Raw genomic sequence first — 72089 nt, forward strand, 5'->3', positions numbered from 1 at the left:
TGTTGGCCTGGAATAAAAGTAGAGAAAGCAACGCAAACAGCACCTATTTGATTACAGTATGTTTTGCGCATAACTTTTGATGTGATGCTTCGTTCTGAAAAGTTCAGGGAGATGGGTCTCTTTGTGGACGTGGTCAGTGTGGCGTATCCCCTCTTATTTAAGCCTGGCCCTGAAATACAGTGAACAGCTGGCCTGAGCTTGTCCGCTTGGACATTAAAACCATGACTTTATTAGTGGTACCCAGGATACCAGCTGATCCTTTCCTGGGGTCCTGTCATGGTGATGTCTTCATCTCTAACCAGAGCAGACGCCAGCTCCTGGCAGCTACTGGAGGTGACAACAAATCCAATTAGCTCCTCTCCATGGCGTCCGTGCAGGCAGGGACCGCATGACAGGGACGGAGACTGCTATACGCCACACAGCGGGGCATATCCTCCACAGCCCATTCGCTCCAGCTGGAGTGACTGCAAACGGACACCACTTTGTGGAGTGGCTGAGTGTTGATGGAAAGTGTGCTCGAAGCAGAGCGACTCCAGCAAAACACGTAGCCGCGCAAAGTAACACTAATAACCTTCTGTTGAAAGGTGACTGTGCTAATTCATGGCAGTGTATCATCAAATGCAATTTATACCAGTGAACTGTAAGTTCTGTTAGCACAGCATGCCCTTGTAGAAATGTAAAAAAAAAAAGAAATGCATGTAAGGAAAGTACTATAAAATGAAATCCTAGATGTCTATGCTTTCAAGTTCTGTGTGCTTTCTTTGTAGCCACATCAGAATTTAGATCAGAGAAACATAGAGAGACAATGCGAGGCTTTTAGAAAACAAAGATGAATGTAACATTGCTTTATTATTACAAACCTGATTTCATACCTGAATACTTATTTCCCCATTCTGTTGTGATGTATTTTCACTGAATCATGCAATCATTTTGTCATGACACAAATTAATTGATTATTAATTAATATTAGTTTTCTTTGATACATTGTTCCTTAAGAAGATCCATCTTTCTGTAAATGTTTCTTTTTACCAGAGGCCTCTTGGATTTACTCAATAGAAAGATGCCATCAAATCTTGGATTTGGAAATTACAGTCGTCCGATTGGATTTAGTCTGGGCCAAATACACAAGAGTCTTACTAAAGGTATTTCTCAAGCTCACGCACTTTCACCTCCAGGAAAACCAAAACGTTTGACACTTCTATATACTGAAATATACTGGTAACTCTATAGATATCCCTTAAATAACATCTAGAACAATCTGGTTGTTAGGCATTCCTGTAGTTGTAGTAATCATCATTTAAAAATATATATAAAAATAAATACCCTATTGGGAAAGTATGAAAATACATATTTTGGGATACTCAGCTTTTGCATTTTGGTGCAATTTTATGGGTCTAATTAAAACAATACTGGCGCAATTAAAATGCTGTTAATCATATTGATGCTCAGTTATTCTTTTCCCCAGTGAGCACACAATATACACAATGTATACATTTAGTTGATCTCTGAGCTTGGCATATGCTTGAGTTTGCCTCCCATTTCAAGCATAAATATAAAACCCAGGAAGGTTCAATAAAAAAATAAAGAAAAAAAACTATACAGAAGAAACAAACACTGTCAAACACAGTGTTCTTATTGTGTTCATTTACACATACAAATACATTAAAACCCAACTGGTCCTATTTTCTGTACTAAATAAAAGGAACCCTGAAGTGAAAACCTTGATAAATCCAACTCCATGCCATCGTGCATTTGAAACAGGTGTCCCCACCTGTGTGGTAGTAGTTAACGGACTCCTTCGAACAGTTATTTTATTTTTCTCTCTCCCCCTCTGTTTTGTGTGAAACTGTGGGTCATACCTCTGACTACAGCACCAGGAAAAGTGGAGCTGTTCAACTGACAGGGAGACAGATCAAATGTGACACTTCAAAGAGCTGGGAAAAGCTAAAAACTGAGCAACGCACTACTACATCCCCTCTGAGCGGGGAAACAAAGCCGACAAACACGCTCCACATGGTCAACAACACCACCCAGAGACCCAGGCAGAGCTGCTCTGCTTCCCCCAGGACGGCATCAGGGAGCCGTCCCGAGTGACTACATGTCCGATGATTACACTATCCGTGCACAGGCGCTCAGAGGGGCTAATTAATGCTTTAATATGTAAATGAGAGTTGCAGTAAATTACACAGCTGGCAAATATGCCTCACTCTTTTTTTTAATTCATCAAGAGTGCAGCCAGGCTCAGATTCCTCACAGACTACACCAACAGCAGACTCCTAATCCCTCACACCCTGTCCTTTTAAAGGGTTAACACCATCGCAGACAACACACTCTGACCTGACTGATTGAAAATTAATACCCATTACAGAGGGATATTGCTTTTTTTCTATTAGTATTTTTGTTTTACAACATTCCTACACATTATTATTATTGGCAGTATAATGTAGACAACCAAACGGACCTGCCAAAATCTACAACTTCACTGCTGTACTTGGCGTGCTTTCTCAGGGAACAGAGGTGTCAGGAGGATGTTCCAGTTATCATTATCTGTCAACAGTTCCTTAACTGGACCTGTTCTTTCTCCATGCATGGTCAGCTTCCAGTTTGAGACGGTACAGCAACTTGACAAAATGGTCCAAGACTCGCAATAAAAGAAGCATTTTCCAGTTCCCCTTATTGGTTTCCCTATAGACTGCATATCTTATTCCAATCAGAGTTTCTCACTCTTAATGCCATGAATAGAATTAAAATAAACTGCAAATGAGAATGAAAGAAAGAAAGAAAATAAACGTTTTTTTTTCCACAAAAATGTTTGTATGCTTGTCTGCGAACTAATAAAGATGATGCAACTCAGATCTACATTTGATGAGGAAGTTGATAAAAATAAGGCTCAATCTTCTTTATGACTTTTAGAGTCCATGGCTGGGATTAAATCAAAACTTTGACACAACCCACTAATAGAAACCTACAGAACTGTACTCAGTTGCGGCTTCATTTTCAGTTAGATGCCACTTTCTTCTAATCAGAAATATAACCGCTATGATCTACAGGTTTTTAGTTTGCTATTAGCAGGTGGGTCAAAGTTTTGATTTAATCTGGCCCCATGTTTCTTAGACAGTTTGGCAAAAGATAAAAAGCAGACACCACCTTACTTCAGTAATAGTGGATGACACCAAGGATTAAAAGAATGCCACATGAATTACACAAATTTCGCAATTTTTCTCGTATTTTTATTCCGATTATCTTAATTATGATATTGGCAGAAAGTGCCCTCCGAGGTACTGATTTTTCAAATATGCTTTGGAGTGTATTTGATCAACCTAAACCCCTTTGGGATAAACTGCTGCAGCATTTTATTAACATATTTTACCGGCCCGGGGAATTCCTCTGGATTGCATCAGCCACCTATATCTGATTACCTGCTGAATTCCGCTGAAAATATGTGCTTAATACAATCACGGCTCATTCCCCAGTGCTGTGAAAGGCTTTAACAAAACCCAGCTGTGTCACTAACCTCTACCAAAGTAAATTGAGTCTTTAGTACATCTGTAATATATTCACCAAGGTTTTAAACATTTGAAAAGTGTAAGTATCTTTGGACCCAACTGATTTTTTCAAAGGCGTACGTTCCCACAACTTGAAAATCAGACCCAGGGTAGAATTTAAATGGTGCAGGGAAGTAACAAAGCACCGCCATCATCGGCATCATTATCTAAATCAATTTGTTTTAAATGTATGTTTCTTTTGCTTAAATTAACTGGGACCTGACATTGTAACAAAGTCAGACAGCTGCAGTGGAAAACTGAATGGTTCATCCCAGCAGGATCTGGTTTAAGGTGAATTTATTACGTTATTTTTCATTATCAATAAAAATAAAATGGAAATCATAACTTAAGTGGGAAAAAATATAAGGGTGGCGCAATGTAAAAAAAATAAGTTTACAGCATTCAAACAAACAGACTTTAGAGTTAATTTTAAAGTAAGTGTACTTTCCTTGGAGAATTTAATTAATGCTTTAATATGCAAATAAGTTAGTGAAGATAAAATCATGACAAACAGATGGCAAGTGAGCTTAATTATTTTTTTAATCCAGCAGGGGCATGTATTAAAGTTGTGGCATCATTTTCCTCAGGCCTTAACAGAAATATTAAAAAAATGTAAAACACCAGAAGAACTGGTGTATTGTTTAAAAGCAGATTGAATCAGAAGTCCTGCTTTTGTATCTTAATGATACTCACCAGGCTTGCTTGCAGTGGAAGAGAAATAACATTCGCTGTTGTGCAAATTATTTATTCAAGTTTGGTATGGTTCTACTTTTAAAGAGTGATACTATAAAAGGGGTCTCCTATATGTAAAATGGATGAAAAGCCAAGATTTGCATATACATATATCATTTTTGGAGAAAGTCACTGCAGTTATGACTTACCTCCTCTTTCTTTGCTTTTTTGTCTAAGTCCACCCTGATTAGTGATCGGTTTATTCTCAATGCCAGGGAGAAGGCCATGAGACCTCCTGTTTTGATTAAGTTTTGTCGGACATCAAGCCGTTGAATTTGATGACTCTCGACAATGAACTCTGCCAGGGCTACAGCACCTACACGAGTGGAAAAACACAGGCAACCTGTCAGGAAATTATTATGAAGGTGATCTAATTTGCTTAAACCCATGAACCCCATCAATACTACTTATAAAGTCATGTTGGACTTAATATTCTTATCTTAAAAATATGTTAAAACATAAATAGAATGTTTTCTTAATTAAGAAATGTATTGTATTCATACATTTTTTCTGACTTTGTATAAAAATAACACCCAGTTCGGATTTAGCATTGTAACATATGTGGGTGTCTGGAACAAAATGCCCAGCCATGTTGTTGACGCCGTTTCCCTGTGAAATGTTCTTGAAATGATGAGATCTTGGATCAATACACTTCTAGCAACTAAATGAGAGAATAGGCCAAGTGGCTTCCTCTTATCTGTTGTTCAGCTTTTGTTGTAGACAAAGTACATTTATGAAGAAATATGCAACAACGTTTTCTTTCACCTTCTTTTATTTCATACATGCTTTGTATTTCATTCTGAAGGATTTTGTGTGTGATTATGTGTTGTTGTGGTATTTTCTGCATGGATTAGTGTTTTCCATGTTGTAAACCGACCGAGAGAGAAGTCAGTGGGGAAGTGTTTTAGTGCTGCAGACAGTTCTGTTGTCAGTGCTTCTCCAATGCTTTCACAGCAGGGTTCAGCACTAATTGTCTTCCCATGATCACTTCCTCCCAGTCATATCTGAGAAGCCTTTCCAAAAAGCTAATTTTGCAGGTATAGACATGCAAAACAGAGCAAATCCTTGAGAATCATGCTAACAACATATATAATAGTGTTTATAACATGTATGAAATAAAAACACATGAAAAAAAATATATATAAAATGAGTACGTAAAAAAGGAAAATAAATAAATCCGTACCTTCACAAGTTATTCTAGTATAGGCCAGTCCGATATGTAGAAGAGACCGGTTTGCTATTAGAGCTTCTTTTAGGCGTTGGATGCCTTCATTCTGGAGATTGTTGTGGCCGAGATTCAATGTTTCAAGAGTTACGACTTTGGGCTGAAATTATAAATATTCATCATTTTGGTTGGGATTAAATCTAAATTTTAACCCACCTGCTAATAGACAACTACAGAAACTACTCAGCAGTGGCTTTTTTAAGAGAGTTCTTGCTTCTACTCAGAAATGTAACCCCTATAAAGCTCAGGTTTGTAATGTGCTATTATAGTGTGGGTTCAAATTACTCCCTTAGTTAATAAATAATCTATGAGGTCCTCCTCCACATTATCAGAGCCAAAGTAGATTCACAAAATACTGGGGAACGTTGTTCATTTAGGAATATATATAACCATATTTGAGAGATATGCAATTGATGCATACAATAATGATATTATTTCAATTATTTATTTGCATTTTCTCACTACATCAACTTCCAGTTATACTTCATCAGGGGTCTGAATTAAATTAGACACTACCTCGTATATATCTCCGAAGATATAACTAGGTTTGCATGCACCAGAAGCCTTGATTTCGTCTCACCAGGGAAAATTAGCAGCTGAAATTTTGAAGCCTGATTAGCAACCATATAAACCAAGAGCAACAATGCAACAAGGGAAATGCTATCCATAGCGGTGTCATGATATTGCGTAACAGACTTAAAGCTGAAGGGTGTGATATTTGTTGTTCTGTCACACTTTTTGGTCACCAGATCAAATTTACAAATGCAGTGAAATTAATCTAAAGATTTATTTGAGACTTAATTTGGAGCAGGGTGACTATAAAATCACTTGAGTGTTTCGCACTGTGACTGTGGTAATGCCAGCTTGGGAGGTAAAGGCACCAGACATTGGACACTTTATTCCCCAGGATGGCAGTCTTCACAGCAGCACTCACAGTAACACTGATTTAAAAAAACAACAGCATTTTTTTTTGACAACCTTCCTGGTGCCGTGAAGTAAAACTTAAAATACACTATTTTAAAATTGTGATGATCTCTTTAGTTTGGGCAGATTCAGACCTTCATTTAAAGTGTTAACTACTTGTGAGTGCTTCATTTTGGCAATTTGATTTATAATATAATATAATATATCTAGAATGCAAGATACAGAATCCTTGAAAAAAAAAAAAAATTCCATAGGAGCTATTTTCTATGTATTTTCTTGGTATCACCTGTTCTTTTTGTAATAGGAGTAGACAAATTATAGCCAAATTATTATGCATAGTTCTCTACAGAAATTACCTACATGACATTTTGGGAGAGTGCCAAGCTTTAAACCCATCCTCATAATTACAGGGAAAGACTAATTAGTGAATATACTGAAATATACAATTTTTATTATTTATCTTTCAGGATTTTTCCTTTTGTAATTTAAGGTGGTGTACAGACATATCATCTTCATATCGGTTACATTTAAAGCATCGCTGTTTTAACAGGTTCTATACATTAGCTTTTAAATTCAGAAAAAGGCAATCCATTGGTAAACATCTTACCTGGGGTTCGGTTAATTATAATAATACATCAATACATTAATTGACCTACTTTAAAACACATAACTAGCACTGTGTAATTAATTTATTTCGTGTCTCTCTATCTTATGTATTCATTCTTTTTTTATGATATATATTCTGTCTTTTAAATACATGCACAAAAAAAATACATTGTATTGCTTAATAGTATCACACACATTGCAGGCTTTTTGTGCCAGCAAATTACAGTATGTGCGCTTGCTGTCAGATCGCACGTTATAGCCTGAAGGACAGGCTAAGCATGGTTTTGCAGTTTCACCTGACAACCAAATTTAACCTCTGCCTGGTGAGATCAGGTCCAAATTTACTTGCACTTCAGAACACTAATTAATTAACCTTATTACCATTTCCTTATAGAGTATTACTTCAAATTGTATTATATTCATTTTAAACAACATAATAAATAAGTATGTGATATTAAGCATTGAAGAAGTGTTTATTTCTATATCCAAACTGTCTATATAAACATAATTTACACTACTGTCTTCGGAAACATCAACCTCAGTAGACTATTTCAATTGTGTGGGAAAATGCATAATAAATGTGATAATTCAAGTTTTACCGGATTATGTGAGACGGTGGTTTTCAATTAATCTTTATGTTGTTCCCTTTGTTACTGTAAGCAATTACCTCAGTAGATCTCACCATGACCTACATAATCAATGAAAAACCTGTTGTCATATTGTTACCACATTAAAAAGTTAAAAAAGTTTTCCATTGTCACCATGATATTGCTGAGGTCTGACCTGAAAATGTCAGGCGGTATCACTTTAAAATGACATTGATAATAATGCTTAAATTATAGCCACTCAGAACCGATGAAAAATAATACATTACAATCTGAATATCCCATGGACATCCCATGGCATGTAAATAGTAGATTTAATGAAGTTCTGTGACATTAGAGTGGTTGCATTTCTGGCCAAATGCTTTGCTTTTATTTAGAGCAATCCAGGAAAAAAAAAAGAAAGGAAAAAAAAACAGCGAAAGGTTAATAACAGCCTTTCCGATGTCATATTCGACACTACCAGCCACTGCTCTAATTATGATCATTACGGTCGCAAGAATGTCTAGTTATCCTTCTTAATCACAGACTACATGAGAAAACCTCCTAAACACATATCTATTATTTAATCAAACTGTTCCTATTTAGTGGCACTGAAATGGAATAAGTCCGTTTTATTTTCGGCCTGGATGGATCAGCCTTGAATGTGTATATCTGAGATGAAAGAAAACAGGCCCTTAATTTGTATCCTTTTGATTTTGAATCGCCATTCAAATGACGGAAGGTGTAGTTTATTCTGACAATCAGTGCAGTTGAAGAAGAATGGATATTATTAGGGATTTTACATAAGATATCCTGCAAAGAACCGTCATGCTATTTATGGTTTGCCCACTTTCTTTCTTTTGTTTTCGTGTTACTGTTAGTCATGTCCTGTGTTTCTCGGGGTCTTTGTTGTGTGACTTAAGACAGTGTGTACAAAGGAAAATGCAAAGCAACAGGAAGGAAATGAACCCGTGTAGAATCAACTGGGGAAAAATATAAATTAAAAATTACATCTTGTTATTTGTCTTCTTTGCTCATTATCAATAGCTTACGCTCTGAAGAATAAAATATGGGTGACAGCAACATAATAATAAGGGTCATTAACTTGATTTGTACTTACGGATTAAATCTAAACCTAATGTATTGAACTACGATTATCAACAGACAAAAGCCATAAGGATTTCACACATCTAAATTTGTACCCAGCTTTAGCGTATTTTTTATCGACAGAGGGTGTCTCTTCAAACTACTCTACTGTTTTATTGTTATGTCATAGGTATATAACTGGATATCTTTCTACTCTCAAAGATCCAACGTTTGATAGGTCCCTGGCACAAACTATAGTAAACCAGCACAAACGTCAACTACTTCTCACCAAAATGTTAGCCAGATGGATCATACTTCGGTATGTTATTTGGTTGTTCCACAGTATAAGATTTCGAATCCGAGTTTGCTGCAGTCTTAACCCGTCACATATTTCTTCCAGACCTAAAGCAGGAAACAGAAGTCGTTTTTAAGACAAATATCTACATGGAACATGAAAGAAAATATTATGCACTCCTTTTTATCAGATTGGAAAGTAGTAATAAATGCATAATAAATATGATTGTATTGCTTCTATTGTTCACCTGCATCAGAAATAAGGTTGTTGCTTAAGTCCAGCAATGTAAGGCAGTGGTTATATTTGAAAAGTTCACTCAGCTGCATCGAGTCCTGGTAGCTGTTGAGTTCATTGTTCGAGAGGTAGAGCTCTTGTAAGGCTGAGTTTACCTTGAGAGCACCAACTAAAATACAAAGAAAAAAGGGAATTATCAAGGGATGTAGTTAACACTAGGCTGCACAAACTTCATTTTTGTTTTTATTATTTTACTCGAGTGAACATCTATCTATCTATCTATCTATCTATCTATCTATCTATCTATCTAACACCCTAACCCTGTTCCTAGCAAGCAACAATCCTCCAGGTTTTACAGGTCTCTCTAAATCATCAATCACTGGTTAACTTGAACACATGGGAGGTTTGACTAATTAAGCCCAATACTTGGCTCAATTCAGTAGTTAACAATTTGGAAAAAACAAAAAGCAGACGGCACTGCGGCTGTCCAGGACCAGGGCTGCCCACCCCTGTTCCCAACACTCACTCATGGTTTTAAGGTAAGGACAACATGCCTACCACAACAATCTGTTAGTCAATACATGAGACGGGGTAAGTGGTGTAAACAGTATGGAGTGAGTTCTGTCTGTCTGCATTCAGTTGGCTTACATTACAATGGACATAGAGAACATATTAAGGATATTTAGGCTTTATATGACAATTTCTATTAGGATAATTCAGTATATGTTCAATAAGTGTTTGTTAAATTTCAGGCAGAGGTTTTAAAACAAATGCATACATTTTAGTGAAAAGAAAATAATAACTACATATGAAAGAAATGTTTTTGGTATCTATCATTAGGGCCCTGCATTTTACATGACCTGGGTTGTCAGGCTTCACTTCATATCTCCCACCACAAGGGGGTCATGTAGTCTGTTTAATTAAACCACTAATTGATTAATAATCTCCCGATTCCTTTAATCATCTCAATCAGTCATTATATTAAGGTGCATTGGTGTATTAACCCTTTAAACTCTGAATGCAAAGCCTCATTTATCAAAAAAGATAAATCATGCATCATGTATAGATATTCCCTTCTCAGTTGACCTGCTGTAGGATTTGCTCTGCCATTTACTACGTTTGTTGAGAAATGCATGTAGTTTGGAATTATCAATTGTTTCCAGGGGAATATTAGCACGAATTGAAAGTGTCATCTCATCGGCTTTCGTAATTTTCTTTCCTCCTTAAGTTGGAAGGCAGAAGGAAGATGCTGTCTCAGAGCTGTCAATATCAGACTATCGTTTTCTGTGTGTGTTTTTTCTGATGATAATCTGTCTGTCTATTGTTGACTTTCTTGTGGGGTCCAAATTGCAAGTTGTGCAAAATAAATTATACCTATCAGTGTACAGAACATCAGGTGGATATTGTTGCGTGCTTTCGCTCAATTAAATGCTTTTTGAATGCAATGTATCTGTGTTTATGTCTTACAGTGTTTCTTTTAAAGCATCAATGTATTCCATTACCGTATATACTCATCATAATTAGTTTTTATTTTTCTAATTAGTGTAATGTGTTGATTCTTTAATTTGTGAATTCAATTACTATAACTGGAGTGGCTACAGGGACATCTTGGGCATAGCAGCTAACACAATTAGGAAAAGCAAGTTGCATAAAACGCCGGGCCCTAACTATAATAGTAATCTCTTTCTGGGATCTGCAAAGCATCTGGTTATTTCTTAATTTCTTAATTGATTTTCATGAAAAGATAATAATAATAATAATAATAATAATAATAATAATAATAATAATAATAATAATAATAATAATAATAGCTACTTATTTTCAGAAAAGTTCTAGAAAGCCTCTGTTTAGGGTTCCTTGTCTGGTGGTCCCATACTGTTTGTTTTTTCGTGATCAATCCGGCAGATTGGATCAAGCCAATTGGTTGCATGTGGAATGCCAACACTGTCATCATGCACAGTTGGAATCAAATGGACTGATCGTTGAAATTGATTCAGGCGACTCCACTGTGAAGGCCTCCAAGTCCTGCAATCAAGCCCAGTAAATCAATGGCAATGATCAGGGCCCCTGTTCCCCACTGTGAGAGAAGGCACTGTGCATAGCCAAAATGCCAAATGAATCAAGACATTTTAAATGGACAGTCTTTACTTTGCTGAATGTTACAAGAACCACGCTGGGGCAAAATATCGTAGAATATCTTACGCTTGTAAGAAAAGAGCGTAGATGTAGTACCACGCACTAAACCTCTTCTATTACATTTCTTCTCCGTTTCTCTTTCATACCGTCAGACAACAGCCCTGTAATAACACGATCACCCAGACTAGAACATTCACTGTTGCTTTTCAAGAGTCATTTTAAACCAGTTTAATATCTTTAAAAAGTGGTCTGTAAACTTAACATTGTCTCTTTCATAAGATGAAAGTGATAGATAAAATCAGGGCTATAGAAATGTCCCCTCTTTGTTTCCTTACGTCAGTCCTGTCTCAAGTGCCTGTTAAAGACCAAACTGACTTAATTTGATTGTAAACTTATCTTTGTGTTCTAAAGCATTTAGACATTTTTAATTGAAGATGTTATTTTTATTACATATAAAATCTAAATAAATTAAAAAATTTAAAGTAGAAATCTTTGCATATTCCATAATCATAATTTTGTATATCACTGGCCGCTATGACTTGAGTATCAGTGCACTGGTGTGTGAAGTGACATCAGAAGATTAGGACATATAATCCCAAGATTATCAGACTGTGAAGTTCACATGGGCCAGACGCTGCTGTCTCTCAACATTTCCAATCATCTGTTCCTGCTGATCAGAGCACGAGCAAACACAGATCATCTCCATACCTGGTATTACTCACTACTGATTGATCCCATGCAAATACATATCACTTTGAATAAGCTGAAGAACACTGCATACATAAGAAACTCAACGTTATTATTATAATTTTTTCCATTCAAGCAATAATGCCATAAACTCTCTCTCTATTATTCACGACTCTCATTGCCATTTCCCCATCTGATCAGTGTGTCCTCTACTTGGAAAAGACGCATACCCAGAGTAAAGAGCGGCCTGCCACTTAAGCAGGTGTTTTCAAGGTGCAGTACAGCCAGCCGACCGGAAAGCAGGGCTTTTGACAAGGTCTGCGCCGGATACTCCAGGAGAGGCATGTTACAGGCATCCAGTCTCCACAGGCACCTGCTCTGAAACACAACGCTCACATCAGCAGGCGCTGCCTCATCAGTGTGCTTATACCCAAGTTTAGACCTAGATGCCACTTTATTTAGCTTTCGGTAGACTGGATAGTTAACACATTTATTCCAGTTTTAGTTTATTTCACTGATATGCAAAACTAGAAATGTTTTTTAGGCTACATGCTAGGATTAATGCATGAAACAAACAAACAAACAAACAAGAAAAACACTGGTACCATTCATGGTTTTATTACATGACAAATTCATGCTCTAAAGACCAGGTATTGGATTACCCTATCATTTTATTAATACATGTTACAACCAGAACACTTACGTTATATTTACACTATTGAATTCTTTACCGTAAGAAAAAGACAAACCATCTGTTAATTGAAAAGTATGTATTTGGATCATTACCTTTTGTATCAAGTGAGAGAGAGCTCGCCAACCTGGGACTCCGATACTTTTGTTAGAAGATATGTTCAGATGTGTGGTCGACTCATAGTATAAGATCATATCCAACACAGCAGATGCTCCCTGAAACAAAGCATTGTGCCAATTATTATTATTATTATTAATTTGATTAATAATTAAAGGGGTATTGACAAAGCTAGGGTGCAAGACAGGAGTGAGAGCATGCTACTGTTCCTTCCCTAGACAGGAAGAATTATTGTTGTTGTTGTTGAGAGTCAATATGATTTAAAGGTTAAATCATCAAAACATATCTGTCCTTGTTAAGTGTTATAAGCATCAATTATTGATCTTATTACTTAATCAGAATAACGTGTTTCAAATGAGATGCAACAAAGAGGGAATCTAACTATATAAACTCTCTCTCCACTTTTTTATTTTAAAACACCACCACTATCCAAAATTTCTGTTTGCATACTCACATTCTGCTCCAATTTGGTTTCCTGCAAATTGATGAATTCAAACTGGAGTACCTTCAGTATTTCTTCAAGAGACTCACACGACTGGTAATCTAATATTTCACCTGAAAAGCAATCAGACTTGAGACAATTACAATTGGTAGTCGCACAGTCAAATTGCTAATCTCAGTCAGGGATCGAAGTTATATGAAATTGCAAGTCCAGGAGAATGGTAGGACCAGAATATCTTTACATTTGAACAGCGTGTATTTTTTCCCTCACCTTTTCCTTTATAAATACATAAAAAATATATAGAGTAACCAACCCTGTAGGATTGTCCTGGAGTCTCCAGGAATTAGGTAGCAACCCAGAAGAAGAACTGAAGGAGTAATTAAAAATGCTAATTTAAATTGAATCCAAATTAACTTTCCTTTAGTTTCATTCATAGATGTTTCATAAGTGTAAAATGAGCTTGATATTTTCCTCTCTGACCATCTTATTAGTGTTATTTATGTTTGTATGTATGTATGTATATATGTATACATTTTATATATGTGGTTCCTGTCTTAGCTTGAAATGGTTTCATGCAAGTCATGCTCATGAATTAGGTCCCCCCCCACCCCCGCAGCCTCCCTAACAAATCAAAGAAGTTGCTGATTATTCAGAAACAGATGACTTTTAAACAAAGCCTACAGAAATACTTTGATGGACACAGTAGTCCATTTTTATTATGAACATATTCAAAAGACCCTTTCTCCTCGCAAACTCTTATCTTTTTTTGCTGTTGAGTTCACCAGATTGCTTTTGTGCTGCGTGTTGGAAGATAATAATTTATTCATCATTAGCATATCATTTATAAAATGATTTTACAATAATCACTTAACTGTACCATATGAGGGGATCTAACATCCCGTTTTCTAATCCCTTCTGCCTTTTACAGATAATGCACAGAGACTTACACTCAGATGTCATCTCTGTGTGACAACGAAACAAGTTAAACATGCTGACCATACTGACTAACACGAACAATAAAAAGGGAAAGGAGAAAAAATACAAAAGGGATTCCTCCAAGAAAAACAATCACATTAATTTAACCTTTATTTCAAATGTTAAGCTCATAATCACCTTTTTATTACTTTGATTTAACATAGTTTTTAACAACAATACAACAGTGCAAACACACAAAGCATCAACATGGGCTACTTTCATCAAGTTATTGTTTGTAGTGTTTTTGACTATAGGGAAACAAAGCAAAATCATAAATCACTGAAGTTTAAGGTACAGAGAAAGCTGAAGGTACTAAATTATATAACTAAATTTATATAACTAAATTATGTATGTATTTATACATGTATTATTATTTAAGCATTTATTCAGTTTACACCATGAATATATATTTTTTTAAACTTAAAAATTAAACTATTAATTAATTAACTTATTTGTTATTATGGAACTTCTTTCCCAATAAGGCATATTGTATAATTTGGCTTAAAACTAGGCCTCCTATCCCATATGGTAGAAACATGTTTTACAGTAACACCTGCTGTAGCTTTATTTCAATCACTAAAATCACATTATTGAAATCACCAAATTCCATATGTCACAATGTCCATGTGTTTATATGAGAATAACTATTTAATACATCTTCAAATATTAACTAGAAAATGGAAAAGGCAGTCGAAGGGAAGTTTGAGAAATCTTTGAGAAAAAATAAGAATTAATGAATCAATCCTTCAATTCATTCTTTTAAATTAATAAAAAATAGAGGTGCCCATAGGTTTGATTATTTCTGAGAACATCAACAAAACTAAATATGTATTGCTTGATGCAGTGCACGGATAAATAAATAGAGGTTGTGTAATGCTATTAGCTATGTAAAGAGATTAATGTCAGGTTTAAAAAATAAATACACAATCAGACTGATTCTTTTATGTGAAGTGAAAAGAAACCAAAACAAAGCACACAATTAAATTATATTAAACAGCTGTACCTTTCAGATCTAGGCATCTGGCCCTGCCATGCACATCTGTGATGTCCTGTATGTAAAATTAAACAAGAGACATCATGCAAGAAAGAAACAACAAACTTTTCTAAAATTACACAGTTACTGCTGCAGAAAACGTAAAAAAATATATATTAACAAACAATATAGATCTATGAAAACTGGGCTGCATAAATAGATTAACTAGATACATTAGGTTTGACACTCTCTTGAGACTAATGTTGCTATCCAAAATAATTTATAGAATGAAAACATGGGACATATAGCCTGATAACCCCCTTTTTTGTTAACACTTTAATGAATAGGTAACATAAAATAAATGTTGACACATCTGGGTGACACAAAAGCTGATGTGTATAGAACTTACAGTAACTAAATCAAAACTAATCATAGTGCACTCTGAAGGCCAAAAGACAGGGAACATCCTTCATGATTTAATTTTACGGGCCGGAGATACCTTGCAGAATTATTCTCCTATATTTAATTTTTTTAAGCACAATTGCTTTGCTCACTAGGTAGCTGGAACCCTGCAATTGCTGTGAATTGCTTTGCTGATTTAAAATGCTCTAAGCTGCAGTCAACTCGTATGAAAAACAGTTCTTCTGCTTATTCATACAAAACAAAAGGAAAATAGTAAATTACAAATGTGCTATTGTCTACTAAAAACGAGCTACCACTGATGCTAACTGTAAAGAAATGCTGTAATCAATGGGATGCTGTAAATATATAATATATGTACGATCCACTTTAAACTTTATTCATATTGTGTGTAACTCCCTAACTTCAAAATGTACACACACTAAATTGTGCATTGCAATTCATTGTAATTGCATTGTAAACATTGTAAAGAGTAAAACACAGACACATAAAGGATGGTTATTTTAAGCATATACTGTAAATTCATTTGTTGTTATCTGAGGAGCGCTGTGGCTCAGACACTAGCATAATTTGATAATTACATACAAAGGAAAAACAGTAAAGTATAACAATATCAAATAGGTAAAGCATCATTTGAACTTAAATTTGTATTAGTTCTGTGTGAAGTAAAGGCATTTTTGTACTTCCAACTCCAAGTAATTCAACATCAAATCGTATATTATTTATCTCACTCAGTTGATTGTTTATAGTAATACCCCAGTTCAATTAACTGCAGTATATTAATTAAAAACATCTGCCCATCAGCTGATTAATTCATTTATCTACTGTTCCATACACGCATCATTTAGCTTTACCATAGAATGAAGGTGATATATACTTGACTAGATGGTTGAAATGGTCATCTTTTCTCTCAGCAACAATAAGACAGAACACAAATTATCTGGAGAAGATATGAATGGCTATATAATCTTTTTATTCTATAATTATTAATGCAATATATTTTACACACACACACACACATATATATATATATATATATATATATATATATATATATATATATATATATATATAGAGAGAAAACAGAGAGAGGGAGCAAAATATAAACATACATAGGAAAGAAAGAGATTAATAGGGCAATGGAAGCATCCCTGTTACATGAAGAAGTGCTACAGCGATTTAAGAGTGACAGACAGAGGACGCCTGGTTTCCATGGCTCATTAATGTCTATGCTAATATGCAACATATTGGACAATTAAGCAAAAACGCTACTCATCTTTTTCAGATTTTAGAAGCATGTCAATAAACACGATTCTTTAACTATTTAAATGGTCCCAGTTTTGCACTTCTTAAAAAAGACACACAAACCACATTCTAAGCAGTGCATACCATGCGTGACTGACAGTAGAGTGAAAAAACATTTATAAGTGAACACACAACTTAAACTGCATGAAGCAAATTATTCATATATAATCAATGACAGAATCAATCAAATATAATGTTGTATTATAAAAATGTACATTTGCTAATGGTGTGCAGAATACGTTAACCAAAACCAGGTAGCATAACTTAAATACAATTAAAAAAGGCTACTGTAGACAAATGTTTCAACAAATAGCACAATAGAAAGCTATGAAATGATATGATATGATATGAGAATGGAATACATCTTTAAGCAATGATTTCAGAGAGCTAAAAGGAAAAAGAGGTATATACAAAAGTCTTGAAATAATATAATTTTATCTTGAACATAATATCGTGGGCTAAAATTGTTTTAGGTTTGCTTCACAAAAAGATGACTTTCCAAGTCATTTACACAGCAAGGCTATGTAGAATACAGGGATATTGATAATGTTCACTTCAGAGTTCTAATATGGTTTAGCTAAGTACTTTACTGCTTAACTTTCTAGAAATTGAAGTGACAAAGTGCCAAATTTATCAGAATGTCAGACGGGAAATGGCAAAATTAAGTGATAAAAAGAAATAACTTCCTTTCAGTCATGGAAATGCAGTTTTGTGCACTTGACTTCAACAAAGACATCTCTGGTGCATTCCCCATTCTTCACTTTTTAAATCCTGGAGACTCGCTGAAGCAGTTTTAATTCTGGGTGGCTTTGTGTTAAGAACTGTTTCAGTGTATTTTTTTTTTTTTCATTTAATTAGATTTTTTAAATAATTTTCAGAGTGCTTTATACAGTAAAAGCTCTCAGGGGTTAAAATCAGCTGCACATTTCCTTTCAGCATCTTTTCAGCAATAAAGCATAAATTATTTAAAATAACACGACCTTTTATCTCACACCCTTTGAAGGCAGCAAATTAAAAATGTAAATTGGGAGCTAATTAATATGCAAATGTATTCATTCCCAGTTAACAATTAGCAATTAAACCTGCAGTGTCTAGAAAGAGCATAGACAAAATTAGTAACTTAATTTATCATTAAAAAAATGAAAACGTACACAAAATTTTAATTGACTTTCAAAATATTTCCAGTTTTTCTTTGTTCATTCGTTCTGATTTCAAATACAAGATAGTGCATTCATAGGCAAAAGGTATAATTGGACATCATGTAGAATGTGTTGTAACCCTAAGAGGTTGTGTAACATATATTGCATATGTGCATTATGATTTAAATGTCTATAAGAAGTAGGTGGCTAAGTGATTTACATTCTACCTTCTTGATAACTTCAATGTGTGCATGACGGTGGTTAAATGGCTTTGATATCCTGTAAAGATGTATATTTAAGTTTAAAAGACTGGAAGTCATTTATATTTGATGTTGTGTAGATAAGAATGGGTTAACATAGCTCTTCCTATTGGGCAAATGCTGTGTTGGTTGCACTTTAGAGAGCCGGTAGCTTAGTATCTTAATTAAACAGAGAAGGGATTGATTTTAATGAAACTGTACACCATGTTGATAACTGTGAGATTGTCCATGAAGAAAAAAAATGGAGACACACTGACAACACACTCTTGTGTTGGTGTAATAAATCAATCAGTCAAATCAATCAATCTGCCAAGCATTTGGGAACCTTTATCCTCTTGTTTTCATGGTCTCCTTCCCCTCTCCTAAAGATGTATCACTAAACCATTTTAAAACCACCTTAAAATTACACTGTCATGAATATGAGCTCTGAAAGCTTTTTCCAAGCTGTTACTGCTCATGAGTAACTCGCAAGATGCCACATCGTCACCGCCTTTCATTTATCACGGAGCAGAAACATTCCTGCTGTTTCCCCTGCCTTTATGCTTAATGTCACACTTTCTGTCAGAGTTTTTGACCCCATAATAAACTATTATTATATATTATTGAGCACTAAAAATTAATTATTTATTAAAGCATCACACATGCATGTTGCAACTGATGTTTTTATAACTATTATTTATTTATTTATTTTTAAAGAATATTTCCAGTACTCTAATAAAAGCTTTGGATCTCTTCAACTTTTGAATTACTGGTATGCAGACTGGGTAGACCTACAGCCCACATAACTAAATCAAACACTTTCAGGCAACACTCCCATTGACTTTTCATAAATGACAAGGCTAAGCATTAAATTGAGGTCTCTCAAGCCCTGAAGCACATTTCAGATAGTTATTCTAAGGCATTCCCAGCTCAGGGTGCCCTTTTAGCCTTTGTGAAACTGTTGAATTGGAATATTAAATAACTGATTAATCAGTTTCTTTACGAAAAGGGTATATTAATAAACATCATGGTTTTTCAACTATATGTGGGTCTGTTTAATGAACAAATATAATATGATTATATAACTTTGATGATGATATACAGTCATCTGCAAAATGATTGGATCCCTTGATAAAGATGAGTCTGTATAACACAGGTAATGAGCTATATCTTATGCTCAAAAATATTGAAAATATGGGAAAACTATATTGTTTTATACTAATACAACTGCTCAGATAAAACATACATTTTTAAGAAGTAATAATTATTTTTTAATAAGAATTATTGGCACCCTAAAGATTCTTATGAATAAAATCAAACTAAATTAAATCTAAATGTACATACATGTCAGTCTTAAGGAACTGTATTGTGGCCTTCCATGGCTTCATGTTTCTCTGGGGTATAAAAATGAGGTAACACACATGCAAAATCCATTTGTCATCTCAATGGGGAAAAGCAAGGGGTACAAAAAAATTGCTAAAAACCTAAACATACCACTTAACACTATTAGGGCAATAATTAAGACGTTAATCTTGCATCCATGCACAGTGAAGAAGATGTTTCGGGAGGCAAAGAAGAATCCTAGGGCCGCAGTTTGAGAACTACAGACCTTGGTTGCATCTTGCGGTCACCAAGTCTCCAAATCTACAATTAGACGCCTACTCCATGCCAATAGCCTCTGTGGAAGGGTTGCCAGAAAAAAGCCTTTCCTCAGAGAGGCAAACAAATGTGCATGGAGTTCTAAAACTCTACAGTACCAGGACATTTTAGCCAAAAACCTGTTTTTTCAGCAAGACAATGACCCTTGATTGGTTGGGATTTTTGGTTGTTGAAATGTTTGTACTCCCTTGAATCATTAATAAACTACAATATATTCCACATATTGTTAAAATACAATATAGCTCATTACCTGTGTTGTTTATGTCATAGAGCCATTTCTGCTCATCTATATCCATGGTGCCAATCATTTTGGAGGCGACTGTATCTCTGATGGAATACAATGACCATAAAACAGCAACACATCCAATGCAAAATGTCTACAAGTTTCCACAGACTTAAATAAATATTATCCTTGAAAACCCTACTCTAACCGCAGGTAAGGCAGTGCTAATCAGGGCCTATGAAATCAGCAGTGTATCAGCAAAGCACTTGCATGTAAAATAACTGTAATTTTTAGGCCATTCAATTACTGAAGCATTTTTTTCATATGGGTAATACCCAGCCAAAATAACACTTGCATGAAATGAGTCTGACCTTAAGAATTTAAGCTGTAAATGTCATGTTCTCAGTCTTGCACCAGGATTTTTTTTTTTCTAATAAAGAATGAAGTTATGTAGAGGTAATTGATTTCTCTTCAGACCACTCAACTGAATAATCGGTAAGGGTAATAACTGATATCTATTCATTAAATGATTCACCAACATGCCACTAATTCAGTTTTTTTCCCTGGTGCAGATAGTCTTGTAAGGAGGCACAGAAACTGCAGACATTTCTATCAACAGCTTGTCAATCATACCTTTTGTACACAGAGTCTGATTTTTTCCCTGCTGGTGGGGGGAAACAGGTTAACCTGAGGTTTTGAGAATAACCTCAGGTAGCATCTATGTGAGTCCACAAGACTACAGGAAATATTCTGAATGTTATTAACAAAGCTATTGTTAAATTCTGTAAAAGCTGTTCATGGCTATAAATATCTATGTTTGCAGAATGAGAAATTGGAACATCAAAACCCTACACAAACCCTAACAAGTTGAGCAGAAAAAAAGTAAATGTATTGCCTTAAAACAATGAAATGATGCTACTCAATATTTATTTACACTAATGTCCTGCACCTTAATAAAGATTTAAACAATAAAGTAAATGTGACTCACTAATATAACTTAGCTCCAAACACCCAGAAGCTGAAGCCACAGTTTCTAATTCACAAATCGTGGGTAGGTCGAAGTTTTAATGTAGTCTAGGCCAGTGTCTCCACGTAGTTTGCAGCACAAGGTAACTTAGATTGCATACATTCGTTTTTATATAAAATCCTCAGTTAATATAAGTTATGATGATGATAACTGAATTAAGAGAGTAATCGTTACTTCAAATAAAATAGTTTTCCTTATTTTTGTGTCAAAAGAATCAGCATCTTCAAAGCATGCTTCATGATATATGGTCATTTGATTAAATAGGAGTAAATCTAGCAATTCATTGGCAAAATTCAAATCCGTCTCCTCAGTATAAAGAAAAGTATAACATTACGTACTTTCAAGTACTTGTATTCATGGCAGCTTTAATAAAAGGACATCTGCAAATTCTATACTATTATAGAACCATCTTAGCAAATCCTTATCTAGAATTTGCTTCTATTGACACACTGAATGATTACAAGCAAGGAAGGTATATAATTTAAAAATGCTTTCAAATCCCAAAGCCAACTATAAGAAGAAAAAACATATTTAAAAAATATGAAGGGTCTTAACTTGGAATGGAAAAAAAAATGTTTAGAATTCAACGAGATCCAGATTATCAAGGATTCTACATCAAACTGTAACTGAAAATCAGGACTTTTAATACTGCCACAGTACAGTGTTCAAACTTGTTTGTTTCTTCAGGCTTTTGAAATTAAATACCCTAGAAGCCATATGTTTTTTTGGAGGTGTGCAGTGGGCTGAAAGCTGTGTGAACAATGCACTTTAATGCCAAGAAAGCTGTTACTGATATAATTAATGACTTTGAGAAATTATTTACCTGCAAGCTGATCACTGTAACTCTTGTAAAGTTTTTAGATGTACGCAAGACCACATAAGGAGTTTGTCCAACAGGCATCAAAATAGTCATCAGACTAAGATGACATTTTTGTATAAATTTGGGCTGTGGGCTCAACCAATTCAAAACTTTGACCTAACGTTGAATTACAAAGTACAAACCTGTTTGTACTTTGCAGTTTAATTTATTGTAAGAAATCCAGTTCTACTACTTATAAATCAAAACACAATAGGATTCTAGTCTATTCTAGTAAGAAATTCGATGTGTGGGTGGGTCAAAGTTTTAATTTGGTCCAGCCCTATGTTACAGTTTTAGCTGTCTAAACAAACCTTTTGTAATGTCTGCTGATAATCGGAGGAGTGTGCGTCGGCTCTGTGTGCCTCTGCGGGCTGCACTTACCCAGAAACCCCTGCTCTGTGTTGCTATGCAGAGACGCGTACCCGGACCTACGCAGAAGTATAAATCGGCCTTTACACAGCATCATGTGAGAGAGGCTAGAATATAAACTTCCATGTTTAAATGTAACACAAATAAGACAGTTGTGCTGCAAATAGTGTAAGTAATACCTTCGCAATCATATTGCAATACCACTAGACCAACTTTCATATAAAAAGCACTTGTCTGCTTTTGGCTAAAGGCTAAATAAATACAATTCAGGTAAGCCTGCTGAAATACTACTAATTTAATTAAGCCAATGGGCATTCAAATATACACTAATGTCTGCTAAATATAGCAGCAGTCACAAATTAATCTATAACTATTTAACATTTGCAAAATAAATTATGAATTTATCAGGTACTTTAATACATAAACCATTTTCACTCTAAAAGCCCGTCTTTGATATGAGATGGTGCCTTCTAGTGGCAAATTCATTACCACGATGTGTTGTGTTCCATAGATGCTAAAGTAGAACAAAGCATGACTCTCAAGACTTTATCTCTGCTTGCAAAGAACTTAATAGTGTTAGGTCTATAGTTAACGCTGGGGCCCAGAGCCCTGTGCTCAAACCTATTATTGTTTACCACTCTTATGAAGATTTAACCAACAGCAATACTGTTTTATCTACTTTAAACATTTCAAAGGAAACTGAAAGCCCACGGGTACAATAAATGCTTTAAATAGTCTTTCAAGGCCATTCTCCAGGGATTACCCTGCCTCCAAATACCTAATTTAATAAATATGCTATTTAAGCTGCAATTCCCATTTTACATACTCTTATTATGAATTCACTTGCAGCCCTAGTCTAAATATTTCTCCTTTTAGCTACTGGTTAACCATACATATTTTACTGCTTTATGAAGACCACCTACACTACTTTTCAATTCATCCAAGTTCATTAGCACCTCCAAGATAATACAGTATGTGCTTAATGTAAGCAGTGTTAAGTTTCTAATTTTTGTGACGAATAATTCTCCTTGATCTAATCACTAATTTATGCAGATGTAAAATAGATGTTAAAAAAACATGGCTGGCAAAAGTAAAAGGAAATACTTAAAATGAATAACACATATGTGTGTGTCTGTGTGTGTGCATATACCTTAATAAACTTAAAATAATGTTGAGGTTTCAACAAAACGCATAATGAAATCCTTTTATACACTTATACCTGCTGTTACCTATTTTTGTATATAATTTATGTATAGTTAGATGGCAACGATTAGAACAAACTCATGATAATTTTCCATGTGCATGTCTGCTAACTTTAATGTAGTAAGACTTAAGGCCCATCAGTGATCCTTAGTTAGATAAAGTTGGGGTTACACTCCCTGAGGCAATTTAGCTTTTCAGGGCTATGTCGTTTTTTTTTATTTATTTAGATTTCAATTACTATGATTAAAAAGGCTCCCATTGAGATATGTCACATATTTTATCAGTCACCAAAGGTACACATTAAATCAACTCTAAATTTGACAGCAGCCTGAACTGACCCTCATTTGCTACCAGTGGTACTGTACACAGGTATTCATGCTCTATATACCATACCTGGAGCTGTTCCAGTATCTTTGAATTGGGTTCCACTTGGTGCTTCAAACAGCTCTGCTTATAGGTGGCTATTATCTCTTCCAAGGTGATGCTGTCTACTAAAATAAAAGAATATGATCATTACTGACTAAACACCTATTCATCACACTTAACAGGGACTTGATATTCAAAAGAACTTTAGAGAATTAAAAGCTTTCTGTGACTACTTGCATATGAAAATGAAGATTAGCATTTTTATGCATTTTATATCATGTAATATAGTTTTAATCACTTTTAGTACAACTAAGGGCTAGGACCAAGGGCGAGACCAAATCAAAACTTTGACCTACCCCCTAATCGCACTAAGCCTGTTATCACGGTTTAATTTATTTTAAGATCCTTTCAACTACCTATAAATCAAAACGCTATAGGGTTTGATTTGGTCTAGACCTTGGAAGCCAAAAAATGCATGTATAAAACTTAAAATAAAAAACAAACTTCAAGTGAGGTGAGCTAGCCAATGAAACACACAAAAATAAATAAATAAAATATAACCTCAATAAACACATTTGAACAACTGAAATCCACACTTCATGGCTACTAGGCATATTTCATGCGGTGTAAGTTTTTCCCTGGTGAGGTACACCTACAAGGCAAAGGCGCTGTGAGCCAACGCTGTCTCTTAGTTTTTATTTCAAAAGAAATTCCCCGAGGATATGTTAGGTTTGAGTCCATTTTAGTTAGGCCTTGCTGGAGTTTTGAATAATTTTCTTTTGTATTTCATATTATTTTCTTCTCCAGTCACATAGTAAGACATATATCAGGACCTGACACGCCTGTCCTGAGATCAGTAATGTTTAAAAACATTTCAAAAGCATAGGAATGTATGTGTTTATTTTTCTAAAGCCTTTCTAAAACATACTTAAACTTTTAAATCTGGGAACGTATGAGAAATGTTCTCCTTAGTAATGATGTTTTCTTCGATAATAATAAAGAAATAATAATGTATTTCATGAGAATATTCCATGACAGAATAGGACTTTTATAATTACTCTTTACAATATTTTCTACAGAGAGAATCTAGACACATTATTCATCACACAAAGATCATTCACAATCATATCACAAATTTGAATATAGAAGGCTAAATAATACAAGTAATAATATAAAAAGAAAGATAGAAGAGAATGTTGTAAATATATGTATATTGTAATAAAAATAGAACATTTTGGCCCCATATATTTCTAAGTTATCCATTCTTAAAAGCAAAATACAAATGATATGTGTATTTCTCATAATAAAAATGTAATTGTAATTGGAAGACAGACAAAACATTCAATATAACTTATGTCTGGTTATAGATTTTTTTTTGTAAATTAGTACTTTGGAGGACTGGTTTAATTAGCAAGTTCAACTCACATATAGCCTATATGGTTTTAACCTTAAAAACTCCAGGAAAAGTATTATGACTTTAGTAAAGGGACGCTAATGGAAATATAATGACTACCGTTGTGTTCTGTGATATGTCATCATTAGTATTCTGCTGTGAAAAACAAGAGCAGTTTACATTATTGATATAGTTCCTTTTATTAAAGAGATCTCAAGGCACCGTAAACAGCCTGTGAAATATCTCACAACTCCAGAGTTTTGGGGACACTGGATTGTAATCAATGCAAAATTCATATTTATAGTCTTAGGCCAAGTAGGTTTCCATCATCAAAGTAAAGAAGGATGAGTCACCAAAACTCTTTAATAATTATAACCAAATTTCCCCCTAATATATCTACGAGGACTGGAAGGATGAAAGGGTACAAAAAGGACATTAGCTCACCGTCCCTCAACACGTCCTTGTGTTCAGCGAAGCCTGATACTATTTCTTCATCCGGAGGGAAAGACACATGTTTTTCACCTTTGCATTTCTTTGTAAATTGCGGAGAGGAAGTCAGTTCTGCAATGTTGTCTTCCTCACAGCCAGTCATTTTGAGCTGTCAGTAACACCGTGGAAGTTAAGATTAAGCCTTACATGCCAACATTAAAAAAAATATATTATTAAAGCAACTTTCTGCTCACAATCTGTTCTATTTCTGCATTCCAAGAGTACAGTAAAATGTTTATCTAGACAGCAGTATCTCTGATATACTGTGCTGTTGTGGTGTTGCTGGATTTTAACCAGAATTGAAGATCCTGTTTCTTTTTAATCCTGTTAAACTGGATAAACTGTCTCATTATGCTAGCCATCTAAGTTATACATTTAGTTGCATGCATTATGAAGTCAATCAGTATTATTACTACTACCAATAATAACAAAGATAATATTTAAAGACCTGTCACAGTATACAGTTATTAGCATAACCAGGAAACGCGGCATCTTAAGTATGCATCTTATCTATTCAGCAGTGCAAAATGCTTCAACAGATAGTAACTCTCTGAGGACAGAGGCCGGTGTTGGAAACTGAAGTCCTTGTCTCTGTTCTACACTTTCATAAAGCTGATATAGGATACCAGGTCATTCATTATTTATGAGCCCGTCTTCTAACATGCATGTGAAATTCAATATTTCCATATCAAATAGCCAGATAAAAGAAACTAAAGCTAAGAAGGCATAAACTACATTTGCACAACACATCTTGTTTTAAAGGCTCTCTTTACTAAATGCTCTAAGTGTGCCCTGGGTATGCACTGTGGAGATTTCTGGAAATGAGTTCATAGGCTCCAAATACTAATTATTAATATGAAGACACAAACGAACTCTTCAAAGTATTGTTAATTACCCCTGCGGGTGCTGTGTAAGTATTGAATACATTATGTGCAATATGCTGATCACACATCAACAGGCCAAGAAAAAAGTTTCACTTGCACTCTTCTTTGACAGTGAATAAGAGGACCCGTCCATCAGGTAAAGTGGTCTTCCCACTCATTTCCCTGTCAAGTGTAGAAGTGCCTGGCACCTGCATGTTTAAAACACACATGTGTGATTCCATATGTATCATGAGAAGGGTTTTCCTTCTCTTGACAACAATCACTTTACAATCCCTTTACACCAAATTGTACACGTGGTAGGAACTTAAACACAAAAATAAATACATATATTATTATAATTATTATGAATTTGTAACCTAAAATTATTCAACTTCACCATTTTGAGAGAAGCATTCAAAAGTCAGTGTCCAATGTCATTTACAGAACCAGTTTTTCTGGCCACTGTATTCATCAGATACACCCCTTGTTTCAAGGATGTTCAAGAACAGGTTGTTTGATTTAAAAATGCTTCAGTTTAAGTAAAGTTATTTCCATGAACATATAATTATGGGTAAGGTTTCAAGCAGGTGTAGCTTTTATAACTCACGACTAAAACTAAAAAACACTTTGTTTACTTAATTGTATGCTATTAAATGATTATAATAAAACAATATTACAATACACACAACACATAACAATGTTACAATTGGTCCAGTACTGACGTAATAACGTACCGATTTACTGCATGGACTGATACTGAATCTCCCAAAGTACTTTTATGTTCGTTGTATATTGTCCGTGTGGAAAAATTAAAAATAAATAAATAAATGTCGGCTATCTGAAGCTTTTTTTGGTTATTACAGTGGATAATTTATATTTTTAAAAAAGTTATATTATTAATGTAAACTATAGGCTACCAACTCGACTGGGCTGTTAGACCCTCATTTGAAAATGCTCAAATGCATGTTCAGTAACAGTTTAATGCACCGGATTGTTCAACGACACTTTTTAGCTGTGTACACTTGTTTTTAAATATTGAATAACTTCAAACACGTCCCTGTTTATCTACGGTCTAAATCGTATACAATAAAGACTACAAATCCCAGAAGGCTTCACAGGAAATCCGGATATGCAGATTTCCTTTTCAAAACAGTTTCTGACCAATGGCGTACGTCGGTGTTGCTGTGTGTCTGCATAGGGACCCTGCTGGGAGAACAGTGCGGGAATTTCGGAGAGTGGGCATCGCTAAAGGGAAATAGCAAGACTAGAGAGGCACATTGCGCCAGAGAGTTTCTATTTGGTATATAACAAGGTAAACAAGGCCACGGTGCTCTTTTTGTTCTTTATAATGCTACTAAAATGCGGCAAAATAGGGACGCGGAAGTTGACCGAGCAGGAAATACTGCTGAATGATAGGCCGTGGACAAATGCGAAGTGAAACTTTGAATTAAAACGGCTTGCAACCTCATTATTGTAACAACGTCACCGATTTCAATCGCATATAATCAGACATGACGTCACGGCAATGTTGAGAATGTGTCCATTGTATTTGTTTTGACCGACATTCTGATTGTAGACTGCAAACTTGAGATCGGGGTGAATGAAATGATTACAGCGTTAGGTGTGTCTTAATAATGATGTAATGGTGCAGGCATAAAATAGCACTATCCTACAGACAAACCCAGGTCTAACATTTAAAGCAATAGCCCAATAATGCCCCTGCGTCACAGGGTATTGAGTACAGTGTTACTACAGTGGTCTGTGCAGATCCTTGGTAAAAACATTGTTACTGGAGAGCATTTGTATAATCACAGCAATGTCTTCAAATAATTATTTCCCCCCCATGTGTCATCTTTAAATCTTTAATAAGAAACTTAAAGACTCCACATTAAGTATTAAGCATGTAAACATAGATTCTTATAATGTGTTGTGAACTTGCTATTAAGTCTGTTATCTCTCTCTCTCTCCCTCTCCCATTTAAACCAGATGCCTCCAAAAAGCAAGGCACCCGCTAAAGGCAAAGGCCCTGCAAAGAGAAAGCTAGCAGAGCAGTTTCCTCCAGGGGAGATACTGACAGACACCGGGAAGAAGCAGTGGAAGCTGGGAGCCCCCATTGGACAAGGGGGCTTTGGGGTGCTTTATTTGGGTAACTTTAAATTCTTAAGCAGCAGTGTTTTTTCTTTCACTGGGGGATACTGGGTGTCCATACTTTATGATGTGTATATATATACTTCATTTTCAGTGCAAACTTGAAATCAGTGCTTTCTTTCTTCCCATTTAGCAAACGAAAGTGCATCCAAAACAGTTGGCAATGATGCACCTTATGTCATAAAAGTGGTAAGTCCAACGTGGATATTTCTAATTTTAAATTATATTTGATTACCCTTTTTTGTAGTTTTCCATTTTAAACCAAATAATGTATATGCTTAACATGTTGATTCTCACAAGACTTCAAAAGGATCTGCTTTGGTTAAAATATTTAAACTGCACCTTCATTTTGAAAAGGAACCGAGCGACAACGGACCACTGTTCTCTGAGCTGAAGTTCTACATGAGGGCTGCTAAACCAGATCTAAGTAAGTGTTGTGTGTGTTTTTAAGGATATGAACCTTATACAGCATTTCTTGTATTTTAAAGTAGTACATAGATTAAAACTTATAACTTTTGTTATGGAACTTCAGAAAAAACAATCACACTATAAAATGCCTTTGGTGTTTGGTTTGGCCCAAGGGCCATGGGGTTTGCATTTCATATATTAAAATCCTAGTGCAGGTCTCCCTTGACAATTAAGGTTTATATTACTAAGTAAGCTTCATATTTTATTCATTAAAATTTCATGTTGTTGGTAAATATTTGGCCCACTAGCAAGTTTGCTTGCAGTCATTCCTAACTTTGCCTCGGTGGAATTGTATTATTATTTTTATTATTATATGGAAAACCGCAAGTTGTATTTTGTTTTGTATACATCTTTAACTGATTCCCCACCTTTCACAGTTTCATTTAATTTAATTTACTGTTTACTCTCTGGAACTTCTATATGGTTTTCCATAGATTTTTCCCCCCCACAACATTACAAGTAGTTTTGTCGAGTACATTTTCCATAGGTATCTCAGTGATAAAGTTGAGTGCATATTTTAATTTTAATGTTGAGAATTTAAGTCTCATCTGTTTTCTCCCCTTAATTTAGTTCAGAGCTGGACCAAGTCACACAAGCTGAAGTACTTAGGAGTGCCAAAGTACTGGGGATCAGGTCTGCATGAGAAAGGAGGAAAGAGGTGAAAATTTTACTGCAGCATAAAACATTGTTCAGTTTGACACACTTTTAGAGTCTTAAACTGAAGTTCTGGTGGAAGACAACCCTAATCTGTATCTCACTTTACCAGCAATTGTTACTTTGCATCCCTTCTCCACCCCAAATACCGCTTTTTCAGCAGCTCCCTGGCTTATCCTACCTGGTGGGGGGTTTGATGGCCTTGTCCTCATAGCCAGCTTGTCATTAGTCAAGCCAGTCTTTGCCAAAATTTACCCTCGACTACATTAGACTACTGGGCTTGACCGGACGCCTGAAATTCAAATTAGTCTTTGCATCCTGATCAGTTTTCTGCATCTTCTGAAACGCCACACTCGCACTTTCATAATAACCATTTAATTATTTACTATAATATTAATGTAATATTCATAAAGCCGAATTATGTTTACACTTCTTAGTCACTATCTTGTAACCTTTTTGTTCATGATTTATTTATTTGGTTTCCTTCATCACGACAACCTGATTATTAATTCTAGAATTTCAAGCTGTTTTATAAGATCTATTTCATCTCCCCTGCTCTAGGTACAGGTTCATGGTAATGGACAGATTTGGTTCGGATCTGCAGAAAATGTTTGAAGAAAATGGGAAGCGCTTTCCCCGAAAAACAGTTCTGCAGCTCGGGCTGAGACTAGTGAGTTATTTATTTTAGACTTGCTTTAAATTAAGTTTTATGATTACCTGTTTGTTTACTCTATCAACCAGAGCTTATACAGTTAGTGTTTCTGTTTCTAATGATAGGTTGATTGTAAATTAAGTTTGTTGGTGTGTAGACTGTAGTTCGCTCCAGGTCTGAACACACCATCCTTGTTTTTCAAATCCTAATTTAGTGCAACTGCTTATTACTAATGACAGCCCATTCATTCATGCCGGGGTAAAACTGTAAAGCACTTTTCTTCTGTTTCGCTAGCTTGACATTCTCGAATATATCCACGAACACGAGTACGTGCATGCCGACATCAAAGCCTCTAATCTTCTCCTTAGTCACAAGAATCCCAATCAGGTCAGTGTCTTGCCATTGAATATTTATCTGAGCATTTGTAATTGTTTGATCTTATCGGAGGAAAAAAAAAAAAACAGGGCAGTAATGGAATACTACATGTTTTTTTTTTTTTTTTAAGTAGAAATTAATATTTTAATTTGGTGTTTAAGCATGAGAAATGCATTTTTATTTTTTTACATTTATCTTTAAACGTGCTTATGTAAAATGAAACATTTGTAATACAAGGACAGATACTGTACTAATGAAATTCTCTGATTCATATGCCTTCCTCTTTTTTTCACATGCCATGCTGTTTTCCTTGTTGCAAAATGAGTGAAAATATAACTGTAAAAACTGTTCAAAGCAGTTGGGGGTGGTGTATTTAATTTGATAATTAATAATGTAACAATAGCTTATTATTAAAGTGCTATTTTTACATTACTATTTAAACAGCCACCTCTAGGGAGTGTTGAGTTCTGTTGCAGTTATTGGCTTGAGTTATTTAAATGTACATTTGACTTAAGCTGTTTCCTTGTCCTATTATTTAACACTTTTAATTCTAAACATATTTTGTGTCTACACTAATTTTCTCCTCATTTTATCTCCATAGCTAGAATGTATTTATGTATACACTAATTTGTGTGTTTGTATAATATATTATTATTATTATTATTATTACACATTTTAACTCATTTTAATTTCACAAACTCAGGTTTACTTAGTAGATTATGGACTGGCCTATAGGTACTCTCCAGAGGGTGTAATGAAGGACTACAAAGAAGATCCAAAGAGATGCCATGATGGGACCATTGAGTTTACCAGCATTGATGCACACAAGGGAGTATGTAAGTGAACCACTCTTCAAAGTTTAATTAAACAAAGAGTACTTTAATGTTGAAACTTTATTCTAGTTTATTATTCCCCGTGAACAAGTGTGCAGCAGCTACAGAAATACAGAAGAGTTCTCAATTGGATAAATTAAAATGGATTTACAGCGTACCAGCATTTGCCTGGAAGTATTTTAAGAAAGTGTGCCCAGTGTGAGTGTGATATATTTCCACAGTGCAACTCTTTTCTTTTCTAGCTCCATCTCGACGAGGAGACTTGGAGATCCTGTGGTACTGTATGGTCCAGTGGCTGTGTGGATGCTTGCCATGGGAAGACAAACTCCAAGACCCCAACTATGTCAGAGATTCAAAGATCAAGTAAGAGTTGTGTATATGGTGTTAACAATGAAAATAGTACTCAAGAAAGGTCCAACTCTTGTTTGCCTGTCTTCTTTGTAGCCAAAAATATCAGTGATCTCAAAACCTCATTTAAGAATTTGATATTAATTTCTGTAATTGGGTTTAGGTGCAGGGAGAACATCTCGGATTGTTTGTCCAAGTGTTTCTCTTCTAATGATAAGCCAGGTGAGAGCAAAACATTTATATTTTAATTGTATTACTGTATCCATTGATCTCCATATTATGAATAGATATTAATTATATAATTATATGAAAGCTACACATTGTTTAAAAGTTAACTATTAAGTTCTTCGCATTCTATTGTAATGTTACCCAGCATTTTCTTTTTGTTTAGCGTATTGCAGGCTGTGTACTTATGTTAATATATATGCAATTGTAGACTTGTAACTAAGTACACATTCTGCCATACAGTTCAAGTTAATTATTTTAAAGCTATGTGACTGGAAAGTCTAGAATGTAGAGCTGGCCTCTTAGATGTGTTTTTTTTTTTTTTTTTTTTTTAAGCACAACAACTGCAGTTTGTCCTACTTTATCCGTGTTTTCATTTCATTAATTGCTCTCATGTTTGACTTGAGATACTTCACTGTTGTGGAGATTAGTAATACGCACGCTACTGATGACTGTATCTGGTATTTATAATTAACTGTGTACATGTAGCATTTTTCTTTTAATTTTTAATATAAAATGCAGCGAGGGTTGCACTGAAGTTTTTAGTGTCAAAGTATTTAATTTCAGATGAGAGAAACCAAAGTGACAAATCCTAATCTTAAAAATGGCCTCGACAACTGTCCAGTGAGGCTACTTTTAAGCTTTCTGCTGACAACAAAGGCCCTCCAACACGCTTAATTTGATAATGTTAACTAGAGCATGTTTGTCTATTTACAATCCAAGTGGTAATTGAATTGAAACGCTTCCTAATGTCATACATAACCAGTGTGGAGAGCTTGTTCTTCATATAACGAGCAGCAACCTGTTGATTTGGGATAATGAGATCTAATTTATTGAGCGAATACTAATTTTTACAAAACTTTTCACTTAAACTTTTCAGAGAATGTAAAACTGTTGTATAGTTTCACTCCTATATTGAAATGCAAATGGATAGGGAGCCAGGCTGCTTTATGTTATAAAATGACTGTAAAACTCCACCAAATTTGCTCGAGTTTTTGTGTGAATTGGTTTTATGCTCTTCAGAGAATTTTCTGCAATACAAAAATTCATCAAACAAACATCTCGTCTGTATTGGAAGGTCAGTTATGTAGACTATATAGATATATTAAATGAAATGCATGTTGTCACCTAACTTAAATAAAGCCTTCATTGTTTAGTTGAACATCATTCCTAAGTCACCTCAGGGGTAACTGAAACTCATTCAAACTGTGAAGTTGACCATTTCAGCATGACTTTCCAGCATTGACTATAGTTTTGAAAACCTAAAATTGAAATTAACCTTCTCATTTTCTGAAAAGTTTTCTCGACATGCTAATACCATTTTTTTTTTAAACGTCACCGATGTGTATTGAAATGTGTTACAGCAACACAGTCGGTTTAAATCTGAATAAAATCGCAAAATGCATTGAAAGTAAAAGCAAAGAAGTTTTTTTTTTTAGTGCAGTAGTCAAGTATTTGAATCCTTATTGAATCAATGTGTTTTTTAAGCTTTGTGACAGCAGAGCAAAGGAATGAGAAATCTTTCTTCAGGCTGTTGTCTTGTCTGTTTATTGGTCATCATAACAATTGGATAATGACATACAGCATTATTATTACTGCGATCATAACTAATTTTGATTGGCGAGATTGTTAGTACTCTGATGGTAAACAACAATTTCAGATTAGCAAAGTATATGAAAGACTGCATTAACAGCTCTGGTTCAGACTGTCTGTCTTGTGTTATAACTGCACTTTTCAAAGTGTCAGATCTTTTGAAGTGCCTCGGGTACAAACGAACAAATATGTTTTTCCTAATTTCTTAAGAACGATGACGACTGTGGCTCTAATCAGTGTGATAGGATTTTATGTAGGATTTTGTTTTCGGTGAATGTCTTGCAACATTTTAACTTCTACTTTGTAAATCAGAGGAACTGGTGAAGTTCATGGAAGAAGTGAAGCCCCTGTCGTACGATGACAAGCCGCCCTATCAGAAGCTGCGAACCATTCTCCAGGCGGGACTGAAATCCATTGGTGCTGCCGACGATGACAAACTGGACTTCTCCCAGCCATTGAATGGAGCCGCTGCATCACCAGTGAAGGTTAGACGTTCGTTACAAAATTCCACTCCTAAAGGTGTGTGACTTCTTTAACTGCTGAGAATAGTAGAATGCCTCTGTGTCATACGGTTTAGTGTTCATTAATCTTATTATATGCTTAACCTGAGGAAAGTGGATTGAAAATTCGAAGCATCTGCTAAATTTACCTGTTCAAAATAGGGTACGGCCATATTGAGTTTAAATTCAACTAACATGTAAACAGAAGAACAGTGACCAATCCCCACTACACACCCTGGCCCAACTTTTAAAACCCCGAATCTCCCCTCCGTTTAATTTGATCAAACGTAGGCCTGTTTGTCACATTGTTCTTGTACATGTTTTCTTTGTGTGTATTGCATAATTAATCCTCAAAGCCAAATTATGATTTACAAAGTGGAGGTGTTTCATTTGAATTTACCCTGAGGGAATTTTAGGTCTGTGTGGAAAGATATCTTCTCCAGTCTCTCATGAGATTACACTCGGCATCCTTCAGGGGTCACTTTTATAGGATTTGCATAACAGTTTTCTATTTTTATAAATGTATTTATTAAAAATAAATCTCCTAATCAGTTCAACCTCATTAAGACATTTCTTTGCAACATTAGTGTGTTTTCTGGGTTGTTTTTAAGTGATTGGGTTTTTTTGCGTTTTTTCAAATGCATTAACGTTTATCATTTAAATGGATGTGCAGATTATTAAATTAAGTGAACATGTAAGGTGATATAGAATAATATGAACACTATTTTAAGGTTCTATACATACAATCTATAGTGTGATTCTTTGTCTGAAGTTAATCAAACTTGTAGCTACACAGGGAAGTTGATAATTAATAGGAATTAATTAAAGGTCATGGAGTTAAGTTAAAAGTTCAAAAGTACTCGCACTGAATAAATAAGGAAAGACAAAAAATAATTTAATACATTTACAGGAGGTAAAGTTTTGCAAAAAAAAAAAAGTGTCCTTTCATTTTTACTAAGAGAAGTGCACGAAGCACACGATATTTGTTTGTTTCTGCTTAAATTTGTAATGGTGCTATAATAAGGATGTTTTTAATTAGCCTTGTGAAACACATTTCCATAGTTTTTGATCAAATATCAGTGGACAATTTAGTTAAGCACACCTTAGCCTTTTGCTACAAAGACCATGGCAACATGTTAATTTTAACGGTACATAAGGAATTGGTTCGAAGCAGATTAATCCATCACAACTTCATAACCGGAGTAATTTTAATTTTATAGTGTTGATAGAGTTCCAAAGATGCTTAGCATTCAGCTAGGATTGAAATTGATCACATTATGTACCATAACAAACGAAGGAACATTTCCGTGCCAATTAGGGAGAAATTTGAGTTTTTGCCACAACTTGAAATATTTTCTTCTACTTAATCAGTTTAAATTGGAATATTGATGAAGTAGTGATGGGGTTGTTTTTTTGCCAAGATAGTCGCATTATTTTATTTAATAATAAACAATAAATTAAATATTCAGAGCAACATATTCCTTATTATAAACCAGTCGTTCCAGCCAAAACTCAAATGTGTAAAATACCAGTTCAAACTGGCTTTGAAATGACCGATGACCACTTATGAACATCAAGACCGATTTCCAATCCATCTTCGCTCTATAGAAAAACAAATCATAACGCTGTCTATTAATAAACTCCAGTAACAAAGGTGTTGTCTAGTTTTTCTCCACTTTAATTTTCAGGGAAATGTGAAGTGTCTGTGTTTATTCTGTGTTAATGTATCACAAATTTGCTGACATGGTAACCTTGGAGTCTGAGCTGGCTGATAATCACGCCACTGTGCTGCGGCAGGGAAGACGGACATAATGCACCTCTTCAATGCAGTTTGCATATGGAAGTTTCCACCAGGGAGCTGGCCTGTGCCAGCTGAGGGTTACCTGCCCACTGCAGTTATTGTATGTAATTATCGAGCCAATCTGTTCAGCTCAGCAGGGTCTAGATGGTAATCATGAGGCAGCAATTGGCAAAATGGAAAAGAGTACAATGATAGTTCAAGTCAGAAAAAAAGTGTTCATTATAGTGATCTCCTCGCAAGAGACAGGGTTTGATTGCTGTCTTTAAGTGCATCTTCATTGTCACCTAAGTTAAGATATTTTCAAAGCAAAGAATGGATTTCTATTTTACTGTTGTTTGAGAAACAAAACATGTCGACGTACATTGTATTGGTTTGTTTGTTTTTTGTCAAACCGTATGCTGAACACATAATTCATTAGTACAGTTTTTTATTGTTAATTTTTATTTTTTTAGAATATTTTTTAGGACATGGATGACTAATTTCATGCTGCAAGCTGCATGCTAGTGTGTATAACAGGCCAGATGTGTTCATTACCTGCCTTGCTCAGTAATAGTTTGTTCACCACATATTTTTCTTGTCAAGTAATTTTGGTTTTAAGCTGAAAGTTGACATTTGAAATGAATGTTTATTGTACAAATGTTAGCCTTCCTTTGAAGGTAAGTTTAAAAAATGAAAAAGGAATGTAATTTTGTTTGTGTGTGTTTTGTCTTTAGAAGACCACCAAAAGAAAGAAGGTGGAGCAAAGAGTCAATTCTGATGAGGAGGAGGAGGAAGAGGAGGACGTTGTTCCCGCAAAGAAAAAGACAAGTTCCCCGGCGAAAAAAGGTGAGCACTTGCTGTTTGAAGGTACAAATTAATCATTGTGTGTGTGTGTTTGCATAGTGCGCTGTAAAGAAAACTGTTAATTATAAAATAGGGGCATAATTAAATCTCTAGCTGCCTGTGTATGAATTGTTTTCATATCTATTTTAACAACGTAGGTGTAAATGGCTTGAAAAAAAAGGCTGCTCCCAAAAAGAAGCTGGTGGACACGAGCACCCAGACGTCCCCGCACACGGCGCCGGCAAGAGGGCGAGGGCGGCCCAAGAAGACCGCCTGAGGGCAGATACTTTCATTTCCTGACCTTGATGCCTTGTTACAATTTTTTGTCTTTTTATGCTTGATTGATCCACTTTGCTTCACCCCTTAGGAAATATTGTTTAGAATTGGGGGTGGGGGGTCTTTTTTGTGTTCTGATGTGTTGTTTTTAAAAACTTAAACCTTTCTTAAATAAATACTGGGAAACATTGATCATACTTGTTCATTTCATATCATGCAAACTATCAAGAGATAGAAACAAAAATATATCAGCCTAAGGGTCATAGGTTTAGTGACACAGAAGTGCAAGCAAAGGGACATTTTTACTGAAGATGTTCACTGTATTACTGCCTTTTTGTTTTGCATGAAAGCAGTCATGAATTCTTATTTCCTCGTGTCTCAGAGATGCAAGCCGGTCCTTTGATACCGGTGTTGAAGCAGGCGAGTGTAGTGCACAGGGTCTGTTTTGTGGTTTGTTGCTGCTTCCCACTATTTGATCAAAAGTAGACAATGGGATGCTTGCCGTTTTCCTTTCATACTATTCAAATGATTTGTACCTGGATCTTCACCCACTGCTTTCTGTGTTTCCTCTTTTGAAATAAATGTCAAAACATCATTAAAAACCAAAGACAATGCAGTGACATGTGTAATGAGATGCTACCTACATTTTAATACTGTGACTTCATACATTAACCTTAGATTATTATTAAAAAAAAAAAAAAACAGATCTTTGCCACACCGTACTAATAAAATAGAGTAAAAACATTTTACTTTCAACCCTTTATTTTCATTGTCAGCTAAACAGTTGCTTTCTCGTGTTCACAGAGATTCCAGTGATCTGAATCTATCTTGGCGGATTCCAGTTTGCCTGCGCGTTTGACACTGCATTGAACTACCCCGACAGCTCGTGCCAAATTCTTCTGTGTTTGCAGATTCCATCCACCGAAAAATAATTAAAACCGATGTGCAGAACTGAAATTAACTGACATAATTTGTAAAAGCATTAGGAATTATAACGGTTTGTCAAATTTCCACATCTGAATCTGACATTGCAATATCCAGGGTCATAATAAAAATATATATATATATATAAATCTTAAGAGACTAGTGAATTACTGTCCTTTTTAATGTTCTAATTGCAGTGTGTGTGTGTGTGTGTGTGTATGTATCTGTATATTTATTTATATATATATATATATATATATATATATATATATAAATATACAGATGTAGGTACTTAGTTTTGTTTTCTCAAACCCTGGTCTTCTTGTTAGCTTATGTTTCTTAACCAGCATTAGAACATCAAATAGGATTTATCTATATGTGGGATTGACATTTCGTTTGCAGCCCATGAAAGTTTTCGTAACATGCTTTTGTCAAATACTCGTATTATCCAGAACCTCTGAAGTGCTACATGAAGGGGCAGTTTTTGCTTTCATGTATTATTTCAAACTGAAATAGATTTTTAAACACATTATTGTTGTGCAGATCATTACAACAGTGAAAGTTATCACAATATGCTTTTCTCTCCTGCCCTTGACCTGTAAGTCCATAGAGCATATATCTTCAGCTGCTTATTCCCAGCAGGTGGCAGTAGTACCCAATGATTGCCACAGGGGTATGACACTTAAACACAACACTTCCACCTGTTTCATCTCCATTTTTGTTTATGAATTGTGTCCGTTGATCAACCAATATTATTTCCTCCCGCAATTATAGACTTGCCTGTGCATCTAAATTGGCTCTAAACGAGCAAGCAGTTATTTAAAATGAATAGCCACCTTTTAGACCTGAAGTTATTTTTCAGGGATCTCAAACATGTGATTCTGGGGTAATTAAATATTGTTGATTTGAGAAAATAAAAAGGTCAGTATTCCCGTATGTTTTTGAAAGTTCTACTCGTAGGGAATAATCACAGATATATTTTTATTTTACAGTTAATAAGAATAATGCTATATCTGCTCTTGCTATTTCTCTGAGAGCAGTGAGTGATTCAGGTGCATGGTTGCAAAATTATTACAGGTTTTTGCTCAGCAAGGCAAAGTGAAAATGCACTCTTGGGAACGTGGAAATATTTTTTGAATAGGAAAGGCAGTAAACAATAGCTGGCAGGGAGGAGTGAGGCAAAAGAGTAAATTAATTTTAAATGCTTTTTAATATATCTTAAAAAAAATGTTATTTTAGGAAAAGTATGAATGTACATGTATGCACCATTTAATTAAATCGTATAATTGTTTTTGGACAAATCCAAACAAACAAAAAAAATACTTGAACTCTACCTTGTGTGTCTACACTACAAGATGCACATTTATTTATATGTAAACATTTCCCAAATCTTAAGTCTGAGAGTTCATTAACACTATATTCAGACAGCCAAGATTTGAAATACTTTAGCAATCACAAAATGTATATAATTAATGAGGTGCTTAACGTTCAAGTTTACACATTTAACTGTTCAGTTGCATGAGTGGGTATGACAAAGTATAGGACTTGTTTCATTTTAAAATTATTTGTGGAAATTGTCTTTGTTTTCTAACATAACTAAACTAAAAAATCGACACTAATCATGTCAGAATGAATGAGCAAAACTATTATTGCTATTGTTTACTTGAGTTGTGTTTAATATCTGGCGAGTTTAAGTAAAGTGAGTATAAATAACTTGATTACTCTAACCATATTTAATGAAACAATAAACTAATTGTTACATTTTAATGGCATATTCACATGTACTGCTATGAAGTAGATTCAATTAATTGTTCTTTCAGAGGGGTTAAAATCCTGCAATAGCTGATAGAAAAATTGCTATCTTCACATTTAGACAGCTAACCTAGGGAAGTACTATCACTTAAGACTATATATATGGAAAAAACAATGGGATTCATTATAAAAATGACATGGATGTATTATACTGTTTTACAGCTTATTTTAGACGTGCATACAGGAGAATTAGGACAAGAATATCAAAACAAAAGTGAACTCTCAGATTTCAGAGACCTTAACTGTCAGTCTGTGTGTTTCAGGAAACAAATGGTCTCATAATAATAGTATGTATGCATGTATGTATTTATTTATTTATTTGTCTGTCTTTTGTGATTGAAGGAAAGTACTGCCATTTTCAACAGCCTTTCCCTGGGAGTCTGAAGATGGGAATAGAGGTAACATAAATTTCACTGTTATTATATGTTCTTATTTCCCAAAACAGGTTTCAGGAGAAAAAGCCTTTTTTTTCTGTTCAGTTATGGTGCATTTGTGATTCTAGTTGTGTGTAAATATTAGAAAACAGCAGGTTCTCACATTCCAAGAATTGCTTGAGCAGTGGGGCTAAGACAAGCAGTCTTATCGGTATTGTATTCACACTACAGAGTCCTCCTGCTGTTTCTAATCTGTGTATGCTGCTGTGAACAAAACTGGACAGGCATTTATTGTCACAGCAGGGAGATGCTTGACAAGGGAATGTTAAACACTCCACTACCTGCAATTTCAAAGACGATACTAGACATGATAAAATGCAGATACATATTTAATTTCTGTTCTAGGTGAAAGACTAAAATCCAAAGAAATAAACTAATTTTACTTCGGAGCAGACATAAGGTTGTGGTTGTGCGCCATACTGTACCCCGTGAAAAGCCACAGACCAGTGTATTCTGCTGTACACATCCTCGAGGCGCAGACCTCTCGGAGCTGAAACTGCCAAAGCAAGTTTGTAGGCCAAACTGAAAGAATTTAATTCAATTTACCCTTGGCAGCATCGAATGGATTTAGTGGTCATCAAAAAGACATGTTTATCATTCTTAAGCTGAGGAGGATGTGCGCATTCTCCTTCACTTCGAGCTGTCCGTGCTAACATTTTAATTCATTCATGCCTTTCATTTCATATGAAGGGTTTCTCTGTTCGGACAAGTAAGGACTGAAAAACATTGGTGAGACAACCGTCAGTGACACTGCCGAGGCAACAAAAAGGCATTGGTCTTAATTCGTTTGACACCATCACACATATCCTATGGAACATTTGAGATATTTAATGAAGTGTTGGTTGTTTTTCTAATGAACAGAGAAGGGGTCAAAATGTGGAAGACCAAAAAAAAAAAAGTTTAACTGTTTCCATTTAAGCTTTGTCTTTGCATCTCAACATTTATCCTTGGATTTAAAAGGTATAATTGTATCTGCAGTAGGTTGCACAGATCATTTTTTAAATTTTGCCATATTCTTGCCATATTGTTGTATTTTTAAATTCTATTTATTTATGTATTTATTTTGAATACAGTGATTCTATAAACATGTAATATACAATTATTTTTAAACTTTATCTTCCAGTGGGGCAGTTACAGTTTAGGTATGCCCAGCTTAATCGTAATTATGAACTTTAAAATCAGTTTATACAAACCAACTGCATTTCAACCTCCATACATTTGATCAAGATAGTAAAGACCGGTCAAGATTTTATCGATTCATTATTTCAAACTTGATTTCCGGAGTGCAGAGTTCGGAGAGAAGGCCTGTGAGTGGCGCTCTAATCTGAGTGGGCTGACAATGTCCAGCTATCTGAGCTCCCTGAAGCACCAATCTCCTGGACAATGTGCTTCTCCGATCGCTCAAGGCAGCAGACCTTTTGGGAGTTCCTCTCCTTATGTGAACATTGGCTCACGGCGAGCTCCAGGCATGGTCCTGTGCATGAGCCGCAAAACAATTTTGTGGTGGCTTTTTGTATCGAAGGAGATGCTTTTGGTCGGTTAGTGTGTGAGAGGGAACGCCTGGCTGGCTAACATCTCTGTTCCCCTGAAGGAACCATAAAGCCATGATCTTCGCGGACATTCACTCTCTCTCTTGTGGGTGGATGTATTCCATATCTCTGGTCCAGTGGAAATTTCCCCTCAAAACTATTTACCGTCCCCTAAGTTACCGATTGACTCCTTGACAGTTTCTACAAGACGCGAATATTGCACTTGCTCATTAGCATATGTGAAGATCTTGGCCGGCTCTGTTCAAATCCACTTTTTCAAGGTTTCTGTGCCAGTTCGTTTCTTCAGACCATGTTGGATTCCTCGCTGAAGTTGCTGAGCAATGGCAGCCAAAATCCAGGGTAGTCCCTACTTTCGAATTGGTTTTTACGGTGTATCCAGGCATACTTTAGCAATTAAGTGCCATGTAAGGCAGTAAACCGATGTTATGACAGAACTTTAAAAAATGTATGACTGACACCATTAATTTTATATATTTATTTTAAGCCTTCAGTACATGTATTTGATTTGTCCCACTTTCTTTTGAAACCAAGATACACATTTGATGTGTCTGATAGACTGTAATTAAATAAGCACTTGCTGGTTCTTGCTCTGTAAAGTAAATCTCAGGAGTCTGATATTACATGAAAATTCAGTTCTGTGACTTCAGTTTCAGCAGTCTACTTGGAAAACACGCACCATGCGGTATGCATGTGATTTGTGATATAACACCATAATGTATACACTGCACTCTCAAGTCTCACAGATCATTTTAAATAAGTCATTAGGGCATAATGTATCATATTATAAACATGTCAGATAAGTATATGTTTCTTTAATCAGTTGAATAGGTTACTTTGTTTCTTGGGTGTGATCTTAATTTTAGCACTGGTCATATTGTACATCAAATTTGTAGTTATAGGTATTGGATATTATTTGTCTGATTTTATTTCAAACAGATCTGCTTCAGAATGGTCCGTTTTTCCCTATATTTACCATGCCCCCTCCAGGAGAGTTTTTGTTTGAATTTTGGTAACTTATAAAGATTATAATTAATTCCATAAATACTTTACTGCAAGTGTGTATCTTAGACCATCCAGGGCTGGTCTTATGAGGCTAAGATTAGTTTAATTAAGCAGCATTTTAAAAGTTAATTATATTTTTGAATGTACAAATTACATGGGAGGGAAAAAAAAAACTGTAAAGTTGAGCATTTGCTGACTTAGGCTCAGATTTCTTTCTTTTTTATTGATCAATATTACTGAAAGAGTTATGTTATTCAAATTATTTAACTTTAAGAACATAATACACTGAATTATAGCTGTATGCCATCCGTTTCTCTAGGATTTCTAACCATAGTTGTTATTCGTTGCTCAGTTTTCACTGTAGTATTTCTTTAAAACAAACAAACAAAACCACAAAAAAAAAACTCTCATGCTCTCACAGCATTGTCTCAAAGACCGGGATCTTATGGCCAGATTGGGTAGTTGAGGAATGGGAGTGGAAATCACAGTCTTCCATCTGTCAAAGAGGGATCAAATAATAGGATTTTGTGTCTTGGAATTGAAGATAATTATGGTCTCTATTCCGCTCCTAACCGTATGATATTAACCCTGTGCTCTGAAGCCACAGCAGGGCAGGGCGGGGACAGATGGCGCTCTGTTTTGATATCCGATCGTGGATTAGGTCAAGTTGAAGTTCAGGTCTGAGGAACTGCTGCTACTAGACTGAAATAATATGGAAGCAAGTCAGTGTAAAATGTTTCTAACTTTCTGCCACGACATTTTCTAAAGTAAAGCAAAGTTATGTATACTTTATAGTAGCCTGGGTGACGTGGTAACTTATTTATAAATATTTTTATATAAACTGTGACCTATCTGTATATAAATCAACTTTACATAAAGGTAAAGATTGGGGTTTTCACAATGTGAGCAGTATTAAGTGGTATTAACTCAATATCTGCAGTTTATACTGTAGTAAAGAAAATACAAATCTAAGACAGGTCATTTTGATCTATTAGAACAATTCCTTAATGCACTGTCACCAATAAGCTAAATAGTGAGCTCTAGTTAAAGAAGGTGCTCTCAGAGGTAAAGCATAAGAGGTTTATTAATTTGACATTAATATGTCGAGATTAATATTTGACATCGAATTTTGTAACGAGCCTCTTCTTGACTTGACAGATATTTTACATACATTTAGCAGCAGCACTATTATACAAGCTTACAGTTGCTCCTCGTTATTCCCCAGTTTCTGTGTTTGGAGGGTGAATCCTCCGCTGGTAGCTCCTGTGTGTTGTGGCACCCCCTGCTTTTCCCATCTCGGTGACCCAACCTTGGTTACGGTGCCCTTGGAAACCGAGAGTGGTGTCCTAAGTCAAGAACTCCCCCTTTAACCATTATAATTAAGGATTGCAGGAAACCGCGGATCAACACAGGACAAAGAACACTAACTATACGGTGTTAAATGCAGTGTGTACTTCCCCCACATCTTGTTCTGTGCAGTACTTTGTGCATAAGTCAAACTCTCTGAAAAAGTTGGATATGATGACTTAATATGCTGGGTATACAGAATGAAACCGTAAGCATTATTATTATTATTTTTTTTTTCCCCACACAATGTTGCTGAATTCAATAAGGTAAAAAAGCCTATAAATGCTTTCTCGGCAGGAAACCCCGATGACCTGTGTTATTCAGATAAACCAATTTTTCAAACAGTAGTGGGTCTTATTTTGTAGACATCAAAGATAGTCAACTGCATGTAAATATACTGCTCAATGGACAAAGGATACACGGAGCACCTCCTAGAGGAAAGATACTGATTAAAACTGGCTAAATTTTCTACCACTGCACTCATCTGTGTTGCAGTTGACTATGTCTATACTTTTATGAAGTTTCTGTAGGAGGAAACTGATTCACTTCCTCAAAGCTGAGCATCTCTCTACTACCCACCTTCATTTTATTTCTCGGTGACGACAAGGCTAGACATTTCTGCATTTCCATTCTTCCGTTCCGACTGAGATCCTTTCCAGTGAAGTGTTGTCTAGTAGTATATCTTGACTACTATCGTTTCTATGGTGTTATGGATCTAATAAATACATATCTGAGGAGTTTAAGATAAAGTATGCACACCAGAGATATGTCTTGAATTCTGTAATGTGCTTAATTATGACCCACCGTTTTCTGTGACCTCCCCGCTCCCCTTGCTTCTTACTAAAGTATTTTACTGTCAGTTCTCTCCGTGGCACCTCCATTCACCTGTATAAAACCTACATTTCAAAGAGAAACAAAAGCTATGGCATCTCTCCCTCCTTCACTGATCATTGCTTCTATTCCCCCTGTCTTTTTTTCTTGCCAGGAGTCATTGTAATTTAGTGACAATTTGTCACTGTCACCCTCCACACGCCACTCAGATCCGGAGAGGTTTGCTTTGAGTAAGGAATGGGATACCATTGAGGGCAGAGCCGTTTTAAGGGAGACTTCATTACAAGGGTTAAATCTGGCTAATTGTAATCCAATTAATAATTGACATAATGATCTTACGTCTGTATTTTATTGTGTTTCTGAATGCACTTTAGGACTGCTCCCTGTTCATTGTTCACTAATTGCTCTGATTCTGTCAATACACTCAAGATGCAGTATCTTAATAAATGTACTGTTGAACACAGACACGAGATTCGATAGCGGTACCTGTTTTAGCCAATGCCAAAGCTGCTGTATTGTAACCTAGTTAATCTCCAATCAAGAAATTAATCTTTGCACAAGATTAAAGTTTGGTTTTTCATAGGAAATTGCTCCAAACCTGAGTTTTTCAAATCCAATTTGTAGATGTTACACATTAATAAAGTCATGCGTTAAATATATTAGCTGATTTTATGTGTCTGTATATTAATATATACATTCATACATACATAATTTATAATATATATATATATATTATAATGTAGTTTTAAACAAACAAGACAGCTTATTTACCCTTTTTATGATATGTTTGGGAAAAAATAAAAAAAAGATGAATGACCTCACTTTATTTAGTTTTAATGAAGCTGGGATTGAGGGACTTTCTCCCAGAGGGATTAAAATGATCTCTGCTCTCAAAGAGGTTGCGGCAGTTTGAAATGTTTGTTTGTGACCTAGATGTTGGTCAAAAAAGGACATCAAGCTCTTGTTTAGTCTAAGGTTTATCATAGCCCGATTTTTGCTTTGTAAACAACAAACGACATGCTTACAAGTTAAATTGGCCAGTACCAGGCAGAGGGTATTCAATGACTTGTGCCTCCCACTAATGACTATCCCTTGGCCACTGGTATAAATGATGGACCCTTTGAGACGATCCCTAAAGGGTCCCTCTTGCCCAGCAGACCTCTAAACAACATCAGTTTTGCCACCTTGTGCTATCCACATGAGGTCCTGCTACCTCCAGCATTAATTGGATACTCAGCCCCCAATTAAGGAGCTGGCCCAAAAGGCGACCATGAAAAACAAGGCCGTTTTGCACTTGTTTCAGTGGGACTTCATTAGACGGCTGATGCTGTGAGATCCTTAGAGACGTGGGGACACACAAACACAAAAACATACTGGCTGGATATGAGCAAGGGGATCTACTTTGAAAAAAAGGCAGTGGGCTTTTTTTAAGCTAGGTAAAATACTTGAAATTAAAGTTGTATGCATATATATATATATATATATATATATATATATACATACATACATACATACATATATATATATATATATATATATATATACATACATACATACATACATATACAAAACCTATGGATAAAGATGGAAAAATCTTGGGTTTGGGGAGGCCTTCATCCAGTTGTGGGTCGACAGGCTGATGATGATGATATATATGTATAGATGTCCTGTGTATATGTTTGTGCGTTTGGTATATATAAAGATAGATTGTTTGTAGATCTGTCATCTAACCTTTCAAGCTCCGAGCTTTTATCATTGGCCTACACGTCATTCTGCTTAATGATTTGTGACCTGTTTGTTATTGTTTGAGCTGAAGTGCTACAGGGACTCTTAAAAGTTGGAATTAAATATGACTGTAATACACAAGAAAAGGCAGTCTGATCATTTTGACCTCTGCAATTTGATCATGTTCTCTTTACTGTAACTTAGTCTTACACCAATGACTATGCTACAAGAATCAAAACATAGAAAAAATAGATTTTCATGCTTTTAACACATTTGTACAGTTATGGTTTGGGCTGTATTTTTGTTTATTTGAGACACAATACTTAGATACCGTGTTCCACTGGCAATGAAAGTGTTATTAAGGGATTTTAAAACTTTTTATAGATCTATAAATGTTCAATTAGACTGGCTCTTACCACTGGAAACCCAAGTCCTCTTTAGACTGTTTATCCATAAAGCCATGATAGCTTGTTCGTGTTGTCCTCAAGCATGCCTTAAGTCTGCCCTGGAGGCCCCACTCTCCTAGGAGGTGAAGGAACATTTTGCCCTCCTTGTCCAATGTGTGGTTACTGTTTTTGTGACTGGATGCCCATCATATCAAATTGTTTCAGAGTTTTATGATGTGAGATCCTTCCCCTGGGTTAGGACAAGGCCACCGTAGTCATTTAAATCTGACCTTAAAACCACATCAACAGAGAGCACATTTATCTTATGCATCAGCAAGCTGCTAGTTTAACCCAAACTGTGCCTTATCTCGCAGAATCCATACAGAAGGGAAAAGCATGTGCCCTTCCACAGAAACCATGCAAAATCTTATTGTGGTCAAAATCTGATTCTTATAATACATTAAGGGAAATTCAAACCTATCACAATGAAAGGGGTTCCCCTAGAAAAAAACTAATTGTGACAAACTGTCATGGAGTGTATATGAAGGGAGGCTGGTTGTCAGTTTGAAGTTTGGAATAGGCTTTGCCGCCTTACTAGGCTGCTGTGACAGGAAAGTCAGTCCCACCTGATTTTCCCTCCCCGAGATTATGGGAATAGTTGGACCGATGTGGCTTTCCCTGTGGATTGCCAGCCCAAGATCAACAGCTCTGCACTGCCAGCACTTACATGTGTGATCTGTCAGAGCCATTATTCATCTTAACACGTTATTCATTTATTTTGAAGTGCTTTATTTTAATTGTCACAGGTATCTTGATATATTTTACTATAGATTGTATATATTATTGTGTTATTATTGACCATTACAGTCCTAATTCTAAAAGTTTTTTTTTTTGGCCCACTACTCACTGGATCATAGTCCGATCCCAAATAAAAAAATACTAAAAAGGATATCCCATGTGTCCACATCTGGACATGGCCATATATTATTGCTTTCAACTATCAAAGGGACCTATTTCTGTTACATAAAAAGCCATAAATCCCATTTATAACTCATTGAGAATCGAATACATAACCTGAACATGTGTTACAAAACCTGGCCTAGAAGTGGCAGCGCAGGCCCCAATTAAAACAACATTACCCAGACCCTGTAGTCCCCGAGCCTTGGTCAAACATATAAATTGCCAAAGCACTTTACTGCCAGGCTGCCTCAAGGCATGTCTTTAGGGCCCTTCATTAAGCTTTGTTTTGTGTCCACCGAGACAAGGAGAGGACAACAGCATAGACCAACCTTTTTAGATGGATATAGGAGGTTTGGCAAGCATCAGACCCCAACTCACTTTGATTTCAGAGACTTGGCTTGTGTAAGGCTTCTGCAGGATTTGAGTATTGTTAGTAACTATCCAAGGTTTTTCATCCCATTAACTGTCATACTTCCAACTACTGAAAAACTGGAAATTGCATTTTTTTTTTTTTAACTTTAAGACAAGATGGCAGCAATATGGAGAACATTCTGAGAAGTTTAACATCACATCAGTTGTGATCAGAGGTTAAAAATGTCATGGACTTGCAATTCAGTTTAAAAAAACAGAAAACAAAAATTGTAAACAAGACTTTAAGCATTTTTCTGTGATGTTTCCACTGCTTTATGCAGAAGGATTTTTGGCAAATGTCTTGATGTTTTTTCTTGGATTGATCTAGCACTCTAGTGGGATAGTTGGGTTAGTGTGGGGATGTTTTCCTTATTTTCTCTTTTCCACAAAACAGTAAATTCAGTCCCTAGATTAAACGTTCTTCTCTGTTCAGCATGTACAATTATTTCTAATATCCAATGAGGGAAACCCAACTATATATGTATTTTGCTTAAATGTATGATATTTTCTTTAATTCGAGGGAAGGTCTGTGTTTGTTTGTGGGTCCAGACAATCCTCTGAGACCAACCCACCACATCTTACAGTTAATGAAAGCCCACAGAGAAAAGAGCTAAAGGACTGCGTTCCTTTGGGTCACCCCTCTTTAATTGGGTCTTAGTAGCCTATTAATGTTCGAGACACTCTGACCTCTTGTGGCTACTTTGCAATCAGTAAACTGACATTTCACATTGGACTCAAAACATGAGGGACCTCCTTTATTCTCCTAAATGCCTTTCATTAGGTTTTGTTGATGCGCTAGCCATTATTTTTCACCACGACAGACCGAAATCAGACATACACATTGTTTAGAGCGCCTTAGTCCCCGAACGCATCCAACACCCTCTTCCGAAGCCCGAGACCCGATGAAGATTTTAAGGTCTGTCAGGCACAACATCAAAAACAAAACTCATTGACATCCTCTCTTCTCCCCGTAACAAAATGATACTTACGGTTCCTTTTCATTTAATTTTCATACTTTCTCCTTTAAAATGCACTTTTTGACATCCAAAGGGGTTTGTTATCATATATTCAATCAAAATATGCAGCTCGGCATTCTCCTTAAAGATATATTTCCCTTTTCATGTTGATCAGGCCCTCTTCAGACATCACTGAATGCAAAGAAGAACAGAGTGTTCAGAGAAAATGCTTCCTGAAAGCAACTGATCGCAGCATCAAAGGAACCTGTCAGCTTTAAGGTAGAATTTGCAGGGAAAGAAGGATTTCTGTTTAAAATTTGGACCACTATTGTTACAGAGAAGCACTTATATTGTCTAATTAATGTAAAATCATGCTGTATTGACCTAAAAAGTTATCTATTTATTTCCATTACTGGAAGGCAAGCCTTAATCTCCTCTCATAGGAGGGTTTATTTATTCAATCCTTTGTTTCTTTATGAGACAGGAAAACACAGATTGCTGTCTAAACTTGCAGAGATGTGCTAACAGTGTTTAGCTTGTGCTGCCTAAAACTCTCATAATTAATGCAAAGCCAGCTATATCTGGGTTCTCGGTTATGACTATTCTGTTCACAACACCTCATTTTCTGCTAAAACACTGGAAAATTATGAGTGAGTGGGCCCTCAATCAATTAGGAATCAGGCCAATAATTCCTTTAAGTGTGGGTGAATCTTGTCTTGTAACAGTTACAGGCAGGCCTTGGTTTTTCCACTACATTTAATTGGGTCTACAGTATTTACTATTTTTACACCTCAATATCCTCTTGTATAATATCCCGCACTTCTACTTGTCAATATTTCATGCAGAGGGCAAATTATTAAGGCTAAGAGTTTTACCGGAGAACATTTTGAGTTCCCTTTAATTTGGAGATGAACACAGTTTCTGCCTATTGTCAAAGACCTTTCTAATCAAATAAGTATTTCGGTGGAATTTATTCGCTACTGAGTGGCACACATTTTCCAAGTTAAGCACACTCCAGTCCTTTGACAGACAGGAATCCACCGAGTAATTAACCCACTGGATAGTTTTAATATCTGCATGCGTTTTATGGAAATAGTTGCATGGGCTAGCAATCCGTTTAGTGCAGAGATTTAAATGACAATCTCACACTGGACAATAACACGTCTTGACACACAAAGAAATTGTGCCCTTGACTTTGTCTTTCCCAGCAATTTAGCACCCATCATTTCCGAGCTTGTCTGTCTCATGTTTTAAAGGTTGGAAGATTAGTGATTTCCCAGAAGTAGAAACAGTACCTACAGGCCCTATTAACGCCATCTGCACTGTGAATCTCTGTTTATTTGCAACACATTCCTTGGGGTCTTTTTTCAGTGACACCACTGGACCGTACTTACCATAAGACCTATGGCGCAAGCCCCCCGAGTGCCAGCCTCCCCAGTTTTCACCACAGTGTGCCAATCCCCATCTATTACCAGCCACTCAGGGTCCATTATATGCGCTATCAGTGGGGACCAAGCATGAGACTCTACAAAATGGCATTTCCAGAGCACATCAACAGATCATTTCTCAACTGCTTCAGGCCTCGTAAATTGGACTTATGGCTCAGTTGCCAGCATAAATAAGTCCCTTTGATAGTTAGCGGAAGAAGTTATGACACTCTTGGGTACGCGTGAGGGACAGTGGCACTGTCATTTTATTTCTGCTACCCTGGCACCCTGGTGCCTCTGATCTTTCTGCAGATTCAGGGCACGCTCTCTTCATTACTGCTGGGCACAGGGGACTTGTTTTTTCTGCAAGATTAATGAGTGCCACGGAAATTCTCCAGCGCATCTCGATAATTAAGTCTTTGTTTATCAAAAAACAAGTTATATTAGGAGCAGGAAATTCGCAGTAATTATTCATAATCCTAACAATTCAAGTGTAGCTACCTCATTTGCCTGTGTAATTCTGCTTTTTAATTTCTTGCATACATTTGCATATTAATTTTGCCCGTTGGCTGCTGCACGGCTCTGACAGTTTTTTCCGCGTGATGTTTTTCACAGGGGTGAGGCTCAGTTGGGTGGCATTTCGGCTGGGTGTAATGATAAATTATGAATTTTTCTAATTTGCTGCATAATGAAGTAACCCCTTCCAATCCATTTCGTCCAGGACAGTTGTTTAGCCCTATCCAATTGGTTTTAAAGTTGTTGTTGTGTTTTTTTTTTCAAGTAGTCGCCATGTGGTCATTATAAGCACTAGGTTATGCAGACAAGACTGCATGTGTGTGTGTGTCAGAGGCTGTTTCACAACCCAGGGTGAGAGATCGTCAGCTCCTCAGCATCCGTGGGCTCTGCTGGGCTTTCAATCTCTGAGCATAACCTAATTTCCACTCTGGAAATGGTGTCAAATTCTATTTACATGATGTTTCCTGACTGCCAATATTACATTCAGTGATTTTTACTACTTAGAAAGAGAATGGCTACGTTTTAAAATGCATTTGTGTTAAATATAATGTGCTAATTTCAATATTTAATGACAGAGATGCCTCTATACAGAATATATAGTATTTATGCATGCATTCAAATCTTTCCCTGTCAGATATGTGTGTACTCAAAACAGAGGGCGCATAAACTGTGACCCATGCCAGGAGAAAGACTATTGATCACCTAAAATAAAGTTGAGAGAAAGTATTCTGCAAAGATAGATTGTCCATGGAATTTGTGTGAAAATGTGTGAAGCTCCCTAAAATATATTAATTCAGCTCAAAGTTGTGAATGTGGCATTTCTGGTGAGAGAGATCACTCAAATTTCTCCTTCTGAGCAATTAAAACTCTTTCATGATATTTAGCTCATATATAAAGAGGTGAATGAATCACGGGAACAGTTCGGGAGTAAAGTGTTTACATAATTACTGTACATGGTGATACTATAGTAAAAACAGCGCCACTCCTATTGATGGTTTTTAATTGTTTATGTCAATTTTTTATTTCGCAACACCTACCCACGGCAGTTCACTGGGGAATGTCAGCTGCTGCCTTCTTATTGTCTCTCTTCCCCTGCTCTCCTGCCTTATTGTAGAAAAAAGTAATTATAATATTTTATCGTGCTCTTAAATACATGCGTACCTGCATTCATACAGCACATACACACATTTACTGTATTTCCATGAGTAAATAGTCTGGCTGTTACTTCATTAGAGCGCCCTCTGCTGATTTTTCAAGATACTTTTCCAACTCAAGTTTAAAGCAATAAAAAAGGAAATTATAAAACACTCTCACTGTATAACATAAAAGCATTAAATCTACAACAGTAATTGAAGACTAGAGTGTAAAGCTTTTGTAAGCTACTGTAATGTCTGTGAATATGAATATTTGGCTTATATCCCACCTGCAGGATCTTGCAACAATATATCTGAAAGTTATATAATAATCTAGTTCGACAACTTGACTCCCTCTGTGCCATATATATTCAAAAAACAGTTCAGCTGACCTTATTTATTTATAACATCATACTAAAGCTGTTTGTCTGTTTGTTACAAATCGTCTGCAGACAAAAACAAGATTTAAATAGTGTCAGCTCTGAAACCAAAGCCAGAGGTGAAGGCAGATAAAGACTGATAATGTCTACTAGTATGCCATCAACACGACCCTTAATTACAAGGTGTTGAACCCCCCCAGCTGCTCTCTCGCTCCCTCTGCTTGGCTCTTCAAGGTGAAATCACAGCAGATAAGATATCATTGTAGGTTAAAAGTGACAGACGGGGCAAGAGTTTGTGTTCACAATAATGAAGAGGACTGGGTTTGAAATGTAGATGAATTGAAAGAGTAGACATGAATATGCAGTAGACACACCTATATTGCGTAGTATAGGCAACTTTTAAACTGCAGATCTTACGGAAGATTTCTTCAGACGATGGAGAATTATGTATTTCTTCAAACTCAGACATAGACAGAATTGAATGCAGATTTAAACCTTGTCTCTATATGTCGCTTGTAGGAACTCTAGTAGGTGTCAGCCAACACAGTGAAAGGATTTGCAGCCAAAAAACAGATGACATAAAAGATAAAATAAAAAATCTACTTGCACGTAGCTGTGTGTGAAGTTATTTATACAAACACAACAAAATCTCCAAAGTCAATCAGCAATAAGAAATACTCTCTATATCCATTGTTGGCTATAGTCTAGAGTCTATAGATTTGATTTGTAATTATATATAGGCTCAATATTGTGTATGTACATAGACAACTGTTTATACGGGGCAGTTGTGTCTGTATATGTGTGTGTGTGTGTGTGTGTGTGTGTGTATGTTTACGTCTGCTCCTAATTTCATTAGAGAGACTCCAGGATCAATATTTTAAAGACAGATTCGTCCTTTTTCATCCTTCTTTCGGTGAAGATGTTTGTGACACGACACACCGAGCTGAAAATGACCCGCATCTGATAGCTGTAATTCGTATTCAGACCAAACCGAACCTAAAAATCCCAGTTTACATAACCAGCCCTCTGAACAGCCCTGCAAGAGCAAGGCTGTTAAGGTTAAAGGGTCCCTTAGTGAAAAGAAAGAGACTAAAGGAAGTTGAAGCCTGTTCTTTTGTGTGTCGGCTCTTGATCATTTACATCAAGTTGACATTCGGAGAGTTTACTCTGGGGTCTGTAATTGTATTCTTTCGCCAGTTCTGCATTGCCAACCATGAAAATGGAATCTTATCATCCCTGACCAATTTTTAATGTACAAAATGAATTGGCAGAGGTTCAAAAAGGGAGCTACAATTCAAATCAGGTGAATGATACATGTATTTTTTTCAAATCCTCTGTGCTAAGATTGCCCCCCCCCCCCCACTATCACATTACAATAGATTTTTTTAGGGGGAAGGTTGGCGGTGGGGGGGGCTGGAGAGGGAGATGGGGGCGGCTCTTGTAAGATTTATAATCATCTTAAAGGTGCAGTATCTAATTGAATTGATGACCTAAAACAAGGACAAAACCCCTGTTTTATTGAAGCGGGAATCACTCTTGTAACACGAGACACTGTTGAGATGTAGCTTAATATGTCATTTCATGTGCTTGAGCTTGTAGATTATTTGAAGCAAATCTTTATTGTGTGTGTGTGTTTTCTTTTCTTTTAAAGACTTGTATGAGGGAGGTGCAGCTGGTTATATCCGTTTCATGTAGGAGACAGCAGTATCAAAATCATTGATCGCGAGGCAAAGGTTATAAAGGCTTAATGCAATTAGTTCCATTAAAGCTTCAAATAATCCTTAAATACTGTACTGCAATAGTTAATGGTCAGCAGGACTCATTTTTATTGTATAGACTGAGGCACTGAAGAGATCACTGATCTGGTTTTTGGCCTGAAATGAGCTTGGGTGGGGGGTACAAATAGAATGCATTTTTTCTTCCCACCATTAGGGTGTCATCTTAAAAAACTCACAAATCTAAAACTCTTAATGACTGAAAATATCAAGTCTGCAATGCATGCAGAATCCAGGGAAACTTCTTACATTATGTATTTTAGAAAGGGTTTTAAGTCATGCATATATTATTAACCTGCTTTCACCAAACTTTTCCTGGACTGACACTGACCGGAAAAAAAAAAGATAGAAACACAGGTTTCTGCAATATTTTTTACTTTGCTTGACTCTCAGTTTATTTAACAATACAATTAAAAGTCTTTAGCACCTGGCTGCATTCTCCAACTGTTTTTTTTTATCCTCCTGTAGTTTTAGATTATTAAATCAGCTCAAAACTCATCTGACATTTCTTCTCCGGTTCAGAGTCCCCCTTCCTTGTAACAGTGCATCAAAGCTGCAGTAAATGGTTGTTTCTCCAATATTTTAGTAGACATTGCTCTAAAAAAAACAGGAAGAAAACAATGGGAGCGAGACGAAAGCTATACATATGTTAAAATCACATCAGTAATAAAGATTAAGTAGAAGTTAATAGCATCCTCAGTCATGCTTGCGGAGGTAATCTCTCTTTTTTAAATCAAAATTAGATTTGGAGGAATGAAACAAACAGGGGGCGAGACTTTGGCGTAATATTTTAATCAAATTGTCATGAATGAGTGGATACAATTAGAAATTCTGTCAGTCACTGATCCGAGGACCCTTTTGTTGCTCAGCTGTCTGGGAGGGATGCAGTGGGGCATTATGGGGGTGGGATTAAATTTGACCTTTCCCAGGGTCCACATATGTGACCCCTTTGGCTAGTCTATGTCTGTCATATGGCCACTATTTTTTTTTTGGGGGGGGGGGGGGTTGGGAGGAAGAGTAAAATAAAAAAAGATAGCAGTGAGTCTTACAGACAGTCTAATCATTAGGCTACTAGCAGATGTAAAATCAAACTGCAGTGAGGGACAAATCTGCTAATCTCATCAAATGATATTCCAGTCGAGCTGCATGAGTTTGTTTGAACTGGATTACTGTAATAAAAATTACTGGGAAAGGAAGAAACAAATGCCCTTATTTAATGGGAGGGGTAGATACTATTTTTCTTTATGTATTTTGCTTGAGCACTTTAAAAACTAAAAGACTGTGAAAACGACTACTTATTACACTAATTTAGACCTGAAAGTCCTTGACAGTGTGAATAAACGGTCCGATTCAGCCAACGCTGCAGTAATCTTTGAACATTGGGGTGTTTACTCAGGGTGAGATAATCAATTTTGCCTAAAAGGCCTAAATTAGGCACTTTTTATTTTTTTTGAGTGACTATATGCTTTGTGCGTTTGTGGAAACTTTACATAGTATATGAACTATATATATATATATATATATATATATATATATATATATATATATATAAGAAGATAAATACAGATAAGAGTTATATGTGTACCCAACACAGCACATCTCCCACTCAACACCATCCGTACAGTCAAGCCTGGTGGAGCAGCATCATGCTATGGGGCTGCTTCTCCTCAGCAGGGACTGGACAGCTTGTTAGGATTGAAGGTGGGAGACACTTCCTATTACAGGCAGGAGTGCTGTGTCTGTAGGAAGGCTTTTGACTGAGGGCCTGTGTTTGGGGCGTGGCAGCAAAATTTCACCTTTCAGTAGGACAGTGATCCAAAGCTACACTGGAGTGACTACAAAATAATAAAGTGAATGTCCTGGAGTGGCCCAGTGAAAGTCTTGACTATGGAGAATCTGTGGAAGGACTCAAACTGCTGTCCTTAAGTGATTTTACCCTTAAGTCTTTGGATAGAGCATTCAAGTTTTGAATATTAATTTAAAAAAAAGATGTGGATGCATAATTTTGATTCACAAAATGGGACACCATATGAAGGGTCTGAATACTTTTGCAATGCATGGGATATATATATATATATATATATATATATATATATATATACCTCTCACCTTAAGATATTTCCACTCATGGACAATCAGTTGCTGGTTCTTTTAAATAAATAAAAATCCCTGAGAGACTTTAGAGAATGGTGGTATATGATAAGTTGTTTATCCACTTTCATTACTTTTCATATCATGAAATATTCTGTGAAGAAAGTGACGGTGTTTCATGTGACGGAGTCCAGACCATAATCAACAGATACAGAAGTTAGAGAAGAAAATAGTTTGTCAAATAAACAAAAGTCTCTGAGTCGAGAAGGAGAAACCAAGTAGAAGTGTTCTGATTGTTTAAAAGTCTGTGCTAATAATATCTTAATCAGCACTCAATGTGCTGCTGATTTCAGTCACTGTATTAAAAGAAACTGGAAAGATGTATCTTTGAGGAGTCAAGGTGTGATGGTGATAGTTGCAGCTTGATAACCTTTTCTCAGATGAGGAAACTGTCAAAAATGTTTAGAATGGAAACTAAGCCATATAACTATAAAGCACAGAAGTGATATGGATGAATGAAACAACGTTTGAACTTTCTACCTCTGAAATAAGACAGTCTGCGAGATGACAGTCAGGTCAGGGGTCGTCAGAATGTTGTGTGATTTCTACTGTGATTACACAAATATTTAATTTGTTATTCTGTCCAAAGAGAAGATAAGGCAACAATGAAATGCAGATTTGTAAAGGGACAGCTTTCTAAAGGGAAGGAATTTCATGCACTGCAAGGCAGGCGACTTATGAGAGAAGGGTTTGTTATTCAATATATTGACCTTAAACACAGATCCAAACTCAGCAAAAGCAACTTCAACCTTTGCATGACAATTAAGACTAAATGGTCAAACAGGAAAAGACAGTGATAAACTGCTCAGTGTGTGTGACTGAATGTGTGTAACTGTGTAATTGATAATAAAGGAAGATGTGTGTTTTGCAGAGGAATGGCAGGAACAAACGTGTATCTTTGACATCACAACAGATATATTAAATAGCAACACAGATTAACATTTTAGATGCAAATTGTTTCACTTAGAGATTCCAAACTCAAAGCATGTTTTCTGTATTATTCGTTTGAGGCAATATGTGTGTTAAAAGAGTATCCTCCCATCATTTTTGAGCATTTAATAATTTTGATCTGTTAAATTCATTTGTCAGAATCCATTTGTCACTTATTGTTACACATTTAAGAACAAATTGACATGTTAGCATACAGTGCATAGATGAGTGTATTAAAACATTGAAAACAATAAATTAAACATGTTGTGTTCTAGATCGTATGAATGATGCAAAACATAATGACAGGCATTACAAAAATTTGTTAAATCAATACTGATATTGAGAAATATCATGTGACAGCATCATTAAGGACATGCATGTAATCCTTTTAACATTATCATTAAGTAACAACATATCATAGAACTGAATTTCTGAGTCGAGAGTTAGTTTTGAAGCAAATGATCTGTGTAGAGGCCTCTGCTATGTGATCATTGATTGCCAATGAATATTGTGCAAATCATTGATCTTTCACAATGCCTTTTTTACTGGAATCTACACTTAATTGTGTACCATATTGAGTGTTGCAGAAATGTTGATTTGCATGTATTCAGCAAGATAATCAATAATCTAAAGTCATATTTTAGTTTGTCCCATGTGATAAACCCTTTCACCTGGCTTCGATAACTTTCTTCTGTAAGCAAAAGCTCAACAATTAAATAAAAACATTTAACTCCTCAATTTGTTCAGGGCATTTTCAGGTAACATAACTGCAAAAGTGGATTGGAGTTATTTAACATTTTTACAGTTTCTTGTAAAAGAGAAATATGCAACTGTTTTATTTAGTTTCTGGCTGTATAATCAAATTAGACTGTTTGATTGAACAACAATAAAGGAAAGATATTTGGAACACAGGAGATACATGCTCAAATTAATGACATAATCTCCTGGAATGCAATGCATCAGAACGATCACGCTAGAAACATACAAAATCTTTAATGTTTAATGGGGTTTGCAAACCAACATGGGCCATGGAGCAGGGATATAATCTCGGATACGAGCGTGGTAAACGCTAGAGAGAAACACATCATATATGACTTGGTCCATTTGAGTGCTGCAGATGATGACAACCATGCATCTTGGAATCAATCAAATTACACATGTAGCGATAGAGGACAGGAAATAAATTGTGAATTTGAATAATCAAACTCCATCAGCATGTAGTTACGGAGTGCGTTTTAAGTTTATAGCAGTGGATGGTTTGTAAATATAAGGGAAAAAAGTAATCATTTCATATTACAAGGTCAATCTTATAATAATAATTCCAATATATACATATATTTTATTTTAAATCAACAGGTTTGGGGATTGGATTCCATGAGCAAAGAAACAGGTATTCTGGGAAGCTTATGCAATGAACACAAGAGTATTTTATTTTGGTTTGATATATCAAGAATTGTGCGTCTCCATAAATCTGAAATGAAAAAAGGCCAACATTAAAACACGAGGACCCTTCTTCTTAATGGAAGACGCACCAAAAGATTAATCCATAACATGTATTTTACAGATGAGGGTATTATTAATGAAAGAGGGGGTACAATGAATACATAAATATATATTGAGAATTACATGTTTAAAAAAGGCATGCAAAAACCAAATAGTTTCCTAAACCAACCAATATTATTTACACAAATATGTTTAGTAATGAAAAGCAGTGAAAAAAAAATAACTGTGACGACCATTTTTTTTGTGAGTAGCATGTTCCATCATCCGATAACAGAACGTAAACACCCATCCACTAGTCTTCATTTTATTTTCACAAAGTCATGCCTTTAAAAACAGCTGATATATCTGGAATTTCGAAACTCAGACCCTAAACCAGCAATTCTTTTATCCACCTCATAAAAGTAGATGAATTGGACACGGGTATGGTGGGAATTTGAAGTGGAAGAAAATGTTCATCAAACTGCTGGCATTTAAAATGGCTGGCATTTCTTCTTCTTCTTCTACTTCTTCTCCTTTCTTTTTTCCCTTCTGTAGGAACGTGGCTGCCCCATGAAATATAGCTGGTGGTATCTCAGGCCTGCGTGTGTTCTTCGGCAATATGCTCTCAGTCAATCAGATTTGCATAAGTAACCTCTCAGCAGGCCCGCTCCACTGCCCAGGTGCAGAGTTATTTGCATATAGAACTGTGAGAGGGGTCCCCAGAGTCACTTTAGACTCCAGTGACTGCTGAGTGAGCCTACAGTCCGGAGCAGTGGAAATGAAATTTGAATTAAAAACCTAGCTGGTGCTGTTTTGTGCAAGGGGAAATAGGCTCATATTGAGACACAGGCATCGGATGGAAAGATTGATAGATAGACCTAAAGGGGGTGATAGATAGATGTATAGATACTAGTAGATCGTCAGACAGACAGATCGATCGATAGATAAATCGATAGATCCACAGATTGATCGATAGATAGACAGATAGATATAAATATATACATGTATGTATGGATGTATGTATATATGCACACACACACATATATATATATATATATATATACAGTATATGTAGATATATTGATAGATAGTTGGGATCTGTATTCAGTTGACAAAGAATATTATACTTTTTATTGATCCATATGGATGTACAGCTGGGGGAATTGTCATTGCCTTTTACTACTTAATATCACTGAAGCAGCATTTTCATAAAATTAGTTTGGTACTGAATAAATTACCGTCAGGAATTCAGTAATACATTAAAGCTCCTGGATTCACTTCTATCTTCTTTGTTTTCACTTGAAACAACACCATTGTAAATGTCTACCCAGGTAGTCTATACTGGCCAAAATCTCTCTTTTAGCTTTATGATAGTTAAAACGTATCTAGATATCACTAGATAAATCAGTATTGTAATTTTGGAGAGAGATTCTCCAAGTTCAAGAAGATGTGTTACTTATGTAGCTAAATATAACCTCAGGCCTCGGAGGATTTTGGGGAAGCAGATGTTTTTTTACAGAAATGTTCAATAGTAACTTTCTTTTCAGCTATTGGATGGTAGCTTAGTTCCATACCAGCAAGCGCAAGAATTGCCCATTGTTAATAACTGATAAGATTTGGAAAACAACAGCACATTACAATAGAAGAAAATGAGAATTGCTAAAGATCCCTGCGATGAAAAGAAAGAAAAAGTGTAGAAGTTATTTTCCAAGTAAACCTTTTCTAATCCAAAGAAAAGTTAGGGTTTATGGAAAACAAATGTTTGAGTAGTTTCCGCTGCATGTCAATACAATGTGAAGTCGAAGTGTTACAGTTACATAAGGTTTTTGTCATATAGCTGTACAGTATTAAGGAAAGTGGCTTATGAAATTCTCCCTTCTCAGCAGAGATTTCTAGCATATAAAAAACCCAAGTAAAACAATTTATTTTAATATATGGAAACCCAGAGTTTGTGTCAGACAGAGGGAATACATAATTCTGGGCTAGCTGTTTGACCTTGATACATAACTAAGGGCAACAATCTCAAACCAAAGGTTGTATGTCATTTTTACCTTTTTCATGTTAATGCTTTTCTGAATTTAATCTAAGACCATAACACGAGCAGATAAAAGGTTGGTACACAAGGACTCCTGCTATACAATATCACCACTTTCAGAAAAAAGTTACATTGGTATTCAAAATAGACAATACCATATAGTGACTGTGAGAAATTTAATTTGTAATGTGCCTTTTGGTCAATAGTATCATTCCATTATGTTTACAAAGCTATCAAGACTGATAGTTTAAAAAAAAATGAAACTTGAGCAGGTTGATACATGTTTCAAGTAAATATATTTGTTTTCATGTAATTTTTCTAGGTAGTTTTAACACAGAGCAATACATTTGAAATGTGTTAAATTATTGTTCAGCCGAGGCAATGCAAACTAGCATTTTACCTCAGTATTCATGAAGTATCCCGATTCAGCCCCCTTTTAAATAAACACAGTTCACCATGAACAGTCAAGGAGGACACTGCATCAATTTGAGAGAACGCTGTACAAATAGGGGTTCAAGTCGAGATTGTACAGATGAGCCGCGCAGAACAATTTCCCATCATTTAGTGTATATTTGCTTTTGGGAAGACTTACCCACGGCCGTGTGTGTGTGTGTCAGGATGTTCATAATATACTGAGCGAACCGAGTCGAAAATAAACAGAAAAGGAGGGCGAAAACCCAGAAAAAATGAAATAAATCAGTACAGTACGAGGTCTTCATTACTCATGTATAGACATTTTACATCTGGCCAGCATACTTTATCTCCTTTTGGAGATACCATCACAAAACAGTTCTGTAATGACTGTATGCTCCATTTGATAATCCAAGGGCTTGGTCCAGAGATACATTTTCAGAACCACAGCTTAAGGCTTAGGGCTTGGAAGCATAAGGGCATTACTAATACAAAGGAATGCATTTGGCCTGTCGGCATCAGGAGTGGGTTAACATAATAGCTTCCCCTTCTGGCCCTTGCCTTGTTTTTGATTGATACTTTTCAATTACAGCCTTCCATTCCCCAAACATTCAAAATGCTATTTTTCGTCTTTGATAACTTCAAACATTTAGGGGTACAAGAGCTCCAGTAACCCTGTTTAGCTGTTGCAGTAAATTGGTTCCATGTACAACATAATGGCGCTGACAGGCTTTTGCTAGGGAAATCAGTTCTGCAAAGGGACATGCCAACGATAAGACATCCAGCTTTGAAATTCTATTTCTTGGTATCAGAATTAAATCTGGACTTTATATTTCTTTGCCGGCAAGCGCTCTGTAGTTTTCCGTCTGTACTATTTGATCATAGACTGACAACTAATACTTACACGAGATCCTATTTCTCCAAATTGGATTTATACCCTTTTGTGGCTTTCTCCATTTTGATTAGCTATTAAAATCTCTAATAACTTGTTGTTTTGCTTGATATAAAGTGTCAACTACAGATTCCTAATTTGCTTCAAAAGCCTTTTACTCATTGGCCTTTGCATTTATTTGTTGCTTTACATGCAGAAAATAATGTTGTATAGAAACTGAATTAAATATTAGTTTGCATTTAAACACTTCTGTAATTTAAGAGTAAATAGGTACATCAAGTATTTAATTTCGGCTTTTTTTTATAGGCTGGTAGACATAGCCGACACATTAACACATTACACTTTATATATATAGCAACTAGAAGAAAATAATATTATATATACATCTAGTGTAATTTAATTAAGTTATTTTGTTAATGTACTGTATGTATCAAATTCCAGGACTAAATTGGCAATAAATGACTAAATAAATCCCAAATGAATAATCACTGCATTGTAATCTTTCAATCTTTGAATCAAAACCATGTTTCCAGCAGCTATAACAATGTACACAGTCATTAGAAGATGTGTGAATGGGCCATTAAATTATTTTTTCCCCCAGAATGATCAAGTTCTACACAATAGCTTCCAATAGCTCTTTACAATATCCATATATCCCAGTGATATCTGGGACTTGGCCGTTGTGGTAATCTTATCCATCATACATTTAGCAACTTCCTGTTCCTCACCAAAGATTCATTATTTCCCAGATGATCATTCAGATCCTCAGAAGATTAATTTGATGATGCTGTACAGTCTTTATTGCATATTGGTGACATCATAGACATGTTACTGATTTCTGAAAATGAATACTTCTGATATGATCCACAATATAGATAATTTTGATCAATGTATGTTGCATAATTAATTTGCCAAATGTGTTTAAATTAAATGCTACCAGAGTCACGTATAATTAGGGCTTGAACGTTTGTGTGTTTATTTTCCTTATCACTACTTGCCTTTAAATCTTAATCAGATCTCGTTAAGATGCCTCTGTAACCTAATTACAAGTAAATTGTTTAATTTGTGGTTGAGAACAATGCACAAAGAGGAAACATACACATTGGAAGCTAAATCAAGTATAGTGCAAGAACAAAATTATAGTTAAAATAGGACTGGAGGAAAAATATTATAATACATCAGTGCAACTTCTCCACCTTCAGAAATATGATTATTATGAAATCTGTATTTTAAATAAGAGAAGAAATATTTAAAGACTAGAGTAATCTGAATTGTGTGCTGGCTATATTACTAAAACCACATCCAAAATTGAATTTAATAGTGACTTCTTAAAGATCGAATGTCAAATGGATGTTCACTTTTGTTGGAAGTACTGATTCATATGTAATACACAAACTATGCTTCATATTGGAAAGTAATTTATTTCTTAAATACTGCCAAATTGTTGTAATTTCCAAATTCTATTAATTACAAATACTGATTAGATTGTCTCAACTGTGTCAGCCACATCTGTTACATCAGGGCAATATTTAAATGACTAAAAAAACACTTGGTGGCATAGGGCACAAGAATGAATGTTCTTGAATCTTTATTTTAGCAGACTTTCATTATTTCTTTGGTTTAATTCTTTGGTATGTATATGAATTAAATTCACCATTTTCCTTTTCAAATTAATTGTAATATCTATATATAAATGATATTCCCCCAGCTATTTACAGAAAAAACATAATGCCATACAGGTAACCATGAGGTGTGATTAATCTGTTATTGAAACTCATTATACAATTTTTCAGGAGTAGACAACTTGGATTAAGCTCTCTCACTTCCGCCCAATAAAGTATAAATACCCCAGCCTCACCACACGCCCCCAGCATTCATCGTTTCCCATAATTCAAGCTCTCGCCTGCGCCTATATATAACTCGACACTAGTTCATCCATCTTCACCGAAGTTTTACCCAAGCTGGTTTAATCGCTGAGCAATTCTCTTACCACTATTTCCGAATCCTGGCGCCAGACCGCCATTCCCTCAGTTAAGCGAGTAAAGTCAAACTTCTTTACTTTCAAATCTCACACCAAATCACAAATTGTAACGTGTCGCAACCTACTAAAAGTCTATTAGTATTACTGCAGCTGTAGTTGAACAAATAATTCCCACATCTTTCCTGAGGCTTAAATGACTGTTGTTCATAAAATTGTCTTATATACAATTTCAGATTTCATCAAATGTATTGTTAATTATGGTAATATAATTGATTTCTCATGTATATAAGGGTTTTAATTACATTTAAAGACATAGTTCTGAATTTCATGAAGTAACTTTTATAAACTGTTCTAACAAAACTTAGATCAAAACTTACTTTTTCTCAAATTGTACATATCAGAGCATTGCCAAACACATTATGAATAACATTTTATATTGTTATCCTAAAAATTCATACTAAAATGACCAACATTCAAACACGTAGCGCATAATGTAAGGAAAGATCCCTGTCTGTGTAAGAGTACAGATCCCTAAACCATGTTTGTTGTTAAAATGTAAAAAGCCACATTCAGATGAACATCTTATCTGTTACTATAGACAAATCAAGGAGATGTTCTGAAAAAGCTGTGCATTATGGATGAAAACATTTATTACATTTTATTATTGATTTTACCTGGTTCAAACTTGTACCATTTAATGTTGAAATATAAATAATATCTTACTGTATGTTTTGTTGTTGAGGTGTGTATTATTTATGTATTTGTTTATTTACTTTTAATTTGCCATAGGAATTATAAGTATTCACTCAAAGCCTTCAAAGAAATAACAGACAAAACTTTTAAAATATTTTTTTTATATATTATACTTAGAGCTACAAAGCACACAAACACACACACACACACACACACACACACACACACACACACACACACACACACATATATATATATATATATATAATACATTTATAAAGATTAGAAATTCTAAGCATGTTTTCCACAAGGGTTTCTCAGTTCACACTGACATTGTGAGTGTCAGCTCCAGATCACTTTAATCAGAGAGTGGATATGCATGATAAAACGGATAAGGGACTTTAATCAAAAAAATTCGCTGGTCTGGAAACGTGACACACTCCGACAAGCACGCTTCATCCTGCTGTACTCGTGTCACTGCCAAGAGTTGTCTTCATGAATATGCATCGAACAAGGTACCACATTAAAATGTTGCATTGTTTGTTCAGCTGGGGACTACAAATAACCAAACAGACTTTTTGATAAGTTTTCAGACTTGGACTTTGCAATTAATGCCATTACTGAGATTGAGTAGTGGACGCCATGTCTGAGAGTAAAGGCTGATGCATCTTCATGTCCTGACTGCTGAAAGCAACTGGTGGTCCATTAGGCAACTGTTTTTCAGTGTAGTTCCAATGTCTTACTGTGACCCTGCCATACTAGTGCTATACTATTAATCTTAAGAAGTGGCGGGTCATTACACTGCTAGAACGAGGTTTGTTCAAACAAAATAGGACCCCAGTTTGCATTATCTGCATCACAATAAATCACAATTATTATTCTTGATTAACTCAATTTTTGCATATTAAGGTCAATATTTGATATTGATTTGAATATGATTAAATAAAAGATGAGTAATCTGTAATGGATACAACTTTCACGAGGGACATGTTCTCCAAGCATTATTTATTGAAATCTGAAAACTTTTTCTGATATATATATATCCTGGAACACACCAATCTATGTGACATCATTGATAGAATGAAAACTTTAAAATGACAATGGGCTGGACATGTGGCAAGAAGAATAGACCAAAGATGGACAAAGGTGTTGAATGGATACCAAGAGATTAAAAGAGACCTTAGATGACGACCACGTAGAAGATGGCAAGATGAAATAATACACTTTGCAGGCATGACGTGGAAAAGAGAAGCTGTAGATCGAAGTGAGTGGAAACATACTGGGGAGGCCTTTGTCCAGCAGTGGATCGATACGGGCTGATGGTGATGGTCATGATATATAAATAGGTTGATTTCCAGAATTGAATTGATACATTGCGCTGTAACATTTTGTTTTGTTGATGAATGCCAGCACCCTTAGTCATAGTTGTTGGGTTTATGCCCCCACACAACAGAGATTATGTCATTCAAATGTCTATGTTTCAAGGTCACAGGTACCACCACCAGGAAGTGAGTCCAGATGCTTTGTTGGCTCCTGAGCTTGCTGAAACATTCCCAAACCCTGTCAGAGCTTGCCTGACAGTCAAGGAGAGATGTGGAGGATTGGCAACCCTGGAACCCATGCGCTGTAATCACAAGACTGCTGCCCAGCGCTGCGATTTCACCGGTTCATTCTTCGGTTAGTATTGAAGACCTGTATTCAGAGGTAATCTCAAAGATGGCATATTTGTCTTGTTCATTTGTCTTTCTGTTATGTATTTTTAATGAGGCAACAACAATTTAACAGCACAAATGGTACAGTAAAGGGACATACCGTCAGTCAATAAAGAAATGTCATTTTAACACATCGAAAATGCCAAAAATATATCAACTAATTCAAAAAGTTGACTGGCAAACCTTAATCTGAACATATTAGTAATTATCACTGTCACAAAATAAATTGGAAACATGTATTTAAATTGGTTCGGCTTTTACCCCCCCCCCCAACCCAAAACGCTGTTAACCTTTTAAGACCAGTCCAATTGGCATGCTGGTTGCAAAGTACCTCATTCTTGTTAAACACTAATCTCTAAAAAAAAGTATTTTGTGCCCCGTGTGTTTCTTTCTCACTCTCTTCACAGCGATTAAATATGCAAAGCAATTTTCATGATTATTCCATTGCCGACCGAATCCGAGTGTGGCTGCGCTTGCCTTTTGTGCACAGCGAGTTATTGGATCACCTTCCAGAACAAATCCCCAGAATTCAGCGGATCATCATTTGGAAAGTAGGGAGCTTGTTAAACTAATGATTAAATTAAACCACCCCTTTAAGAATATTTGGATCCGGTCCACGGAGCAGAACAGAGTAATGGCTTTTAAATTAGGGGCTTTGAATGTGAGAGTGTTTCTGGTGCAGGTCAAGTAGGTGACAGCAAAAACAAGGAATGCCAGAAAGCAAAACTCATAAACTTTAAAACCAAAACAGGAAGGATAGAAATATCTGTTATTTTAGGTTGGAAGCAGGTCTCCCTGTAGACAGTTTGTTGAATATGTAAATAAAGGTCACCATGGGCAATTGATCACTGTTCATGGCAGTTTACCTGAAGTAACTTTCTTCATTTCATTTCCCAGTGTTGACTAATCCTTGTGAACAGCAAGCACACTATAAAAATGATCAGTACATGCATTTCAGTCTACTTATATCCTCGCCATGTTCCATATTTTAAGAAATCAGGAAATCATTCTCACGAGGGAGGCATAGATATTTATGATAAAGAGGGAAATCTTCAGAACTTCAGTGTGTCAAGAGAATCCTGGTTATTAGATTTTTTTTTTTTAAAGAGGGGAATATGCCCAAAGCCAAAGCATAATTCACTCTATGGGGTTAATCTAAACCATAAAGTCCATGTTTGACAGGCGTTCTACAGCTATATACTGTATATAAAGTAGATTGTTTGTTACGCATGGGTGCTTTTTAAGAATTACCCCAAAAAATCACTTACAAATTAACCATTTCAGATTTGTATGATTGAATATTAACGTCCACAGACTCTTTCCTGATAACAATTTATGTATGTATGTATGTATTTATTTATTTATACGTTTCCATGGGTGTTTTATATGTAAGAGATCCTGGGAAAACTCAGACAATTCTCAGCTTTAAGATGTTTTTTTTTTTTCCTCTCTCTCCTACTTGCCTTCCTTCAGCTAGAGACGGGAATTATCAGGGGTATGCTCAAATTTTGCTCAGTACTTCATGTGGTTAAATGTGAGGGCCACTTTTCTTCATTTGAGATGACCTAGCATAGAAAGATCATTTCCTGTCAGGCAGATTCATTCAAGTGTCACTCACCAACTCTCCCTCATATTGATTTTGGTCAGTGCCCATTGATCTGCCAAGAATATTACATTTTAATTAGTCTCTGAAAGAAAGGCCCGTCGTTCTCCGAGTTCAGTTTGAGAAGCACTATTATTTCTGTTGCCCTTGGATTTTAATGGCATATTTACAGATTTTAAGATGAGCCTTCTATCATTTGATAAATACTGCTGAATTAGATCTTGTTTATCTAGGAAAGACGTGGCAATGCTGGTTCATGCTTTTATAATTTTCTCTGTTTTCACTGACTTACCTAATAGCAGGATCAGCACCCTTCAACTTGTTTAAAACCCTGCGGCCAGGTCACTGACCGGCAATCATGTGTTCAGTCATATCACTCTAACTCTGAAGTCTTAACACTGGCTTCAGGTATTGAACTTGAGGTAGAAACCTTAACATATTAAGTCCTTCTTGGGTCAGGGCATCTGTATGTCAAAGAGCTCCTTCATTCCTATGTACATAGTTGTAGGTAGGAAGGTACATTTTTTTAATAAAACAAGTTCATTGTCCAAAATAAGAATAGTTATTGTTGGGGGTATTGCAAAACAAATATACTCAATGTTTATGAGCCATAAGATACAATACTGAAAAGTGTAATTCCCCCCTTCCCCCCAATTCACGCGTACACCCCCTGCCCTAAATCACTATTATTTATGTTAATATAAAACAATAACAATAAAACTCCAACAAAAATCAAGTATTTTATGTATAGAAAATTAACAATTCTGAAGTGATTACTTAATTTGAGTCCTTATTATGTAAATGTTGTTTGAATGGTTCTTTTGAAATGAATAATGTAATAAGTCTTGTATATATTTGAATGCAATGAATGCATATGTGATCAGGCCCATACGTTACATTGTTTATTTATGCATTAAATTAACATACATTTGCCAAACTAAAAAAAACAAACAAACACAGAAAAAACATAAAATTCAATTATAAAAAAAACTTCCACCAAAAATAAATGGATTCCACCTGACTATAGTGTATCTTATTCAAAGTATATTACTTTTCACAGATCTTATGAATCAGACATTTGGATTGCGTATACTGTCATGAATATATGTTAATTCTGCTATACGACTTCTATTTGATGTATTTGTTAATGTATGGTGGTTTAATTGTTTAATTGATCAAATAAATTTTTTGGTTGAGGAACCAGAGAAATACATGGCGAAGTTACCGTCTCAGGAAAATAATGTCTCCCTTCACTTAGTTGAATGTCTTGTATGATTACGAGATGCCTCAAACATCATGTCAATTTATCATCACGATTCAGGGATTACTGAAGGTAGCTACTGGAGCTTCACGGTTTTTAATGTGGAACCAAGCTGCAGTGAAAATGGATCCATAAAAAAGAATAACTTTGTTTTTTCAAACGCTGAAAAAGAAGACCAAAGAAATAAGTCTAACGTGTTGTTACTTGGATTCAATTAGACTTGACGCGTGTGTCTTTGCACTTTCGGACAGTCAGACAAGCACTGCAGTTTAACCTCATTAACCAAGTATTATTATAACATTCTTAATAAACTCCATTCTGAAAATTAAGTGCCTGTAAAGACTTATTAAAAAAATCCAACATCACAATAAAAGAGAGGGCATTCTTTAGGGTAACATGTAATATAGCTGAGTGAAATTACAGCCCCCCGTGTACCTGTTGCGGAGGCCATGTTACAAAAACGGGTCCAGCAGAGTGATATTGAACGCTAGGGAAAAGGATACTACGTTTGCAGGATGTTTCCTGCTATTCCAGGCCGGCTGAACCACACCACAGTGGACAGATCAGATGCAGACAAGATTGTGTTTCATTTAAAAGGCTCTTAACGGTGCTAATGATATGGGGGCATTTACACAGAGGCCAGGGTAAGGTCAGTAAAAAGGAATCAGATGCCATTAACGAGTCACATGACTGGATATCCAAAGTAAAGAATATATACTTTCCAACTGTTGTGCGCTATATATGTTTTGTTTTCTTCGTGCAAATATGTTTGCCTAAATATGACAAATTTAGACGATATCACTTCTTTTTTAAGACAGAAATTAGTCTGACACCATGGCTGATGGTTTGGGTCATGATCTCTCATAGTCTGACAGGGCAGTAAGTATATATATACTCTCAGCATTTAAATACTTATATATAGCTGATGCTTGCTTTTTTGTGCATCCAATATCACGGTCTATAATAAGATCAATACGGCTCTGGTTGGTGGCAAAATAAACTTGTCATTTCTGTGGATTGGCTGACCAGTTGTGATCTGCTGTCAAAACAGTGGTTTAATTCCACTGAGATTAAATAAAACAATGGGCACATTTAATCTGCAATTCTAACAAAGCATTAATGTATTCTTTTATCTGCTCACATTCATTGTTATTGTATTATTATTATTATTTTCCATAGCCATGAATTGGGTCTATAAAAGCTCACAATCTAAGAAAAAAAGTACTTTAATTGGGAAACAGAAGGATTTTTACAAGGCAATTTAATTAGCCTATTTTTCCGAGCACATTTCTCATTTTATTCAATCCCAGGTGTAAAGACGACTTTCAAAACTAAGATATCAAGAATGCATGGGTACAAAATAAATTTAAAAACATAATACATTTAACAAGGGTATATTTCAAAGCCTTTCCTGAAAAATGAATTAAAGGGAATTAAGTAATTTCATCCACTTTGCAGATTAGTAGAACATAATGAATTTCGTGGAAAAAAAATAAAAATAAAAGCTGTAATGAAAAGTTAAATAAGATGATTACTTCAGAAATTAATAAAGACCCATATGAATTTCAACAGAATCTGACAATCTTAATTTTGAAATAAAATGTAGGCTATATTTATACAGAGGAATATAGTTTCTTTGTTCTCAGTACTATATCAAATAATGTATTATGTATTCTCTAGATTACTTATAGTATCAATTCCACATTCATCAAGTCTGCAACAGAATTATAAACTTTTTATTACTTTTATTGTCCGCATGACAAACTTATACAATTACAGCAAATGCATATATATTTTGTGACTGTTTTTCCTATTGTAACTGTTTAACTATTTTGGAAATACCAGTAGCACTGCTCACTACTAAAACT

At 35.6% G+C, this 72089-nt stretch overlaps 2 protein-coding genes across 3 annotated transcripts; one reads left to right on the forward strand and one right to left on the reverse strand.

Annotated features, from left to right (window-relative positions):
* Window positions 1-230: 230 nt before the first annotated feature.
* On the reverse strand, window positions 231-26046 carry LOC136717437 (protein phosphatase 1 regulatory subunit 37). Its single transcript, XM_066695057.1, has 11 exons — window positions 25899-26046; window positions 24089-24183; window positions 15283-15328; window positions 13317-13417; window positions 12841-12960; window positions 12285-12432; window positions 9245-9400; window positions 8992-9104; window positions 5461-5602; window positions 4427-4593; window positions 231-407 (listed from the first exon to the last, which is right to left on the reverse strand). Exons 1-11 carry the CDS (start codon window positions 26044-26046, stop codon window positions 231-233), a joined length of 1413 nt encoding a protein of 470 aa, XP_066551154.1.
* Window positions 26047-27978: 1932 nt separating this feature from the next.
* Window positions 27979-38585, forward strand: vrk1 (VRK serine/threonine kinase 1). 2 transcript variants are annotated; one of them, XM_066694363.1, is made up of 14 exons: window positions 27979-28118; window positions 28793-28952; window positions 29088-29143; window positions 29312-29381; window positions 29993-30080; window positions 30638-30746; window positions 31023-31115; window positions 31807-31939; window positions 32179-32299; window positions 32448-32506; window positions 34415-34587; window positions 37117-37228; window positions 37384-37504; window positions 38306-38585. In XM_066694363.1, exons 2-13 carry the CDS (start codon window positions 28793-28795, stop codon window positions 37500-37502), a joined length of 1293 nt encoding a protein of 430 aa, XP_066550460.1. In that variant the 5' UTR covers window positions 27979-28118; the 3' UTR covers window positions 37503-37504; window positions 38306-38585. The 2 variants fall into 2 exon arrangements, with proteins under 2 accessions (XP_066550460.1, XP_066550459.1); XM_066694362.1 differs by lacking the exon at window positions 38306-38585 and having other exon boundaries at window positions 37384-37693.
* The last annotated feature ends 33504 nt before the right edge of the window (window positions 38586-72089 follow it).

This window comes from Amia ocellicauda, chromosome 21 (genome assembly GCF_036373705.1).
Source record: "Amia ocellicauda isolate fAmiCal2 chromosome 21, fAmiCal2.hap1, whole genome shotgun sequence".
NCBI lineage: Eukaryota > Metazoa > Chordata > Actinopteri > Amiiformes > Amiidae > Amia > Amia ocellicauda.

Coding starts and splice junctions, on each gene's coding strand:
- LOC136717437 (XM_066695057.1), bottom strand. CDS start 26,046: ATGACTGGCTGTGAGGAAGACAACATTGCAGAACTGACTTCCTCTCCG. Junction 12,961..13,316: donor AAACCAAATTGGAGCAGAAT/GTGAGTATGCAA, acceptor GCTTTGTTTCAG/GGAGCATCTGCTGTGTTGGA. Junction 12,433..12,840: donor TCTCTCACTTGATACAAAAG/GTAATGATCCAA, acceptor GTTGTGTTTCAG/AGCAGGTGCCTGTGGAGACT.
- vrk1 (XM_066694363.1), top strand. CDS start 28,793: ATGCCTCCAAAAAGCAAGGCACCCGCTAAAGGCAAAGGCCCTGCAAAG. Junction 31,116..31,806: donor GTCACAAGAATCCCAATCAG/GTCAGTGTCTTG, acceptor TCACAAACTCAG/GTTTACTTAGTAGATTATGG. Junction 34,588..37,116: donor CCGCTGCATCACCAGTGAAG/GTTAGACGTTCG, acceptor TTTTGTCTTTAG/AAGACCACCAAAAGAAAGAA.